Source organism: Ursus maritimus, unplaced genomic scaffold, assembly GCF_017311325.1.
Source record: "Ursus maritimus isolate PB19 unplaced genomic scaffold, ASM1731132v1 scaffold_22, whole genome shotgun sequence".
NCBI lineage: Eukaryota > Metazoa > Chordata > Mammalia > Carnivora > Ursidae > Ursus > Ursus maritimus.
Genome location: NW_024424675.1, coordinates 48,052,670 through 48,115,284, shown reverse-complemented (window position 1 = coordinate 48,115,284; position 62,615 = coordinate 48,052,670). Strand labels below are relative to the sequence as shown.

The 62,615-nt window shown below is 55.6% G+C and overlaps 1 protein-coding gene across 1 annotated transcript; it reads right to left on the bottom strand.

Moving 5' to 3' along the window:
• Window positions 1–8,535: 8,535 nt before the first annotated feature.
• Window positions 8,536–45,711, bottom strand: MYT1 (myelin transcription factor 1). The gene is made up of 21 exons (XM_008688140.2): window positions 45,657–45,711; window positions 44,705–44,735; window positions 39,372–39,434; window positions 38,485–38,732; window positions 36,093–36,989; window positions 34,207–34,341; window positions 33,601–33,691; window positions 32,493–32,606; window positions 29,572–29,786; window positions 28,151–28,275; window positions 27,220–27,489; window positions 23,902–24,056; window positions 22,850–22,912; window positions 22,671–22,739; window positions 18,023–18,085; window positions 17,575–17,658; window positions 13,641–13,862; window positions 12,443–12,534; window positions 11,718–11,821; window positions 9,035–9,178; window positions 8,536–8,676 (listed from the first exon to the last, which is right to left on the bottom strand). The coding sequence occupies exons 1-21, from the start codon at window positions 45,709–45,711 to the stop codon at window positions 8,536–8,538; spliced, it is 3,381 nt and encodes a 1,126-aa protein (XP_008686362.2).
• Window positions 45,712–62,615: the final 16,904 nt, after the last annotated feature.

The following is a 62,615-nucleotide window of genomic DNA, read 5'->3' as shown; positions in this document are numbered from 1 at the left end:
GTGTCTAGAGGTCCCAGGGCAGAGTACAGGTGGGGAGAAAGTTACAGAGAGGACTTGGGAACCTGCAGCAGCTCGCCCTCAAGCGTTCAGCAGAGAACTAATCAGCACACGTGTGTGCAGAAACAACCCAAGGCTAGGGAAAGAACTGTCCAAAAGGGCTAGAGGTCACACTGCCCATGGTAGCACGAGGCAGAGACTGGCGTCGGTTGCCAGCAGCCACACCAGGAAAATCTCTTGGTTCATGAACAGTGGGAAGAGCACGCACGAGGGTCTTGCCTCAAAAGTGAGTCATAGGTCCCCCCAGACTGGTCACTGCTCAGACCCCACCTAACTCATCAGAGAAAGATCTGAAAGATCAAAATGTTTCCTGGCCACCGTGTCCCAGAGCAAAGGTCAAGAATATCTATACAGAACACCGGACACTCAACAAGGTAAAATTCACAATGTCTGGCATCCAATCTAAAATTGTCAGAAATATAAAGTAAGGAGGTGTAACAAGGAGTCAAGTGCAGACACAGAGGTTACATAAAGAGACCCAAATATAACTTCCAGAAATAAAATTACAATTCTGAGTTGGAAATACAGTGGATGGTATGAGCAGCAGATTGGATGTTGCTGAAGGGTTGGAGACACAGCCGTAGTAACTATCCCAAATAAAATGTGAAGAGAGAAGAGAATAAACTAACAGCATCGATGGCACCTGTGGGGCAACCTCGTGTGGCCTGACACGCATGTAATGACCTTCCCAGAAAGAAGGGACACAAGCTGGGACAGAAGGAAATAATGGAGAAAACGCTGGAATCTTTCCCAATTTGATAAAAACTCTAACCCTCAATGAGCCCAAGCACAGGAACGTGAAGAAAAGTACCACGGCACAATAGAATCAAATTGCTAAAAACCAATGATGAAGAGAAAAAGTTTGAAACCCCCAGAGAACAAAGAGATGTTACAAAGGATCCAGAGGAGGAGGACGCGGGTTACAAGACCACACTGACCACGAGGCGTCGCCCCTGCGCCGCTGTTGCGTTGAGAGGCTCCAAACCGTCCACCAAAAAGGGAAGAAACAGTTCTTCCTCCTTATAACCCTTTTGCAGCCCGGAAGTGGTACTAACCAGTTCGCAGACGTGCCTCGCACTTCCCTGCTCTGCAGGTGAGCGCAGTTTGCCGTGATCTGGAAGCATTGGCGAACGCCAGTGTGTTCGTATTACAAAATGATTGAGAAGGGAGTCCAAAAAATAATTTCTTGTCTTAAAACAAACCACTTGAATAAAAAGTTAGTAATGCATGGGCACAGGGAAGAGGTCTGTGATGGCTGATTTTATGTGTCCGCTTGGCTAAGCTATGGTACCCAGGTGTTGGTCAAACACCGGTCTAGATGTTACTCCGGGGGTGGTTTTTAGATGTGCTTAACGTTTAAATCAGCAAGCATTGAGTGAAGCAAATTAACCCTCTATAATGTGCGGGGGTCTTATCCAAGCACTTGAGGCCCTAACATCCCCCAGGGAAGGAGGAATTCTGCCTCCGACAGCCTTGGACACCAGACTGCAACATCAGTTCTCCCGGGGTCTCCAGCCTGCCCCATGCTCTGCAGATTTCAGATTTAGCCACCACAACTGAGTGAGCCAATTCCACAAAATAAATCCCCTCCCCAGCCCACTTCCTGTTTGTGTGTCTGAGTTTTCTCCATATATGACACAAAGAAGTAGTGTCAGACCAGGGTTCAGAGGCCTGCCCACAGGGTCAGTGTCCCTGGGATGGAAGCACCCTGAGGAGCTGACACCCACATTTCTTTTTTTAGAAATAGAGAGAGGGGAGGGGCAGAGGGAGAGGGAGAGAGAGAATCTTAAGCAGGCTTGACTCAGGGCTCAGTCTCACCACCCTGAGATCACGACCTGAGCCGAAACCAAGAGTCGGACGCTTACCCAACTGAGCCACCCCCACATTTCTAAAGTTGTGAGTCCTAGGGTTCAAGGGTCCCCTCCCCCTTTGCCAGCCCCTCAGACTCTCCTCCCTAGCTTATAACTTACAAGAGGAAAGGCTTGAGGGGAGAGCATGAGTGGGCAGCAGCCTTGGAGAAGGGAGGCCAGTCTGGGAAGACCAGACTCTGGAACTTTTGGAATGCAGCTGTTGGTGGGCCAGACCAGTTGCTAGCAGAGCTGGGAACAGATGTACTCACTCCTCAGGCACCTAGACTCGGGGGTGCAAACAGGAGGGCCCTGGCTGGTGCCTACAAACCCAGACCTTACCTGGCAGCTGTGGTCACATGTAAGGTGGCTTGGCAACCCCCCAGAGGCAGACCTTGGAGCTGGGAGTGGTGGCTGACATAAATGGGGAGATGCAGGGAAGGGGAGGTGAGTTCAAGGGTTCCTCAGAGTATTGGGGGTTAGTGCCTGACCTGGGGCCTGGGCCCACACTTTCCACCGTCTCTCCCTCCCTCCTTCAGTAGCATGTGTTGTGGACCCCTCTACAGAGAAGGGAACCAAAGCACAGAAGCTAGAAATGACCTGCCCAAGGTCCCCAGCTGTGAGACGGCCCCTGACTCAGACGGAAAGAGCTGTGTCTGAAACCAGGAGCCCCCACAAAGGGGAATTGCCCAGTACCCCAACTCTCGTCCATGCAGCCACCCCTTGCAGACACATTTCCTGCCCCCCGCCCAACCCTACAGAGCACACATCCCATACTTGGCTGATTCCTCCACGTGGTTTCGTAGGCTCTGTACGTGGCTGGTGAGGGAGGTGGCTAGAGACTCTCTCAGGGAACATCTGTCTGGAGCTGCCCAAACGTGCTGGGCCTTTCCCTTGGGCCGCACCAGCTCTGACCCTCACCCTTAGCCAGAACAGCACAGCGGCTCTGTGTGACCCTCCATGGAAAGGGTGTGAGTGCTTGAACAATGTCTGAAGGTCACCAGTCCTGACTGAGGGCCTCAACGAGCAGGGCAGCTGCATTAGCCCGTCCGCCCATACCACCGGCCCCTCGGGCATCATGATACTGTTGGAAGTTGCCCCAGGACACCCCCACATGGTTGGGGGGGGGAGTGGTTAGTGTCTGGGGCAGGGTTCTATAGGCATGGAGTGGGCCTTGAGGCCTGAAGCGGACCAGCATCATCACAGGCCCCTCTCACGGATGCCTCTGAGGCAGCTTCCCAGGGACTCTGAGCTGGTGGAGAGTGGGGGCATTCGACTGTTTCAGAATGACCCGGTCTCCACTGCGGCGAACGCACATGCCCTACTTCTTCAGATGCCCCCTCTTTCGGTACTGATAAGGAAACTGCAGCACAGAGAGTCAACTTCCCAGGGCCTAGTCAGTGCCAACGGTAGTCTCCAGCCTATGGCCATTATGAATGTCATATTCATAGGACTCTTGGGGACTATGAGTCAGGAAGTTTCCCCACTGCTCAAGATTGTGGGAAGGCTGTGCATCAGGAAAAAGACCCCCCTCCCCCACACATGCACACATGATTTCTCAAACAATGTCAAAGGGTTCCAAACCCCAGAAAGGCTTCCCCAGCACTGCAAGAAGGAAATGTCCCTTGGGGTCTCTCCCAGAGTTCTAAACCCCAGAAAGCCCCTCCCCAGATTCAGCACTACAGGAAGGAAATGTGCTTGAGGGTCTCTCCCAGTGATCCCAGACCTGCTTTCAGGCCCCACCTCAGACGTGAGCTTGGCAGAAATCACACAGAGGGACAGCACCTGGGATGGGGCCAGGCAGCTAGCTATCATACCCTCTGGGAACAGCATGAGCGTACAAGTGCGGTGGTGACTAGGGAATGATCAGGAATGTCCTGGAGGCCGCGATCCCAGTACAAGGACCACGTCTTAGCCCTTTCTGTTACTGACTAAAAATGTGTGCAGGGGGAGAAACTGCCTTTAGGAGCCTAGAATAGGGATCTTGGACAAGCCTAACTGTCCTGTGGGAAACCCCTGGCCAGCTCTAGTGACAGAGAATCAGCCGGGCAGCCCAGACCAGCTGATGGGGGCAAGGAGAGGCCAGTGCAGGGACGTGGTCCACCCTGCTCAGCCCTGCAGGCAGGAGGAGCCGGAGGGTCGCTGGAGAACCTGCCCTCGCCTAGATGAACCTTCAGTCTGTGTCTGGTCCCGGCCACCTTAGGGAAGGGTCAGAGCCCCCCAGAAGGCAGTGGGGTCTGCCAGGCCAGCTGTCCCAAGACTGGGAGACCTGTCTGTCCACACTGAGCCTGGACAGATTCTTCCTGGTGCCTCCTGCCTTCTCCTCTGGCTCCTCCGTGCCCACTGGGTCTGACCTCTCCATGGGGCTCAGCTGGGCTGGCACCCGTTCCTCTTCCTGAGGAGGACAAGCCCCAGGGCCAGAGGCCTGGTGTCAATCCTGGCTGCATAGCCAATCCCTGTGTGACCCCGAGCAGCCTCCTGGGCCTCAGTCTCCTGGTCCGTATGATGGGGACAGTCCTGCACCACAGTGTTGAGAGGTGGGCTTGTCATCGCTTCTCTCCTGTACTTGCTCGGGGCTGAGCCAGGTAGGGTTTGGTGTGGGGTGACTCAGCTGTGACTGACCGAGCCCTTCCAGATTTGGTGCCTGATAGGCTCTTGGGTTATCAACCTCTGCTTGCGTCTCAAGCAGCGGCTGGGGGGGATGGTGTGGGACTTACAAGCACTTCTGCTTGGTCTTCACAGTACAGCAGGTGGGCCTGGGTGGATTCCTTATCGTCTTAACATAAACAGCACCAGGTTTCTCCTTTGCTGTTTTGACAACTTCTACAGAGAGAACCACGACAGAATTAAATACAAGGAAAACATTTTTGACAGTGTGTGAAAGACACGGGCAGAAATGTGTCCAATTTGGCAGAAGGCACCCTAGGAGCAGCGATGGGTGGGTCTAATGAGGGGATGTTTGCTGGCAGGGTGCTGGGGAGGAAGCTGTACTTTCCTCCTCTACATCCACTCCCAGGATCCCATGTGGGAAGCAGGGTGGCTCTGTGGGCTTCCCTGCCCCTCCCCCTAGACCCCTCATCCTGGAAGTGGCGGACTGGGGATGGCGCCACAGGGCTGAGACTGTACCAGCTCCTCCAATTCTGTGGGGCTCCCGGTGTGCCCCTAAGACCTATACTGGCTCAAGAAGCTGCTGCAGGGAGTGGCCAGCCCTCAAGAGCCAGAACCAGCCCAAGCAGACACCTCAGTTACTGGGAGGGGCTCCCTTGGAGCTCAGCAGTCACGGTGTCCACACTGTCCCCTATGGTGGACAGGGCATGGCTGGTGCCATAATACATGCATCCCTGCACAGCTAGACATGTAATCCAAAGAACCGCCTGTTTTTCCTCAAATCACACACTGCCCTCGTTAGGCCAGCACCCACGGGTGGCCCTGTCTGGGCAGCACACACGACCTAGTTGGTGTTCCGTGGTGACATCAGCATCCATGTGCTGGCTCCTCTATGTAGCTTGCATGTGGCCATGATCTCTTCAGCTGGATGACGGCTGGTATCTTGCTGGGCCCAGGGACGGTCAGGCTGGGAGCAGCCAGTGGGCTAATGTGGTCGTCTGGGTATATGTCCTGTGGCCTGTGGGATGTCCAAGTGGAGTCCCAGAAAGTGCTAGAACCGGGAAAAGCAGGCTTAGGAAACAGTGTGGGAGTTCTCTGCAGGTGGCAGACATGAGCTGTAGGGATGTCGATTCAGGGAAGGAGGGAGGCCAGGATATGGACTGGGGCATCCCCTGAGGGGCATCCACAGGGACAGGGCAGGGTGGGGCAGAAACCAGGAAGGGGCCATAGGCAGATGAGAAGAGGGCCCAGTGGAGGAGGGGAGGAGGGAGCCGTAGAAGTTTCCAGAAGGGAAGAGACCAGGCTTCAGAAGCCTGCACATGTAGACACTAAGAGGCCCGAGAGAGGCAAAGACAGTGGGAAGCAGGGGTGGGGAGGTGGGTCTGGGGTGCAATGAAGGCTCATGGGCAGCTTTCCTAAGGGTCAGCTGCCCCCACAAACACACCAGATGCCCCCTGACTCGGACAGGGTTTGGAAATGAGGTCAGAATGTCTAAGAATTTTCCTTTGTCAGGTCAGATGGTAGCTCCAGTTTGGCCTTTGGGGCCAGATTCCCAGGGAGGTCAAAAGCGGTGGACAGATCACATCAAATATCCAAACCGAAGTCAGGTCAGAAACCCCAAACCTAAGTCTCACCCTGGGAGAGCTGGAGTTACAGCCAACACTAACGCGTGGAAATAGTGGGCTGCCACTGCAGAGCCAAAAAGCCAAACAGAAGAGCTTAAGCAACAAGGAAAAGAAGAAGTGGAGGGGGCGGGGAGGATGAAGAAGAGGAGGAGGAGAGGAGGAGTGCATTGCCCCACATAACTGGGAAGTGCAAGGGTGGATGACCTTCAGGTATGGCTGGATCCAGGAGCTCTGAAAGGATCAGCGTCCTCTCATCCTCCTTCCACTTCCACCATAATCTCTCCATTTCTCAGCTCTGCCTCCCTCCAGAATGTCCAAACTGTCTCCTTATGGCCAGAAGAGATAGACTGTGGCAACCCCCATTCCACCCTGCAACCCCACCCCCCCACGACCCTACCTGGTTGGACAACCCCAACAGGAAGACTTCTCTCTGAGCCCAAGAGAAAGTGGTGCGTTGCACGTGCTCAGTCACGTGGGAGGGGGCAGGGCACCGTGACTTAGATCTCCTAGAACCACACCTTGGGGGAAAGTTGCTGGTTCCACATGTGGTATCAAGAAGAGACCCAGATGGAAGAGTCCCCAAGAAGGTGACAGAGGCCGGCGTCACAGCACACACCGCTCCCGTGCACAGTCAGAGTGGACTTTTATTAGGAAATCACCCTGCAAACACACCGAGAAGTGCTGTGCTGTGGGTTCCACGCGTTTCCTGAGGAAGGGGATCACAGTATCGGAGCTGTCAGAGGGACAGGGAGCCTGGGAGAGGGGACTGCTCAGTGCTGCCTGTGGCCAGCAGTCCTTCACAGCAGCGCGACTCAGCCATCAAGAACCAGCACACAGACGCAACACGAGGATCACACCAGAGCACACACGGCTGCGCTACACTTAAATAAATAATAACTACAGAATTCTGTTGGCCGTTGTCTGTGCCTGAAACAAAAGGAACCAAAGGGGTAAAGAAAACCAAAAGTCTTTCTTTCCATTGGACCCAGGGAAAAATATCCCCAAATTATCAAAATTCCTCAGTTACAAAATACTTTTTTAGAAATTCCATTATTAAAAGAATAAATAACAAAATATATAAAAAATAAGTTGGTTGCATCAAAATTATAAGAAGACTTCTATATAAAGAAGTTACAGCAAGATTTTTTTTGTGGCCTATCTCATAGTCCAATAGTTAATTTTGCTTTGATTTCATTGATTTCCCTCTCATGGTGTCCTGGTGTGGGGTCTGGTTGAAATAGTATAAAATTAATAAATAAAAATGTTAAATAAATAGCAAATGTTAACATAAGAGGTTGTGAATATACTTACATCTTGACAAAATTAAATAATTTACAGAATAATTAAACTAACTACTTTTTTATTTCTTCCAGGAAGTGCAATTTCTCTACGTTTAAATACTAACTTGGAATTGTAGTCACAATCGATTTGGACTCTATTTACATGTTAGGAACATTGTGTTTAACACTTTCTATTAAAATTTTTTTCGCATCTTGAGTGGATCTAAAAAGAAATGAATCTTGGTGGTCTCCGAATTAGGAATTTATCCCCTGACTTTGCTGACGCCGTCCCCACCTCAGTCGAGCTCGGCCGTGACCCGGGCAATGCGGCAGTGACAGGTCACCGGCACGGGTGGACACACAGAGAACCAGAGACCCTGGCCCTGACCCAGACCTGGATCTGTCGGCTGCAGCCCCAAGAGGGGGCGTGACCCCGAGCTGTACACGTCTGTGCAGGCAGGGGGTGCCAGCCACCCCTAGATATGTGAGGTGCTTTCATGTGGAACGTCCAGGGGCATCCCAGGTTACAGTCCTCAAGGGGACCATGGGCTGTAGGTCTATTTCTAACCCTCTGGAACAGTGCTTTATTCCATCCTTAAGACAAAAATGAATTAAATGAAAACAGAAAACACACTTGCCACATTGACCTCACTGAGCAGACACGCACCCTGGGGCGCGTGCTCCAGGCTGACACTGTCACACGCACCATCCGCCCCGTGCCCACGGCTACCCTCCCAGCCTCGACAGACAAAGGAATACTGTGGTTGCAAACTCCAAAACTTCCCTGAGAACCTTGTCCATGAGCTTCCACTGGAGACTTTGAGCTGCTCTTCAGATTTCTTTCAAAAAACAAAAATAAATCACTTTGTAGTATGCCGTGCCTTGCCCTGCACTCGTGTGGGGAGGTCAAGGCCTCCAGCCTGGCAAGCGTAATAAGAAGGACACGGATTTCCAGGCACCCCTTTGGATAAGCCTGCCTGAGGCTGCCCTGGGCTGCCAACTAGTCACTGTGAGTTGGGAATCTCCACTGCGGGGGCAGGGCGAGGGAGGTAAACGATGGAGCCAAGTCGGGGTGCCCCAGGTGTCCCGATTGGCAGGGTGGCTTCTGGACGATGAGGTCTAGACCTGGATGCCCCTCACAGCCCGTTTGATGCTCTCCAGGAGGTCCTTGTTCTCGGGGTTCTGGTAGCACTCCTGGTTGGAATACATGTCAGTGAGGGTGCTCACGTAGGCATCGAAATTCTGCTCACATATTGGCTCCTGGAGAACAGAACAGGGTTAGCGAGCCCCACCCATGCAATGGGCCCCATGATTTTCAGAAGCCACAGAAATCCATGGATGAACATAGAACGCCCCCTGAGACAAGCCCACACCTATCAGGGGCACCGCTGGCACCCTTGGGCTGAAACAATCATGAGTATTCTGCTGTGGATTCCTCAACCCTTCCGGAGCGCTAGAGCTGCCACGGCCAGCAGCCTGCTGGGCAGAGCGCCTGGATCGGGGCCCTTCTGGCAGGACCCCAGACACAGAGGGGTGCCCTGCCCTCCTCACCTTCCCCAGAGTCCTGGGGGTCAGCTACCAGCTGAGCTGAGTGCCCACAGGGCCACATCCTGCTTACCATGTGCGGAAGGCGGATGTTGGCGAGACTTTGGATAAGGGCCTGGCTCAGGCCCGACAGCTCCAGAAACAGGGCTTCATTCTGCTCCTCGATGAGCTTGTTCTCCTCTTCGATGTTCTTTAGGCTCTTCTCCATGGAGGAGATCTGCACCAGACCAAGATGGGAAATGCCTCCTGCCATGGGTGTCCCATGAACCACATCCCTCACGTCCTCCTGGGACACAGCCAGCATGCTAACTGTGCCACATTTCATGTCTCTCTGGGAGAGGGTGAAGAGGCAGGGACCCTGGTCCCTGGACAGAGGAGGGGATGCACTGACTGAGCTAGGGACTATGTGGGGCCATAGCCTTCTGTGCCACATCTGTCCTGTAGGGCTACGGAGGAACACGGACTCCAAAGCACCCTGATCTCAAGTCCCAGCCCAGCACCAGCTATGCAGTTAAGTTCACCATGTTTCTTCTTCTTTTTCTGTAATGGGATTACTGCATCCACTTTGTGGGGTGTCTGACCACTTTCGGGTCTTCCCCCCACCAGAGAGACTGACAAAATGCCTTAATAACCCCGTGGAAGGCAAGCAGAACGGGCAACTACTTCTCCCTCTGCAACTCCTGGCTGAGTGGAGCCAGTCATTGACTCCTCCAGCACACCCTCACAGTGACAGTGACAACAGGGCTGGCGGTCATGAGCAGTCCTGCCTGCTCTGATCAGCTCAGGTGAGCAGACAGGTGAGGCTCAGGGTCAGCACAACCCTATGCAGAGGTTCACAGCCAGAGTGGGGAAGGTGGAAAGTCTGCGCTGGGGCCCAGTCTGGACGAGACTTGCTTGGGAGGGCAGTTCCCAACCAGGATCCCAAAGGAGCCTTGGGCAGAGGCAAGCTCACACAATGTGTGTAACTCTTTGAGCCATCCCCTAGGTGCAGAAAGGGGAGCTGCCTTTTAGGAGGCAATGGATGGGGTGGAGGGCTTTCTTCCAACCACGTGGCTGGGAAACATCACACCTGGTGACAAGTCTTTGGCTTAAAACAGTTTGAGTAGGAGTTAAGGGCCTGCCTGCTCTTTGCCTGAGCCTTTCTGCAGAGCATAGGACTGAAAACTCCCTCTAGGGGAAAGGGGGCTCTGAGTCAGTCCAAAAGGATGCTAGTGAATAAAAAGGTGGAAATCAGTAGAAAGAAAGAAAGAAAGAAAGAAAGAAAGAAAGAAAGAAAGAAAGAAAGAAAGAAAGAAAGAAAGGGGGGAGGAGGAGGGGAAAGGGGAGGGGAGGGGGGAGAGGGGAGTGGAGGGGAGGGGAAGGGGGAGGGGAAAGGGGAGGGGAGGGGAAGGGGGAGAGGGGAGGGGAGGGGAGGGGAGAAATCAGAGGTGCTGCTCCAAGGTTACTTTGGGGAGAGAGAGAGCAGTGAGAGACAGAGAGGGTGGCAGTCGCACAGTGATGTGTCTCGGCACCCAGAGATGCCCCAATACTCGTCTGCTTCTACTGCGTGTGAGCCTGGGGAAGGTGATGCATGGCAGAATGAAAATCCTTCCTGATCTCTACAGGCTGATGCTATTTTTATCTAGGCTTCCGAGTCACAGGAGGTCAGCATAAAAGCCTCTTGGCTGATGGAAGAAGGAACGGCATAACAAGACACGTGGGGCTCCAATATGTCACACTGCAGCCTCTGGGAAAGGGCCTCCCCACCTTCCCATCTGTCCCTTCTGCCCTCAGATCCTGCAGGGCCGGGTCACCTCCTTGTCCCTCTGTCCCTCCAGCCATAGGGGACAGAGCTATGTGTAGCCACTCCTTCTGTGCCCCCAGCTCTGCTCTGGCCCCCTACTCAGCAGCTAAAGTCAGGGCTTCTTTTCAAAATAAAACTCTCATTGCATTTTTTTTCTGATGACCAATGTTCATTTTGGGGAAATCAGAGAGATACGACACATACACTTATAGTACTTTGTAAACCTACCACACAGCAATAGTGACTCTTTCAGGGTCAGACACTTTCCCATAGAAATGCGTTTATCTTACAACAACCTCACGGAGTTGATTCCTATTATCATCCTCATTCTACCAGTAAGGACATCAGTACAGACTGATAGCAGGTTTGTCAGGTCACTAGGCTGCTACACGGCAGTTCTGGGGTAGAATCAGACTCCAGCCAGGCCCTCAGAACCCACCCTGTAATACTATTCCTACTGACAGGGCCAACAGCCAACCCTGACGGGACCCCCAGCATGGGCACCTCAGGACCCCTACTGCTGGAAGAACTACCAAAGCTGGCAGGTGGCTTATTCTGAGCATCCCTGAGCGCTGCACCATCAGCTCAGACTAACAGCGACCTGAACGAGCTCAGCTCTCCTGCCTCACAGAAGAGGAGGCTGAGGACAAGGACCCCCTTGGGTTGGGGGGAGGTGGCTGGTGGGCAACCTAGGACTGCAACTGCGCCACCCACCTGGTACTGCACCTGAGACTGCAGCTGTGCCACCCACCTGGGACTGCACCTAGGACTGCTGCTGCGCCACCCCCCTGGGACTGCACCTGGGACTGCCGCTGCGCCATCCACCTGGGAGTGCACCTGAGACTGCAGCTGTGCCACCCACCTGGGACTGCACCTAGGACTGCTGCTGCGCCACCCACCTGGGACTGCACCTGGGACTGCAGCTGTGCCACCCACCTGGGACTGCAGCTGGGACTGCTGCTGTGCCACCCACCTGGGACTGCAGCTGCACCATGGCGGCCTCCATCTCAGAGTTGGACTCGTTCAGGTCATGAATCTCCTGGTTCAGCTGCTTGATCTCCTCATCGTTCTCCAATACTGCTCCAGAGAGAAACCTTGGTTGTGGCTCTTGGCTTTACGCCCAGGCCAGCATGTGGGGGTGCAGTGGAGGCCTCTTTTCTAGATGGAACTAGGGATTCTTTCCAAGCAGAGGCAACTGGCCTGGCATGCTGGGCACCTCGTATCCCACATGTCATGCTGGAAAAGTCGGTCTTGGAGACTAGTAGCATGTGTCTACATTTGCCTCCTGACCCTGGGTGATGGGTAGGATCTCTCCGGCAGGTATTAATCGCTAAGATAAAGATGGAAGTTTTCCAGGTGGTGCTGAATTTCCTCAGCTTCCCTCTTCCTTGAAACTGAGTTCACAACTCCACAAACCCCGAGAACGTGGCTTCTGATGCTGCCACTAGGGTTCTCTGACGCCAACACTTAGCAATATCCAGGTTAGAGCAAGCAAGGCCACTTGAGGGCCAGGAACCCAGACTCCAGGCAACCAGGGGTTCAGACCTGAGGCTGGGAGACCTGTCGGCTCAGGTCAGAGGTCTATCTCCACCATGACTCACTCCAGGAGGGACTCTCTCCCTAACCCCTTCCGCCAGCACTGCTCACTCACCCAGGTCACAGAGATCACTTGGACGAACTGCAGGAGGGACACCTTACCATCACTCGTCTTGAACTTCGTGCTGAGAACCTCATCCCCTGAGACTTTTCCCTTCTTTCCAGCAAAGGTTGCTCTGGGACAGCCAGATAAGCTGGAAGCAAAGGTCACACACCAAAAACCAGTCCAAAGTCACAAACCAAGAGCCAGTCCAAGATGGCACATCATAGTGAAAGCCAAGTCCTCGCTGGCTGGCAGCCTGGTAGGATCCTGGCTTGGAACTTTCTCCTTCATCTCCTTTTGCCCCCTGCTCCCTGGCTCCAGCCCCCAAGCTGTCACACTCCTTATTTAACAGCCCAGGCCTTTCCCAGCTCGGGCCACTGCCCTAAAGGTTCATCCCCAGATGATGTGGGGCCAGCTCCTTACCCACTTCTCAGAGAGGCCTTCCTCACTCCTCCCTGCCGCTATTCTCCCCACAGCATCTACCCCTTTGGCTGTCCTAGGTAGCTCACTCATTTCTTTGCTTACAGTCGGTGCCCCACCCGCTTGGCCCAAATTAGCTCTTGTTCTCTGCTCTATCTCAGGGCCTGGTATGTAGTGGACATACCAGTAAAGGCTTGTGGAACGAATGAGCTAATTAATCTTGTAGGTGGAGAGACTAGGGCAGAACAAAAGAAAGACAAAGAAGGTTTCTGAAGGACTGTGTGGTAACCCCCTGCACCTCAGCCGACACCTTGACTGCCTGTCACCCAGAGGAAGCGAATGGGGGTCCAAGGCCCCCCAGCCCTGGAGCAGGTACTGGGGGGGGGGGGGCAAGTGAGAGCCCAAGCAGGGAGGGCTCTTGTCACCATGTCCCCTCCACAGCAGGCAGAGGCCTAGACCCAAACTTCAAAGAAGAGGCCCCAGCGGGAGGGGCAGGGCATGGGGTATAACAAAGCCTCTAGGAGAAGCTTGCGGCCTGTTTCCAGAGTGCACACACCAGACTCAGGGCTCTGCTTGCTCTTGCCGGAGGGACTCTACTGGGATGTGGAAGGAGGCTCATGACAGCAGCCACATGGGGTGACATGTGTCACAAACACCATGATCCGGTCCCAACAGATTGCCTGTGGCTTCCCCCAGTCAGCTATCAGTCTGGGCCTTGCTTTTTCCTGGAGAAACTATAGGCCAAAACTGAGCTCTAGTCTGGCCCTTCCTGAAGAGCCTTGCCCACACGCCCAAGGCTGGGGTCCCAAGGAAACACAGAATGTGCAGGGCAGTTACCTCCTGTGGGTGAGGAAGCTACCGTTGGCATGGCCGGAACCATCACAGCCCGGAGTGGGGCAGGTAGGCCCCTCGTTCTTCAGTGACTTCCAGGAAAAGGGTGAGCCATTAAGGGAACCCTCTTTCTGCCTCCGAGCGGCCAGTGGGCAGCCAGATGCACTTCTGTGGGAAGCGTATTTGCCGCTGATGTGACCGAGCCCCACACAGCCTGGAACAGGGCACCTGGCACAGAGAGGTCAGAGATGAGCACAGGGCACTGGAGGAGGAAGGAGAAGCCCAGAGACTCTCCCAAGCCAGACACTGAGACTGCTGGAGGCTCCTGGATAAATTCCCACTGACAGGCGATTCCTGAAGCCTTCCCAACCAGACACGAAGGCAGCAGGGATCATGCTTCCTCTCCAGACGCAACCTCATGCCCCCTGCACCCCTGGAAGGTCAGCAGCTGCCCCCTCTCCCCACCCCCCACGGGAGCTAGGATGCCCCTGGGCCCTGGTCTAGCTCTCTGGGGCCTCTGGATCTACACCTAGACCTTGCTGCCACATCGCGTCCACATCACCCCAGCAATGTGGAGGCCATTCCCTGGGGATTTCACCAAGCACAGTGCTGGGGGTTCTGGGGGTCACAGAAGGACACAAGTACACTGCAGCCAGGCAGTGTGGGGACAGCAGGGGCTCCATCACCCCACAGCATCCCAGAATGAGACTGTCATGGCATGATGTCCATAGATGTCCCAGCATTGCCACATCCGAAATGTGTGTTCTGGAAGGAAGAACCCAGGCCACGGGGCTCATGCAAGAAAGACTCCTGCCTGAGGCTGGCTTGGAATGGCATTTTCCTTTGCTCAGGTTGTTCCAGGACAGGGAGAGAATCCCCTGAGGAAATAACATATGCCCCAGGAACAGGTGACGTAGCTGGAGAAAGGTCCAGAGTGAGTCCCCCTCAGGCTGCCGTTGGAATCCGTGCACCACAGAGAACCGGCTGCTGCACAGGGCTCTGGGCATCCGCCCTCGTGGCCGTCAGGAGGGACCTGGACCAGGAACTCCCTGCGATGCCTTCTGAGCACGACATTTCAGGATCGTGGGATCTGAGCTCAGGACCACCTCGGAACCAAAAACTGACCGAGGACGACATCCTGGCCCTGCAAGTTCTCCGTTTTCTCCCTCTAGCAAACGAGACTCATATAATTTGCCGTTTGTTTTCACCCACTTTTTATGGGCTGCAGACTGTCAAACACAAAGGACCCTGAAAAGGGACACATTGCCCCAGTTTAGACAGAGGCCCCTGGGGTGGGGAAGTCAGAGGCAGGACGTCTTCTGGAGGGCAAGGGCTGCCCTGGGGCTCCTGCCACAGCAGGTGAGGGGACAGGGCCTCACTGCCCAGAAGTTGCCCCCACACTGTGGCCTTGCCCCCAAGGTGGCCACTGCAGACATCTTCCCAGCCTCCTTGGCCTGGAGCCGTCCTCACTTGTCTCCTCTCTTGGTGCCCGTCCCTCTCTCTTCTTCGTCCCACTCATGTGGGCCTCCGCCATGCAGGGTGGCTACTGAGCCGGTCCAAGGTCATCTCGGCAATCAGTCCAGAGTGGAGACACAGCCACGGGCCCTGCGAGGAGCTTGGGGAGGATCCGCTCTATGTCTGCCCCTCACACCTGGACGCCGCCCAGCTGTGGGGTCCCAGCGGACACCCCGAAGCACTTCTGAGCACCCGGCAGCACAAGATCAAAAGACCAAATGAGAGGCAGCTCTTCATGGTTACAACACACAGTTGACTCTGAACTCCTTTTACTCACATTCTTTGCAAAACCCTAACCCTCCTCAACAGGAATGATTCCCTGGAATTTATTCATAGTGGGTATTTCAGACATGTGGACGGTCACACTGCTTTTCTTTCCCTCCACATCCAGTGTCCACCTCTTCAGAGCTGCAAGGTGACCTCACGTAAGACGTGTGTGGGGTGCCATGTCAGGCAGCTTCTGCACCTAGCAGGTGAGCCGGTGGTGGGGCCACCAGGACCCCAAGGTCAGAGGCATCTCTTCTGTTGGAAGCCGGTGTGGTTGGGGACGGCGGGGGAGGGGGGCTCTCCACAGGCGATGGGCGTGGAGCTCCTAACCCCACACCGGAACATCCACAGACTCTTCATTTTGGTCAAAGGGATTTACCACAATGTGCCAATATGACTTAATCTTAAATGGTACAGACACAAGATGTCATAAAAGGGAATTCTTCCTCCAGCAGGCCTCCACAATCACATGCTCACGAAAGCCCGTCACGCCACAGGAGCACCGATTAAACTTTCTGCTGCAGTCTGCACTTGTTTAAAAATGATAATCAATTATAAATACAGTTAAAGTTTATGGCTGGAGAGGAGGCGCTATAAAATGGAGGTGTTGAATGGGCAGCCCCCCCCCCCCCCCGGCCATGGAGCCATTAGGAACTTCTTCCATCCTCTAAATGCTGACCTGCTTCTAAGTCATAGTCTCCGCTTGGCTGCAAAAATCTTGTTTTTTAAAAAGCAAAGTCGACAGCACATTAGGAGGGAACCATCTTTCCCAGTGATTGAGCTTGAAAACGCTGATCTTGATCATTTGCAAATGCAGCACAATTCACTCAGCGTAACCCTGCAGCAGGACCCGCACTACATCCATAGCGGCTTGCGTTTATACGGCTTCTCAGAAGGGTAAATGCTCTTCCTCCACCCTAGCATTTAGTGGGCTGCATTCGTGACACTGACATCCACATACTTGGCATTTTTGCGTTAGCATTCACCAAATTAAATAAACAAGCCACAGCCTTTTTACACCAAACAGCTGGTGGGGCTGGCCCCTTGGAAGGGTGTGATGCTGGTCAGTCAGGTCTGTCCTCTGTGGCCAAGCAGATGTTCAGGTGCAGCTGGGGGAAGCTCCAAGGAGGACCTACTGACTCGTGGTCCAGTTTGCTCCCCTCTGCAGGGGTGAGCATCCACTGTGCTTGGCCCAAAGGCAACACAATCAGGGCAGACGGGCTTTCTGAGCACCTGCCTGGCTATGCCCTGACCAAGAGAGCCCCGAGGCCGGCACTGCAACACAGCCAGAGCCGCCCCCTTCCACTCTCCAGCTGGCAAGGGGACCCACAGCTCTGTCCACTGTCAGCTCTGAAAGTCCTGGGGAAATTGAATGGTGGGTCACTCTGTTTGCTCCTGTGGCCCAGCCTTGCCCCTACTGGCAAGTGGGGGTTCAGGGGGCAACTTCCGTTCTGGAAGCATAAATTTGCAACGATGCAACCCCTTCCAAGTGGGGCACTCACGGGGTCAGAGTTCACACACACTCCCCTGATGACATGTTAGGCACCCAGTGAGGTGGTCAGCAGTGGGTATCCAGGGCTTCGGTCACGTAAGGCCCAGGATGTCCTTGCTCCTCCGCACAACAGGGTCGAGGTCCCAGTTCAGGGTGACCCTCCTGGGCTCCCTCTTTCCACACCAGCTCCCTGCAAAGCTATGTGAGTGTGCAGACACACATGATTCAAAGACTGCTCATGTCTCTAACCAGCCTGTCCTCTTGACTCCTGCACCTGTCCTTTCCCATCAGACCACAGCCGTGCAGGTGTCAATACCCATGAACACCCTGTGGGGCTGCTCCATGCCCTGAGCCCTCACCCAGGTGGCCATCCAGGTGCATGGGCAGCAGGGCCCTTTGCCTCTCCTGGCCCCATCCAACACCCCCAGACCTGAGAAGCCCAGACAGGAGCCAGTGCCTGTGCATGCCCTCGATATGACACACATGGCTCACAGCTCCTAGGTGTCCATATGCACAGCAGGAAAACTTCCACTGTCATTGACCAGCTGTGTTAATGAAAAAAGAGTCTAGAAGGAGCTTTTTAAAATTATAACACACAGGAGCTTTTTAAAATTATAACACCAGTTCTGCAAAGCAACCACGGGAGTCAGCAAGACCCCAACTCACTTCATCAGCTCGGGGTCTTCCTTGTCATCCTTTGTGGGTGTCACCCTGGCTCCACTTTTCTTGGCACGAGGGCAGCCTGACAAGCTAGTTTTGAAAAAGGAAAAAAAGCCACCGTGGTCCCAGAACAGCAACTTCTCACACCCATCTGCCCCACCCGCCCCCTCCAGCTCTGTGCCCAGCAGCCCCCAGGGGGTCCGGAGGGAGCGTCTGTCCTGGCGCACTCTCAAGGGCAGGAGGGCAATGGCAGGAGGTGTCACCACGAGCCCCTAGGTCTGGTGGCAGAGGGCAACCTGATCGGGCCTCAGGAACGACAATTCAGATTGCAGAGACGAGCCAGGCTCCAGCTGCCAGCAACACTAATGTCTTCTTGGGAGCACTGCAACTTCATCTGAGGAACAGCCCCACCCCACTCCATCCGGCCTGGCACCCCGGGGCACGGCGGGCTCACCTTCGGTGTGAGGCGTAGTTCCCCGTTATGTGGCCAGAGCCATCACAGCCGGGTGTGGGGCACCTGTGGAGGACAGCGGAGCTGGAACCAGAGCCAGGGAAGACCCTTGACCAGAAAAGGACCCCATCTGTGCCCAGCCCCCATGTGGGCCCACCCACCTCCTCAGCACTGGTCTCAGAAATGGCCTGCGCATCCCGGCCAGCCTGCTGCTATGACTCCCGGCCTTCAGAACGTTGCCACCCCATCTCCCCAGGGGTCTAAGAAGGCCAAGACAAGAGCACATCTCCACTGCAGGAATGATGGGCCCCTATTTCGGCCTTCTATGGGGTTCTAGGCTGGACTAGAAGGTTCCAGAACACATATGGGCCTTTAGACAGCATTCAGAAAGGCAACCCTAACACCTAAGATGGGTCATCTTCCTTGACATGACTAGGAGGAAGAGGGGTTGTTTTCATGGAGGATTGCCCCCACGTGAGCAAATGAGCTGATGTCTACTGAGCGCCCATGACACGCCATCCACAGCACCGGTCCCTAGAGGTGTAACTCTCCGTGAGTGCAGAATTCACACAGCCAGCGGCTGGTCAGGGGCGGCAGGCACTGGCCAAGGGTGAGGAGGGGGACAGAAAACACAGAAGCCCAACTTGATGCGTCTAAAATGTCTGACAAACATATCACGTAGAAGGTGGAAATTACACTTTAATACACAAGTATGGGTTTTCTTAAAATATGTTTCCCTGAATGTCCACAGCGGAAGAGTGAGTGGGTTCCTGCTGGTGCCAGAATGGGGAGGTGCGCCTGATTCTGCAGGCGGGTCCACCAGCCACCTCTGGAGCAGGTCTGCCACTTTGTACCTTGTTCCGTGGAAGGGCGCAGCTCCGACGGTGTGGCCCCTGGCAGGACCTTGGGGCTTGCATCTGGAATCTCAGAATATTCATCTGCCAGTTCTGGTTTCATCCTCACACAGAGAAGAAACCGTGGGAGCCGGGGCTGTTTCTCAATATAAAAGTGGTCCCAAGAGGGTTATGGGGACTCACACCAACTAAAACAGAGCATAGGTCTCTGCCTCTCAATCAACAGAGTTCTCTGAGGCACTTAGGCCCCGGTGCTGTGCCCACGGCCCTTCCTCAGCATCCTCTTCCCACGGCAAATGCAACATCTGGCGTTTGGAGCAGGACAGAGGAAGCCGGCGCAGCCAAAGGACTCCCCGCCGCTCTTCAGCTACCTCTTAGAACTCAGCAGGACAACACTGCCTGTTCCCGTCGAGGAAGCTCAAAGCTGGCATGGCAACCTGGAGAGGTCAGTGCCCATCCCACCAGCTGCTTCTCCAGCCCTTCTGTCTCTCAAGGCACCCGCTTCATCCCTGTCCTGTGGGCCACACATGGGATGCCTCCCTGGCCAGCCAGCAAGTCAGCCAGTCCAGTCACCCTCCTGCTGGATTTAGGGATAACTCAAACCCTGTGAGGTTATGATGGCTTCTACTCTGGTCATGTGTGGTCGCATTCCAACCCACACGTGTCTAGGGCGTGGAGGTTTTTGCATTTTAATAGAAACCACACATCACCTCCATCTAGGGGGGCTTCACCCCTTTCACACAAACCCCCAACTGGTACAGGGTCCTGTTGGGACACTTGGTGTCTCTGCCTCACCCGAGGTCCCAGGATGCGAGCTGCTGGGGTCGGCCCCTTGCTGTGGGCACCAAGTCCTTCAGGCATGTCCGGGTATGCCCCCACACGACTCTCTGCTGAGGCCAAGGCCCCACTGATGCCCTGCCGCCCCCTCCTCCGCTCAGAGTGTCCTGTCAAGCAGTGTCATGGCCCGCGCCAGCAGAAGCCCTGTTCCTGCTCTCTGGAAGGCTACGTGCAGAGACTGAGGAGGGCACTTCTCCTTCCTGGGTTTTCAGGTGCTCGGTGGCTGCCTGGAGCTCCACTGCTTCTCAGCCTCAGGCAAACAGAACTCAGGCTCAGTCCTGCAGGTGGTGGTTAGGGCATCAGCAGCCCCAGGCCTCGATGCCCGTAAGTGCAGGTCCAGACTCCGGTGCAGACCCCATGGCATCTGTGAGTAAGGCTGGCAGGGGAGACCACGCACATGGCGATGGTCCCTGCCAGGCCCCAGCAGAAGGGGGCCCACTGAGGCACACCTTCTCCAGGCAGGGGGGCCACCTACACTCCTCGCCGAGCCCGAGTCAATGGCTTTTCCCAAAAAGGCATGGCCTGCAGAGGGTGATGTTCGTGCGGCTGAAGAAGCAGGTGTCCGTGCCGGGTGCTGGCTGTGTCAGCCACTCTCGTGCCCCTGAGGACCCACAGGGTCAGTTTCAGGAACCCTCCCGCTATCTGCTTCTGAGTGCGTTCTCTGGGCAAGAGGAAGAATCCTGTGTCTAAGGGACACACTGCAGCTTGATGGCACACACCAGGTCTCGCCTCGGAGCCTCATCCCTGTCCTGCGGTGGGGAGGCCACCCCACCCTGTCAGAGCCCCCGTCACATCCTTGCAGGGCGCCTGCACCGCAAGTCCACACACAGACTGGTCTGAGTGGCCCGGGGCAGCGGTGTCCCCAGCCCCTGACCACACTGGGCACTTGGTAGGGAAGAGCTAACGCCCTTGGGATGCGATTAAAGCACAGAAAACACGTGATCAGAGACCATCACCGCACCCAGTTGTCGATAGGGAGGCCACCAAAGGAGCCCCGTTTGCAAGGCAGTGATGTAGGTGTCTTTTCCTCCCTGGGGACAGCTCACCTCCCCCCCTCACAGCCACAGGCGGGTCAGGAGCAGCTGCTACGAGACACACACTGGACAGGAGGAGGGGGAAGAACTATCACACCAGCACCACACTGGAAGCTGCCCACGTCCACCCCAAGCCCTTGCTGTGGCCTGAGAGGACAGAGTTGACTCCCACAGAAAGACCTCTGGAGCCAGAGAAGAGCTTGGGAGGAGTCGGGGCACCTTCCCAGACCTTGCCAAAGCTGATGAGTGACTTGTTTCCACACAAGGAAGACCTTCCGCTGCGATTTCTAAACAAGTTTGGGTTAAGGCTCCTCACGGGCTCTTGGTCGTAGACAAGCGCTAACCCTCCCGGATGACCATGTTTCCAGACCCAGACCAGGCCTCGGGCACCTGCTCTGCAGGAGGAAATGTCCTAGAGCTCTAAAATCATTCAGGCCCTCAAACTGGAAAACCATGAAAACTAATTATAGTAAGACGCAAGTTGAATCGGAAAAGGAAATAGGAAAAAGGCACATGGGAAAGACGTTAAGAGAAGAGAGGAAGGAATGGGAAGAGGGTTCTGAGCTCACAGGACAGATGGTCTCACTAGACACCTGGGGCTGGACACGGCCAGTGGATGAGTGAGTGTGTGAATGTGCCATGATGACCCGAGCCTCAGAAAACGTCTACGTGAAAGCTGTTAACTCGCAGAAGGACGACTCTGGTGGTGAACGTTGCCCACAACACAACGGGCAATGACACACTTCTGGCTGCTGGGACCTGAACAGCCTCCCCAGGGTGACAAAGAGGAGGCTGGCAGGAGGGGGGCACCCTTAGAGATCCACAGCCTTCTGCCCTGTTTCTAAATCAGCTCAGGTCCCTTGGAATCCTTTGGCAGCAACAGCTCCTCGTCTTGGAGGCCCTAGGGCCCTGGCTCCTAACTGGCCCCAGAACGGAATGAGCCTAGATTCAGGGGCACCCAGTATGGAGGCCCAAGGGAGGGACAAACACCCCTGAGGAGGGAGTGAGCAGAGAGGACAAGAGTAGGACCTCCTTCCTGAGCCTCTGCTCGGCCTGGGAGCCCAGGATCAGCACTGCATGGCTCAGGGTCATGGTGGCTACAATGTCACAGCTCAACTGAATGCATAAAAGCCAAAGGCTACGACAGTCCCCAACTCCAGCCCCCAGAGGACACTGAGAACCTGGGAAACCTCTAGGTGCTTGCATCGCACTTGAGAAGGGCGGTCAAGCAGGCTGGTGGGTGCCCACAGGGCCTGGCCTGCCTGTGTGTTAGGGACAGGGAGGAGAAGCAGAAAGAGGGGGTGCTCAGCAAAGAGAAGGGTTGAGCATGGGGAGGCATATCTGGGAGGATCACCAGGGGCCAAGACAGAAGCAGCTGCAGGGGTCGTAGGAGAAGGGAAGGGCAAAGAGTTTTCTCTTTCATCATCAGCACCCAGATCCTTAGCGAGAGCCGCACAGCCTGAAGCCCGCTGAGCCACAGCAAGATTTAGAAGCCAAGGCCAGCTCTGGGCTTCTCCCACACCTCAAGGGCAGTGAAGAAGAAGGCCCGGACAACCCTGTACTGCGTCCTCAGGAAAGGGAGGATGGGATGGGCCATCAGGAGCCAGAGGCAGGTCCTGCTCCCCTCAAGGCCCTCCAGCCCTCAGTCCTCAGAGCAGCTGGCAGAGCCGAGGGCAGCACAGGGGCCTGCAGCAAGGGACAGGCAGACAGCAGCACTCAGAGCAGAGAGACACAGGCAGCAGCAGCAGGAGCCCCAGGCAAGCAAGTCGGCCCCTCCATGGCCTGTCTCTCTGCCCCATCCTGCTAGGAGGGGCTCCCCTGGGGCTGGAGCCCTGGAGAGGGCCGACTTTGGCTGGAGCCTCAAGGAAGGAGAGAGCAGAGCAAGGGAGCCACCCAAGAGACAGGAGGCCAGGAGGGCAGACATACTTGAGGTCAGCAGAATGGGCAGCCATGAGGTTTCTGAGGCTCTTGTCAGCAAGAGGGCAACCAGAGAGGCTGAAAGAGAAGAGATGGGACATTGGGGTGAGCCAGAGGGGGAGCAGAGGAGGAGGGGGAAGACCCACCACACAGCACCCAGGCCAGGCTGGACCCGAGCAGGGACAAACCTGCGGTGAGAGGCATAGTTCCCGGTGATGTGGCCGCTGCCGTCACAGCCAGGGGTGGGGCAGCTGGACAAAGGAAAAAGAGCGTCAGAACAGAGAGCAGGGCACACCTGCCAGGCCTGCCCCCGGGCGGAGCCTCCTCAGGGACACCAGCTGACACTTGGTCTCGACTCACCCACGGGCTAAGGGGTGACTCCCCACCCTCGGTCCTCACACTGCAAGCTTCTCCCACACAACTTAACTCAAGGAGGAAAAAGGAACCAAATTCAAGCTCAGCCTGAAGCTAGGGTGATTCTGCACACACACGTGTGTGCACCCGTGAACACGTAGGCAGGAAGCTCCTTCCTAAAGCAGCGTGACCCTCCCTGAGGACAAGGTGCCAGACCAGAGCCCGGGAAGAGCCAGGTACAGGTTTGGTTCACAGCAAGGAGAAGAGGAACCCCAGAGACAAACTGGGCACAGGGGAGGGCTGGGTCACCGGCGGTGCAGGTGACAGCTACAGCCTCCCACAGTCCGGTAGGAGAAGCAATTCTCAAGGGGGCTGACCGGAAGGCTGTGGGGTGGCATCCAACCATGGGGTGACTCCTATCTACCAGCAGCTTCCCCAGTCTGCAACGGTTTCTGCTTGAACCCTGTGATGACCAGCTCAAAGGGGCTGGCTGGGCTGCCAGAGCCAAGGGCCCCGAGTCCTAAAGCAGAGTACACGTCAGGCCTGGGCAGATGGCTGTGACTCAGGAGAGGGTCAGCTTCCCTCAGCCCTCGGCCCGCTCTGTGGGCCCGAACAGGGGCTCTTCGTGCTTTACACTTTTGAAGGTTGTGTTACATCCCAGTGCAGCACAGACATGACGGGAAACCTGTCACCCATTGCCAGGCTCAAGAGGGTCGTCGTGCAGGGTGTCCAACCTCTCTGGCCAAGAGGACGGTCAGAGCTAAGCTGGGGCAGGGACAAGGCCTGGGGCTGAGCAGACGCGGTCGTCAGAGACTCAGACCAGGGCGCACTTTCTTCCAGACTACGGAGGTTCTCGGGGAGCCTCTTGGCCCAGGTGGGGACTTACGTGAGCAGCTCCTTCTTTATGTCCTTGGAGAGAAACTTCATCTTAAAGTTGGTCAGGGTAACTTCCCCGGGATACTTCCGCTCCTCAAAACTCTCTTCCGACACTTCCTGGTCATCTGCTTCAGAAGAAGCAAAAGAATGGGCTGCTGGCTCTGACTGCAAAAAACCAGCAGGGAGACATTTTAACCGGCTGGCGGGGGGCCAGGCGCCCGACCCTGGGGCTGAGGGAGAGGGACCCTTCAGAACAGTGTTCACAGAGACATTTTCTGGAGTCTCCTGCCTTCTGGATGAGGGAGGAAGCCTTACCTCCCTAAAAAACACAGAAGACAGCATCCCTGAGGGGCCAGAGTGCTCCCCCACCTTGGCCAGAGATGCTCAGCTGCCCCAGGAATGAGGGGGCTTGGGTGCTGCCCAGTGTGGCCAGCAGCACCACCCTCCCCCAGCCTCGGGCGTGTGGTCCCCTCCGCCTAACGGCGGCCAGGCCACCCTTCTAGACACAAGAAACTACACACAGTGCAGCTCCCCAGGGCTCCGCAGACAGTAGCACCAGACAAGTGTTTGTTGAAACACTATGACCATGAGGACACAATGCAAGCAATAGCATACAGAATGTGACCTGTGACCCCTGTGCCTCCCCAGCCAGGGCCAGGCCCCAACCCCAGAGGCCCTTCCTCAGCTCGAGTTCTAGGTCTGGAGGGAATCGGTAACCAGCAGAGGACACAGGCTGAACAAGGACAAAAGTAGAGAAGGTCAACACCCTGCAAGTGGGTCTGTGCTAGTTCGTGGTCCAGATCCCAGTGTTGGCGTGTATGTGTCTCAGGCAAGGTGTTCGAGCTCTCGTGGCCCAGATGGTACACTTTCAAATGTGATAACAGCACCTGCTTACAGGATTTCTGGGGATCCAGAGTGCAGAGCCCAGTGCAGTGGAGGCTCTCCAGAACTGACAGTGAGCACAGTGGAGGCTCTCCAGAACTGACAGTGAGCGCAGTGGAGGCCCTCCAGAACTGAGAGTGAGCGCAGTGGGGGCCCTCCAGAACTGAGAGTGAGCGCAGTGGAGGCTCTCCAGAACTGACAGTGAGCGCAGTGGAGGCCCTCCAGAACTGACAGTGGGCGCAGTGGAGGCCCTCCAGAACTGACAGTGGGCGCAGTGGAGGCCCTCCAGAACTGACAGTGGGCGCAGTGGAGGCCCTCCAGAACTGACAGTGGGCGCAGTGGAGGCCCTCCAGAACTGACAGTGGGCGCAGTGGAGGCCCTCCAGACCTGACAGTGGGCGCAGTGGGGGCCTTCCAGAACTGACAGTGGGCGCAGCGGAGGCCCTCCAGAACTGACAGTGAGCGCAGTGGAGGCCCTCCAGACCTGACAGTGGGCGCAGTGGGGGCCTTCCAGAACTGACAGTGGGCGCAGCGGAGGCCCTCCAGAACTGACAGTGAGCGCAGTGGGGGCCCTCCAGAACTGAGAGTGGGCGCAGTGGAGGCCCTCCAGAACTGAGAGTGGGCGCAGTGGAGGCCCTCCAGAACTGACAGTGGGCGCAGTGGAGGCCCTCCAGAACTGACAGTGGGCGCAGTGGAGGCCCTCCAGAACTGACAGTGGGCACAGTGGAGGCCCTCCAGAACTGACAGTGAACCTCGTCAATGTCAGGGGTGTTGGATTCCCACGGCCGACACTATTACGGCACACGGCACGGCAGAAGCGGCTTGTTCCCCTGAGCAAGTTGGACTTATGCTGAGTCCTCAGGATAAATGGCAGCTTCCCAGAAGCACAGGGAGGAGGCTGTTCCAGAGCAGGGAAAGCATCCCAGAGGCCCACGGACACTGTCCTGGCTGCTGCCGGAGGCTGGGGTGGGAGGTGAGGCTGAGGGTGGGGTGCAGCCTTACACAGGATGGATCAAGGAGCCTTGGGCAGAGCTGGAGAGTCTGAGTCAGGAGTCCAGGGCCATGGTAGAGGGGCCAGGAAGGCCTAGATGAGGGAGACATTTCTGGGGGTGACCCACCTGAGCCTGGAAGGGAGCTGGAGGAGAGGAAGGAACTGGGAGTGAGCTGAGACTCTGAGGTGGAGAATGACTGTAGGGTGGAGTGGGGGGGAGGCTTCTGTGGGCAAGGACCTCAAGACCTCTGAGACAGATGACATGAGTCTTGGGGTGCTCAGAGCATGTGTGAAGGGAGAGGGGAGGGGCAAGGCAGCCAGGGATGTCAGCCTGAGCTGGGGGTCATGGAAAGGGGCAGGGAGGGGCCAAGCGATGGGCTGCAGTCACCAGGAAGGGGGCTTAGGCCTGGGGGCAGGACTGGAACGAGGTAAGAGCAAACTGTACTGGTGGCCCCCCCATAGGAGGGCCCCACCTGGCCTCAGACTGGGCTCCAACTGACCAGGGAGAAAACCATCCACACAGTCCCAGGAGGGCGTGTCCCGGGCCAGCCCCTTCTACTCAGGGCTCAGTCTCAGAGGTGCCTCCCTTCTGGGGCTAACACCAAGTTAAAGCCACAGGACTGTGCCAAGTGACCTGAGCCTTGGGCCCAGTAGAGATACATGTGAGGTGTGCAGAGGGAGCTGGGGGAGGGTGGTAGTTTCCCAGAAAGGAATCTTCCACAGGGGCCAGCCCCCCTGCCCTTCTGAGGTTGGGGGGCTGCTGGCAGCAACGGGGAGGGAGAGGGAGGGGAAAGGCGGGCCTGCCCACACTGTGCGGAGGCTCTCCGGAGTCTATGCCACCGTCACTGCTGGGCTTTGCTACTCGGGACGCACACCTCTGTGGGGAAGAGCCTTCGATCGGTCCCACTCTCAAGAGGGTAGAATGGTTAGAAAGGGATGTTCCCCGTCCCCAGACTGCGGTTCCAACCGAGACACCTAGCTTGTTGCTCTTTAGCAGGTGGTGCTGGTCTTGCGACTGAGGCCACTGCCCACCACGGGGGCTCCTCTGTCCAAGGAGCCAGGTGGCTGGGGTGTCCTGCCGACGATGAGGAGGGACTGCTGCCAGAATCAGGGTGTCCCCATCTGGACAGCAGGTTGGGGGGAGGCCACAAAACCAAGGAATTTGGAGCCATTCCCAAATATTCCCATGGGATGCAAAAGAAACCCCCTCCTCCCCATGCTTTCCAAGGGCCCACAATGGTGTTGATCACTGAGTCCGAGGAAGTGAGAAGACGACTTCTCTCTCGGGTGGGACAAGACCAGAGCGTGGCCCAAGGGTGAAAAACCCTCCAGGAGGGCAGGCCGGGTCCTAGCTTCCTAGAGGCGGCAAGGCCCCGCGTGGACAGGGACGGGACCCTAGAAGCTCTTCCTGGAGAAGCCAGCACTTTTTACACGAGCCCTCAGGCCCCGCACCCACCTCCTCGGGTTCCTCCTCTCGTTGGCGGCTGGGCTTGGTATAGTCCAGAGGTCGATCCCACTCATCCTGGCGGGAAGCCTGGCTGGACTGGGGCGAGGTCATGGAGCTGCTGGGGGCGCTGGTGCTGCTCTGGCGCTGGGAGGCCTCGGGAGACTTCACGCCAGGGCTGCTGCTGCTGCTACTGCTGCTGGGGAAAGCGCTTTCTCGTTTGCGGTGTTTGTGCATGCTTAAGTCCAGGGTTCCGTTTTCATCCACCTCAATGTCCGCAGCCTGCAAGTGTGAAGGCAAAATCCGTGCTAATGACGTACCCCTTCCCGTGTGTGCCTTCTGGGACACGAAATCAGCATTACAGAAAGCCCAGGGCGGTGTTTCCCTTGGAAGGAAGCCGACCCAGACAAGAGGAGAACCTCTGAGCAGCAAGAATCTTGACTTGCCACTTCCCGAAATTCACGTGGAGGAGCCTCCACTCTCGCAGGTCTTGCGAACGTCACAAAACCTTGAGACACACTGACCATGCTCACACAAGGACACGTGCTTGACCCTCAGACTCTGGGGAGCATGAGGTCACACGTTGTATGCAATGACCCTCAGACTCGGGGGAACACAGGGGAACGTGTGTGTGCCTGACCCTCAGACTCAGCGGAACACGAGGACACCGGACCTTCAGACTTAGGAGAACATGAAGGAATACGCGTGTGCACAGCCATTCAGTCCTCCTTAGGCACAGCACACACAGCTCTCAAAGGGAACTCACCCTACCTCTCTGGTCACCAGGAGCGATGACCAGCAGGAAGAACAGGTAAGAATGATAATGATCAAGTGGACACTGGGTATCCCTGAGCACATTTCCCGCGGGGGCATGGGGTCCTGACTGTAAATCCCACCCTCCCATCTCTGCCTCAGAGGGGTTCCTTGGAGGGGACACGCCAACCTTGCTGGGCAGGTCCTGTGGCTTCGTGCTGAGGTTCTCGGGCATCTCCCAGCAGCGCGTGGAGAGGTTCAGGATGGCTGTGGCGGCCATGTGCGCGGCCTCCGCGTCGTGCACGTAGTCGAAGCCTACAGAAGAGGATGAGGTGCAGGGGCTGTGCCTGGGGGGAGAGGCCTTTGGGAAAGGTTTGGCTGCAAAAAGGGAACAACACCAGGCTGATATACGACTGGAACGGGAGGTGGCCACACAGACACGGGGGAACTTTGGGGTGGCGGGGAGTGCGCGGGGCCCACAGCACACCCCTACTCATCCTCTCATAGGGCATTCAGGAGGCCATTGCTGGCTCGTTTAAAATTTGGGCAGAGAGAGCAAAACCCTCCAAAGACATTCCAGCATCTGATGTATCAAAGGGACATGCGTGTCTACCGGTGAGCACTGGATGAGAGAGTAAAGAAGTCTGTAATAGGAGTGGATGGAATATCATTCAAGTGGGAAAATTTTTGTCACAACATCTCGAAAGCCTACTTTTGGTGTCCCCATAATACAACTTAATAAAGTTATGTTACTATTCAAATAAACATGACCAATGAGGGCATAAAATGTTATCTTTTCTAGTAATTATACTTAGTCATAAACTAACCCTCAGTTATGACATTTCTGACATCATGGTATCACCAGTGAATTTCCAGATCTACGAAGAGCTCCTTGTTAGGTGGTACCCAGGCATAACGGCACCGAGCAAGTGGAACAGACGTCCGCACTGTAACTGGCAGCTACGTCATCCCTCAGCGTTTTCAGTATTAACAGGACGGAAACTCCTCACTGCTGCGTTTGAGGGCCAAACACCCACTGGGACACGCCAGTTCCAATCTCATGAGCACAATGGGGTGCTTTTCCATTTCATATGTGTTTCCAGGGTTAACGGGCTTGCAACCCACAAACTGGTATATTCAGTGACCAAAACAGACAGGAAGGGTTGTCCTCAAAAGTTTGTAGGAATGCATTTTGTTAGTATAAGTACCCAGAAAGCTTGGGGCTAATATCACAACACACTGTATCCAGCAAGATAGTCCACAAGCAGGAAGACAAATAGCTTCTGTGAGGTATCCAGGCTCAGCCTAGTGGTTGTCTGAGCCCCCGCAGGGTGGACCACATCACGGAAGTTATTCTTAGCCCTCTGGACATGCACACCATAAAGGACCTAGGTTTTGTTTCACAGATAGTGAAGAGATACATCAAGCTTGATGGTGAACATGGCAGCAGGGCCATGAGCAAGATATAGACTCTAGGAAAGCCGCCATGGTCGACACTGGACGGCCAGGTACTCCCGGGGGAGAGATTCCCTACGTGCTCCTGGCGAGGGGGTCCCTCCTCCCCCGTCTCTCAAACCCTCCACCTCCCAGGAGTGGATCTCCCCAACTTACATTTAAAGGCTTTAGGTGAGGTTTCGCTGGTCTGAATCTTTGGGGCAAGCATGCGTTTGCCAAAAACCTGAGCGTCAAAACTTGCGTAGTCAAAGGTGACCTTGGAGAACTTCTCCAGCTCCTTGGCCAGGTTGGCCCTGGGTGTGGCGGGGGCCACACTAGGCCGGTAGCTTCCATACGGAGGGACTTCAAGCTGCTTCACGAAGCACATAGGCCTGAGGTGCAGGATAGAGGTGCAGAAACCATGAGGACAGGGCCCAGGGACCCCAAGCCCCATCCCACAGCCTGCGCAGGAACCACTCAGAGCCCTGTGTGCACAGAGACCCTCCTCCATGTCCCACCACTAAAGGGTGCCTGGGGCCTGCTCTGTATGAGGAAGAACTGCCTGCATGGAGCAAGCAAGAGGAGCCTTGAAGAAACAATGGAATGTGTCCTTGAAGACCAGAGGAGGAGGGAGGGCTGTAAACGTTCCCCCAGAACTTAGGAGGGCAGGTTTCAAACAACTCCACCACCACCAGTGTGAGCCCTTGGCAGGCAAGCCTACAGGAGCATCCCTCTGTGGCCAGCCACCCCCAAACAGAATTGTCCTGGTGCAATGACACAGCTGCCCAGTGAGGACAGAGACAGGGCATCCAGAGGGGACGGGGTGCTTCTGAGAACAGGCTCAGGGAGGGCCCAACTCAGCTCTTCCAGGCCAGGGGCTCAGCCCTCCACTATTCTCTGCTTGAAGCCAGTGGAGAAGAGCCCCAGAGGGGCTGAAAGGTTGAGGGCAGGAATGAAAAGGCCACTGCGGGCATTCATTCCCTGTCACCAAAGCCCTTGGAAGAGCTCAGCATCGTCAATGCGCCAGAGGTAGCATAGACAGCCCAGACAGCACAGGAGCCAGGGCACGAAGACCAGCCAGGGGCCAACGGCCCCCACACAAGGTGTGGACGGCTTCTGTGCTGGCCAGCTCAGAGAGAAGGGAAGGAGGAGGAGAGGCTGGGAGGACCCCAGCTCTCTTTGCTCCTGACTCTGAACCAAGCAAGGACTGCAGTCTGGAATTAAGAAGGGGTCGATGGTAAGGTCTCCAAGGGGCCGAGTACTGCAAGAACAGGCGCCCAGTGACAGAAAGACCCTGCAAGCATGAGGAAGTCAGCTCTGAGCCTGGACCTTGGAAAAGCAGATGCCCCCAAGCACGGGCACACTCTCCTTCCCCAAGGAGGGTTGGAGGGCCAGGCACATCTGAAGAAGTTCCTGGAGAGAGCTCAGGCACCGCCCAGGGGAGAGAAGAACTGGATGTTGGTGCCCTGTTTCGTTGTCTTCCTTGGCCAGGGCTCCAGGGCTCCACCCCGCGGCAGACCTAGCGTCTGTGACGCCAGCAGAGATTTGCAAAGACTCGCCCCACACCCCAGGCTATGACCCCCAGAAACGTGGCCACAGCGAATGAGCAGAGCTTAAACACAAAGGCCCTGCATCCTGGCCCCAGTAGCTACCATTTGAGGCTCTTCACCAAGGGCCTGGGGAGGCTAAATATCACGGTCTTGCTCACGCCGCACGGGACACGTGTGAAGTCCACAAGTTAACACTGTTGTCCACTTTCACAGCAAACAGATGGAGGCCAAATTCCCAGGAACGCAGCCACCGTGTTGCCCCCGACAACTGGGCTCACAGGACCTCACCTGCCTGCTAGTTTGACATTTTACCAGTGACTTGGATCAAGGCAGGAAAAGAACTGGATTAGTAACCGACGGGAAGCTGGAAGGAACAGTTACAGGGTGGAAGTAAGGAGCAGCTCCCCACCACGCTAACAGCCAGCAGGTGGAAAGGAGCCCACTGGACATGCAGCGCTGAAGGCACGTGTGGATGGGAGTGCTGGAGGGTGAGGCCCCAGCTCTGCCCCCCCCAGAGACCCCTCACAGGGAACCCGCAGAGCAAGCCACGGTGGGTGGCCAGGTTCTCTGCTTGAGACCTCGGCCGGCACACGCCAGGGAAGGGACAGGGGGTTGGGTGGGCCCTGAAAGGAGGTGGGCCTCCCTCCAGACCAGGGTCCGTGTTCGTGACCGCCCGACAACACTAGCCTCCCACATTCTCCTTTGAGTGGCACACATGGAACTCGGGTCTGGAGAACTGGGGACGGGGAAGACTTCTGTGAGTCCTAGTCCCTCAGAGAGACAGGAAGCAGAGTATCCACTGAGCCAGGGCAGCCGGGGAGGAGACACCGGCTGGTCAGGAACGAGACTTCGAGGCCGGGCTGGCTCGGGGCCAGCTCCAGCTCCCCCAGCTGATAACTGCAGCCTCAGGCAAGTTCCTGAGACTCTGGCCTTCATCGTGGCCCCTGCTTCAGAGTCACATGGGTGGCAGGAGTGCCAAGCAGATGCATTTCAAATGGACTTTCGGGACCCCCTTAATTCTGACATACGTCTACAAACCGGCGTGCCGACGGCTGCCTCAGAACCTCTGGGGCCACAAGCAGGCCATGCTCTAAAGGGCACCAGGTGCGCCCACTCCTCTCCCTCAGTTTAGGGTCTCTCTTTGGGTTGAGGGAGGCGTAGGCAGGACAGCCAGGAAGGAGCCGCTCTGGTGCTTCTGGACGGCCGTGGCCCTCAGCTAGCGTAGTGTGCTGTCTCGAGACAGGACCAGCATCTCCACAAACAGACCCCTGAGCAATCTCAAGCTGTGAGGATCAGGTGCCTTTGGGGAGAGCAAGGCAGGGCGGCCTCACGGGTGTTTGTGCCACAGCCGAGACGCTGGTCAGTGCAGCGTATGTCAGAGTCTGTCCTGCGTGCCCCAGGAACTACCCTCCAGCTCCGCCCCTGGAGGCCCCAGGGCAACTCGGGGCATCAGCACACACACGCACACGGGCACATGCAGTCTGACACTGGGAGACCCTGCAGGATCTGGGGAGGCAGTCCCCTTCAGTCTGTGCCCCCTTAGCTCACCTGAGGATCCGATCTGAATTGGAGCTATTCTTGGAAGGGTCTCCTGTTTGCGGCTGTTGCTTCTCGTGAGATTTGGCTAATTTTTCAGCAGCAGCAATGGGACACCCAGACAAACTGGAGAAAAGGCAAAGAGGACGGCTAAGCACTCTCCTCCAGACCCTGCCTTACCAAGCCGGGAACCCTGCAGGCACCCCCCGGAGCCCAGGGAAGGCTGCTGTGTCTCTCACTCTGTCCCCGAGCCCTCCAGGTAGCAGCTGCACAGTTTCTGTTGGGGGAAACTCTAAGCAATGACACACAGAGATGAAGTGTGTCCTCAACACCTTCACAGCTTTGGGCAAAGGCACCTCCCCTAGGCCGGTCTGGGCAACGGGCCTGTCGCTCACCTCCCTGCCCTCCCCTCACTGCAGACCATAGCGGCCCTTGGGACCTGTCTCTGGCTCACGTTTCATCAGCCAACTCGGGGGCCACACAACCTGGGTGCAGACCCTGGAGGCCCAGCTCCCTCCCAGGAAATGACCCAATCTAAGACATCAGGGGAGCAACGTCATCAGTCAGAATTATACTGACCGGCTACGGACGAGGTGACAGTCACAACCCCGCTCAGGAATTTAACCTCTTCTCAGTGAAGTGGCCTCAAAAGCTCTAGCAGCCTTTGCAAGGACACATCCCATCCCAGCCACGCTACCCAAGGCAAGGGAGGGGGATCTGGTCACCTCTGGCTGTGCAAGATGGCAGACAGCCAAACCCTGAGTGCCTCCCGGGAGTCTCGCGTCTACCTGGCCTACGGCACCCACAGTCTAGCCCAGAGCTTGGTCCAGGCCGGTGGAGGCCCGGTATGCCAAGGCTTCCTAAACGTCGCAGGACTCACAACCTGCACCTGGCTTTTCCCAAGGGCAGGAGGCCTCTCTGAAGGGCACGTGCCCATCGCTCCAGCTGTCCTCTGGTCTCTCAAGACCCCCCACCGCACAAGGACCGCACCTCTGAGCGTCCTTCTGATGCCCCACTGAGAGGCCTGCCCTGACCTTGCACCCGTCCCAAGCCGGGGCACACACACGAGGCCCAGCCCACCCCACCACGGCCCTCGCCACACCTGGCTCAAGCTAAGTACCTTCTGTGCGTGTTGCGGTTGCTATTCACATGGCCTTGGCCTGTGCAGCCAGGGGTAGGGCACTTCAACACGTTCTCATGCATAGCCAAGACTGTAAGGGAACCAGAGGGAGGGACACCGTGAGCACCGCCAAGGAAGCTGTAGGAGCCTGCAGCAACTTTGTAGGAGGACAGCAGCTTAGAGCAGCAAGCCAGGATGGCCCGCAAGCCTCAGCCTGGTCAAGCCGTTCTCCCTCCCACTCTGGCCCCCTGCCTCCCTGGGGCAGAAATCAACTTGGCCTCAAACCCTCTGGTTGTTCTGTGATTTGCCTTTGAAATTCACGTTCGCAATCACTGCCTCCAGCCTAGAAGTGAGGACAGGCTCTCTCCTTGTGCCCTTTGGAGCACAGGTGGCTGGCTCTTCCCTTGCAGGCCTCCTGGGGGCCCTGACACGGGTTGCTGTCTCAAGGTAGGTAACTGGGCACATTCCCCATCCCCAGCCTTGTAGGACTCAAGTTTAGGCATCTGGACAGTGCCAATCCAAAGGGACAGGGCCCTGGGTGACCCCTCCTCCATGGGAATGTCATCTAAGCAGCAGAGATGGCCTGAGCCACGCACAGCTACTCACTCTCCGGGGGGATCCTGTCCTTGTGGGGGCAACCCGACAGGCTTCGGTGGTGAGGGTACAACCCTGTGACGTGGCCAGTGCCGTCACAGCCTGGTGTCGGACACTTGATCTCACGCTTCTCAGCTCTTGAGGGATCTAAACACACAAGACGCATCGGTTAGAGAGTAGCCAGAAAGCTGTGTGGCAGGTGGAGAGCGGGGAGGAGGATGGGACAGCCACGGTTCTTCATTCACTCTGTCCAGAGGAGAGCGGCCAGACTGCCCAAGAGCCCAAGAAGGACTGAGGCTGCACAGTTCTGGGGAAACTGGTCCAGCTCAGCCATCCTCAAGGAAAACTGTCCCACAGAGCAGGACATGCAGCATTTTAAAGAGAAGGACCCAGGTGGCAGCTGGCGCCCTCTATCCCTGCTTCCATTGACATTGTGTGAGTCTCGCTGGCCTCCTTGTGTGGGCCATGCCTCCAAGAGCCCCCATGCCTAGAGGTCCAGCCTCTGCACAGAGAGGTGAAAGATAGGGCAAGTTCCTTGCCAGGACATGTCCTTTGGATCTGACAAAATGAGGAGGACAAAGAAGTTAACTTGCCAAAAGCTGCGTGACTATTAAATGCAGAAATTTTAACTCGAATCTCAGTTGCTGACCTCATCTAGCCTCTGTGGGCCAGGAGATGTCACTAGTGGGTGTGGCGGCCAGAAGGGAACACCTGTTGGGACACGGATGATCCCCAGAGCACAGCCCACGTCCCAGAGAAATTCCTATCCTAGGTGGAGCCATCCCCTCTGGGAGAATGCAGAAGTCACATAGCCACACTCAGAACTCCCACCCCAGGCAAGGTGGAAACCCCTGGCTCTGCATCTCTGCGTTCAAATGGGCAGGAAGTTGGGGGTTCACCAACCCAGCGGGCAGGGTCGTCACCAACCCTTCCCCAGCGCCTGCTTCCTGAGCTGCTGATGTCGCCACAAAGACTCTACCCGGGGCTCACGCTGCCTCAGTCCCCCATCTCTCCACTGCCCGGTGCTTCCAGCTCGGCCATCTGCCTCACCCTGAGGCTATGGCCTCTGGGTCCATGCCCTCAACTCTACCCCCGAAAGCAGGTCCCCAGTGTCCATTCCCACAGGTCTGAGTCACTCAAATACCTGGGCCTGGGGCTGTCCCTCTGCCTGTGTCCCCCAGCCATGCCCTCTTCAACAGTGTCCCACCGATGTCTGCCCTGATCTGTGAGTCCCACACAGGCCGCAACACCTGTCCCTAAATTTGTGTCACCTTTACCTGGGTCTCCCTGCATCTGTGTCCCCTCAAGGCCTTGCCAGTCAGAATCTGAGCTCACAAGCAGCTGTCCCCCACATCTGTGCCACCCTGAAAGGGGGTCCCCTTGACAGCTGTCCTCCAGGCTGAAATAATGTCCTCATCTGTGTACCCTCAGCTGTGTCCTCCATATCTGCCCCAAACCTGTCTCGTGTCAGTATCCCCAGAAAATCTGTGCCCTATGTCCCTACCTACCTACCGCCTGGGGTTCCCCAAAGCTCACTCCAGTGTCTCCATGACCCAGATGTGTCCTCCCAGGGTCGGCCTGTGTCTCTCCATGACCAAGGCAGACCCCCCAGCTCAGTGTCCCTCCCACTCTCCTCTCCCCACCTGGAGCTCTGCTCCTGACCCCAGACCACCCTGTGTGAGCAGCATGAACCCATTTTCTCAGTATCAACAGCCGCTCTGTGGTTATGTGTATGTTTGTCCTTTGTCTGCACCTGTCAGCCCTGCCTCCAGCCTGTAAGTGCCTCTGGCCACGCCTCTCACTCAGCCCGCATCTCTGCGCCCCGTGGGCACAGGGGGCTACCATCCCTGGATGGAGGGAGGAAGGGTGGGTGTGCGGGGCCCGGCCGCCAGCCCTACCTTTGCTGCAATAGTTCTTGCGGGCAGCATCCAGGGGCCTCACTGCCTTCCCGGGCTCGCAGGGGCCCTGCTCGGTGGGAGGGCAGCCTGGCTCGCAGACGGCCTGTACCTGCCCCGCCTTCAAGGCGATAGCCTGCTCCAGGAGGCCCAGGTTCCCGCGTGTCATCATGTCATACATCTCCGACTCGTCCGTGACCGCAGACTTCTGGGAGCGCGAGTCTTCGTCCTTGCCGTCATCAGAGCGCACCTCCACTATAACAGAGTACTCGGGCTTGGGGCTGGGAGACGCCGGATGCCGGAGTTCAGGGGCCTTCTGGGTGGGGGCAAGGGGGGCATCCTCCTGGCAGAGGACATCAGGAGCGGCTACCTCCTCTTCCTCCTCTTCCTCCTCCTCCTCCTCCTCCTCCTCTTCCTCCTCCTCCTCCTCTTCCTCCTCCTCCTCCTCTTCCTCCTCTTCCTCCTCTTCCTCCTCCTCTTCCTCCTCCTCCTCTTCCTCCTCCTCCTCCTCTTCTTCCTCCTCGTTACCCAGGGCGACTTTCATCTTGCTGGACTCCTCGCTGGCCACACCCTCCACGGACTGGGGACAGAGCTCCTGGGAGTGCTCCTTGGTGCCTCCCACGACTTCCTCGGTACCGTCTGGCCGGAGGAACACGTCCTTCTCCCCCTCGTCACTGGTGGCCCCTTCCTCAGCCTCCTCCTGAACCAGGTGCACGACACCAGGGCCCGGCTTGGCCACCTGGCCCAGGTCCTCCCCAACTAGGGTCTCTACAGCGATTTGGCCCAGGTTTAGGAGAGAAGTGGCAATGATTTCCTGGTAGCTGCTGTAGTTGCCCTTGGCGGGGCCTGCGGAGCTGCCGATGGGCTTGGATCCGAAGTGGGACTTGACGGGGCTCCTTCCTGCACAGAATCAGAAACGTGCGGGATGAGCACAGGAACACCCTGCCCCACACGGCCTGGCGAACACGAAACCCCCAGTAAGAGGAGTGTGGTCGTTGTGCCAGCCCCTCCACCTGGACCTTGGAGAACTTATTTTAGGAGGAGAAGCTGAGAAACACTCTGATACTTGTGATTAATGGTCCTCCCCTTCACAGCTACTTTCTCAAATCAGGTAAACCTGAATTTCACAAAATGGAAATTAAAGAATACAACAGATTTTAAAAATCGCTTCACAAACACAAAGCAGAAACCGAACAGAGGTTTCTAAAAGACACAAATTTAGGGGCACCTGGGTGGCACAGCGGTTGAGCGTCTGCCTTCAGCTCAGGGCGTGATCCTGGCGTTGCGGGATCGAGCCCCACGTCAGGCTCCTCCGCTGTGAGCCTGCTTCTTTCTCTCCCACTCCCCCTGCTTGTGTTCCCTCTCTCGCTGGCTGTCTCTATGTCTGTCGAATAAATAAATAAAATCTTTTAAAAATAAAATAAAATAAAATAAAATAAAAGACACAAACTTAGACCCCTCAGCTGCCGTGACTGGGCTGTGGTGTTTGCTCAGCACACACAGGCCCTGTGGGACGGTCGACAGGGGTATCCAGGGTGCAGGAGCTGGCCCTGACATCCCCCATTCCAGGAGGGAGCCCGCCAGGGCTGGTGCCCAAACCCCAAACTCTGTCCTCTGTAAGAAAAGCAGGCAAGCTAGTCCTTTCTCCCTAGAGCCCATGGGGCCGCACGCCACTTCAAGCACAACAAGAGACCCCCCAGGAGGGAGGCAAGTGTGAGGACTCTCCCTAAGGATAGGCTCCAAACTAAAATAAAAATCCATCTCAGACCCTGCAAGGTCAGAAGACACAAGCACCTTGGGGGGTCCTGGGGGGTTGGGACCCCAGGTCTCAGTCCCACCCCCAGGACTCTGAAGTCTGCCAGACTGGGGGGCAAATGGACACTTCCCTCCAGAACCTGGGGTCACCTTCACACCAGCATTTGCCAAAGTCTGGCTGCCCCCCCAGGGAAGAAAGTGCAGCAGGGAATCCCTTGGGTTCCACATCCCGCCCCAGTCTCACCTGATGCCAAGTAGACCCCCTCACCCCCACCCCCAGCTGCTATTCCCTGGGGCCAAGTGGGGGGAGGGTCTGTCTGAGACCCCCCCACACACACACCGACACACAGCCCATGTCCATCTGTCCATCCATCTCCCCCATGCGCACAGACACACACCCGCACTCACACACACAGTGCTCACAGAGACGTGCCCACAGGCCCCTCAAACGCCCTGTACCAGCCCCTCTCCAGGAAGCCCCAACAAATGTCAGGACAAGACCTCGCTTGTTCTCAGGAAGGGCTTCCTTGGCGGCCCTTTCACTGACGCGGAGTGGGGCCCCCTCCCCACTCACAGGCTGCGATTCTCCGGGGCCACACTAAGCGCCCTTTATTTCGGGGGAAAAAGAGCCACAAAGCACCTTCAGCTGGCTCAGGACGATGAATCCCCTCCTGTCCTGACATTTCAGCCTCGTCCTCCTCCAGAGTTCCTTCCGATTCATCTGAAACAGAGGCGTCCTTCACCTCGGCGTCCTCGCTGCCGTCGGTGTCCACGCTGTAGCCCTCGTCCAGAGCCAGCTTCAGGGGGTGGGACTTCCGCGTGGACGCCAGGTGCTCGGCCTGGGCCCCCTCCAGCTTCCTCTTCTTGGCCAGAGGGCAGCTCTGCAGACTGGGAGGAAGGGGACCAGGGCCACGCCGTCAACACTCCCTGGGGTCCCCCACCCACTCTTCACCCTCACACCCTCCTGTTGTGAAAGCTCTTCCACATCTCATCACTCTCCCTCCGTCAGAAGCCCCACATTCACGACAGGCAGATTGACGTGCTTACAATTTTACATCAATTGTCCACATCAAAAACTCGTGATGTGCTTTAAATTGCACTTCGTTCTTCTCTAAGACCTAACTTCAGTGGCCCTGTCCACACCACTCCCCCTGTGGCAAAGAGGAGGGCACTGGCCCTCTGTCAGACCCAGCCCACCTCCTCCCATCAAGCAGGTCATCAGGACGCCCTACACCCTTCCTTCTCCACCTCCAGACCCTGCACACCCTCACCCGCCCGCAGTCGAGACACCGGGGGCAGCTCAATGGGGTCACCCCGAGGCATGGCAGGTCTGCTCTGAGCTCTCCCCCGTGGACTCATCCAGCCTCACAGTCCCCAAGAGAGAGACCGCGGCATGACACGCCCTGGCCCTGTTGGCCCCAGCAGCCGCAGGCAGAGATGGAAGGTTCTAAGTCTACAGCAGGGCCCAGAAAGGGAGAGGGGCTCCAACACCCCGCAGCCCAACCTCTCTCCCAGGAACCTCCTTACCTGCGGTGCCTGGAGTACTTGCCCCGGATGTGCCCTGAGCCGGTGCATCCTGGGGTGGGGCAGCTGGGGGGAGACAAGCAGGGGTGGTCACTTGGGGGAAGGACCCGCCCAACCCAGACCCTCACTCTGGGCAGTGGGAGATTGTCTCCAAAGAGTGCATCTCAGAATGGCTGCTTGCAGTTGGCTGAAAATTAATGAAATAACTCACCCCATTTAAATAAACGAATGGCTCATTACAATTTTATGTGTGTTTAATTAAAGATCTGTATGTATGAGATCAAGACTTCCAATATCAGTGTCTCCTAGACGGCTTCTTTTTCTGTGGATAAGTCTTTCCCACTGCCAGCAAACTGCCACCAGGCTTCCAAGCAGCTGGGAAACAGGACACTCTGTGGAGCCCCAGAGCCAGCACCTGAGGCTGGCCCCAGGACAAAGCAGGCCATCGCTGGTGCTCTGGGGCCGCAGCCCCCACAGGCACACGCCTGGCCTGGCGGACTGAGCAGCTGCCTCCAGGCGGGACCCGCTCAATGTAAACACGCAGGCCTGGCCCCAACGACAACCCACCTAGAACAGGCAGCCTGGTGCAGGGAGGTGAGGCCAGGAGGGCTGATGACCCAGGGGCTACCCATAGATGTGGGGAAGGGAGCTGCTGGGCCTCATGCACCCTGTGTGCCAGCTAGTGCATGGGGATGAAGGCAAGGCCCCCAGGAGTTCCTCACCCTCCACTATCATCTGTCTCCTCACTGAACCAAACCACAGAAAGCTCTGGAAGCTTCTGATCATGGGCACAGGGCAGGCCACCCAACCCACTTCTCCTGGAGTCAGCTCCATGCAAGGCCAGGGCCCTGTAGGCTGCGAGGCATGACCACAGACCACAGACATCAAGAAGCAGGCATCACCCCCTCTTCCGGAGTGGCAAGCTAATGCCCACAGAAATGGCAGAACGCCTGGGTGGTCGCCCAGAGGAGGCTGTGCCCAAGCCCCTCCTGGGAGTGGCCGTCCCAAGGTGCCCAAGATGGGAAGACCTTGTTTTTCCAGATTCTGTAAGGGAAGAACAGGGTGGACCCCAGAAGGCACATGGCCCTAGACCTCTGTCTAGACATGCCTGGTGGTCTCTAATTTGATTGATCAGGGGCCTGACTGCAATGCACTGTGGGGCTCATCTGACCATGCAGGTCACAATGAGAGATGGGTCAGGGAGAAACAGAACCGTCGATGGAGGCAGAGCCCCACCCACCCTGAGCTCAGCAGCAGCTTTCGGGGGGAGCGGCGGTCTCCCTGCAGCCCTACAGGCTGGGGCCACCATGGCTGAACTCAGGGCTGGTTTTCAAGAGTTCACAAGGAAGAAAGGAAAGGAGGAAGGGAAGAGAGAAAAGAAAGGGAGGGAAGGAGGGGGGAGAGAGGACAGGGGAGAGGGAGGGAAGACATGCCACATTTTATTGTGGATTTCCCTTCCAGACAGACAGGACTTACTCCTGCACCCGGCCTGTCTATTCTAAAATCTATGCCCCATACTTGCTTTCTCTCTCTCAAGAGCTAGCTTTGAGACTTTTCACAAAAGGTCCTTGTTACCAGGGATTTGAAGCTGAGGTCCCAATTAGCCGATTAATCACTGAGTTAATCAGGCAATTACGGGACAGCTGCTGTGAAGTCCTGTAGGCCACTGGCCCTGCCCCCAGACACGTCACCAGCTCCGAGCCACACCTCCAGCCCCCAGTTCACAAGAGTCCTGGCCTCTAGTCCAGGGGGCAGCAGCCCAGGCTGCGAACCCACATGTCTGGAGCAGGTGAGGACCACTGCGAGAGAAGAAGCGGGAGCCCTTGCACTCCTCCCCATGCAGCGGCGACCGGAGACCTGGCCGAAGCCCAGCAGCTGCTTGCAAGCAGCCTGTGCCACACGGTTCGCACCGTTTCCCCTACAAGCACCCCCAGGGTGGCATCACTGGTGCCATCACGGTGCTCAGGGCCAGAGTGAAGAAGCAGCACCAGCTCCAGGCCTCGGGAGCCTCTTCCCAGCCTGAGGAATGAGGCAGATGCAGCCCAACCTTCTCCTTGAACTCCCCGGTGCGGTTCCCTGAGTGTGGCAGAGACAGGAAGATAGGCAGGGAGGCTTACAGAGGGCTGCTCACAGTCAGCACTGAGCAGGGTCCTGGTGACCATAAACAATAGGTGTCAAGGAAAGTCAAGGCCAAGGCCACGAAGAACCAAGTCCCACCCGGAGCCCAGCACTCAGCTACCAGCCCTCAAAGGGACTGGCTTCCTTCCAGCCCCCGGAAGCAGGAGGAAGAGCCCGCCCCCTAGGCAGGAGCTGGCCACTGACTCAGAGGAGGCCCTCAGGTGAGGTCACGTGGGCTGGGAGGGAACCCGGATGCAGGTGTGACAGATAGACAACTCTCCTCGGACTTGGAAGCAGCCCTGAGGATGCTCCGGAAGGGGTCCGGCGGCTTGCGTCTGTGAAGGGGCAGGTGCCTCACCTTTCCACCGGCCAACACCTCCAACAGAGCCACCCCAAGGTTGTGTGGCAGCGGATGGGTCCAGACTAAGATACAAATGGAAGTGTCTACCGGTTCTTCACTGATGCAAGGGAGAACCCGTCAAGTCCGTTTGCTTTCTCGTGGGCACTCAGTGTTCAGTCCAGGGCCCAGAGAAGCAACGTGGGCTCCAGGGGTGGGGGAAGGCACTCAGAGCCCTGACTCAGCTCAGCTCCTAAGAACCGCCGTGCCACCACCCTGAGAGCAAGCAGCTTCCTGGGAGCCTGCTCTTCCTGGGAAGAGACACACTGGGGCAGGGGAAAGTGGTCGAGTTCTGGGACAGGGAGGCACCCATCCCTCATCTGTGGAGAAGTCTCACAGTAGAGCTTCACCCTAACTCAGCTCTTGCTTCCAGTGACCCTGCATGAGTTTATCTAACATCATGCCGTCCTGCTCCAGGTCGTGATCTCCCTGCACTGGCGCCCACTGTAAGCCTCACCAGGTCGGGGCAGAGCGCTGGTGAGCTGGGGAAGACGTCCGGGCCGGCACTGTCTGCCCATTCGCACGGCATGAAGGTGCCCGTGGGGCTGACGTGCACAGTTAAGGAGCGAGAGCCGTGAGGGTGCCACAGATCACAGCTCCGGGCGTAGCTCACGGCCAGCGAGCGGTGGGGACGCAGCGTGACCGGCACCTTCCAGGAAGAGCGTGTGCGACGCTTAGGCACGCCCACTCCACTCGACGGCAAGCAGCCATTCCCTGAAACTTGAGGAACCGTCAGAGACGCTGCTGCTAAAACTTAGACGTCAATGCGCTCGTCCCCAGTTTCTCCACTAAAAACTGTTACCAGTCTCACTATCACTGCGGAAGTAGGTTGGAACCACACGGTTAATGAAGGTGCTCACAGACCCCTCTCGTGGCCGAGTCCCCTCTGAGACTATTTCAAAACATTCTACCTTCAGAGTCATTTTTGCTTCTGCTGTTTCAGAATTATGCGAGAAAGCTCTTTGGATCTGCCTTTGCAAGTTCCTCCATAACTTTATCTGTTGCCAAAATTAATTGCTGTTTCCCAAACCCAGAGCTTCCTCGAGTCCTCTGCCTCCTTCCCTTCACTGTCCTGAAGATGTCCTCTGGGGAGCATCACATGCCCAAGGGAAGTGGAGCCTCCTCCTGGAAACCTTCTCTCCCTCGGGTGCCCCTGGCCCCTTTGAGCTCCACCGGCCTGGTCTGGCGGCCTTTCCACCCTAACCCTCTCACCCTGTGACCTGGGCTGGGGCTTTGAGTGGTGCAGCATGGGATCCAACTCTTCTGGTCAAACGCTAACCTTCTGAGACTCGGTTTCCCCACTTCACGAACGGGGTGATAATAGCACCAGGCAGCGCCTCCTGAGAGCAAAACGAGGCTGTGCGGCCATCGCAGAGCCCGTCACAAGCCAGGGCCTCCAACCTCCCTCCAGCCCCTTCCCTTGCAGCCTCAAAGGTCTGAGGGACGCTGGGACACTCCGGGGTCCTCTTGTTGTCCTGATTGGCAAAAGCCAGCCATCAATAACTCTGATGAAGAACGAGGTGGCCCCGGCCCCAGACTTGTTCAATTTGGTGCAAATCTTTCCCCCTAAGAATTAGGAAGCGCCGAAGCTCTGGACACGTGCAGTGACGTGGAAAGGGCTGCTCCAGGCTGGGGGCAGAGGGGGCAGGGAAGGAACGGCGCAGGCCCTAAGATACTGGAATGGTCTGCACATCCCCAGCCGGGAGTCCAGAAGCTCACAGAAGCCCCATTGAGGTGTGGTGGTCGCCTTTGGCCCTCCACATGGGCAGAGCGCCTCACCAAGGCAGCCCTCGCCAGCCATCTCTGGGGGCCTGGGGGCTGAGGGCTCTGTGGTGTGCTCTATGGGAAAGAGGGTGGGCCTGGAGCCCTTCCATCCGCCAAGGACAAACCTCTGCAGGTAGCCTCGGCTGCAGTCCAAGCCTAGCTTCGTCTCGTGGGGAATTTGTGACCATTAAAGGGGGCCTCTGATGCCTACCTGACACGCTGGGACCCTCCACGAGCACCACTTCCCTCTCATCTTTCCTGTTAGAGCCAGAATACACTGGCAGTACCCCTCCTCAGAAAACAGGGGGCTCTGGGGCTGGTTTTCCTTGTCTGTTACTGGACATCATCAGCACCGTCTAAGCAATACTGCACCAAGAACCCAGGCCCAGAGAGTCTGAGGTTCAAAGGTTGTGTGGGTGGTTCTGGGACAGCCCTGACACACAGGCCTGGGTGGGCTTTCTGTCTGGCCATCCCCCTGCTCCAATCCCTGGGGCCAATGCCAGAACAGAAGCCAGCAGGTGAGGGCAAGTCAACCTGGCCCCTCCTGCTTGGACCCAGCAAACCCTTGCAGTGGGCTGTCCTCCCTTTCTCCTCAATGTGCTCATCCCTGGTGAGCCATGACCTAGAATATGGAAAGTCACAGAGCTCAGCCATTGCAAGATCACCAACACACCAACCACTGTCTGCATCTGGAGCCCGTGGATGACTTGGGACCTGGACAGCCCATTCCCTCATCTCTGGCCAAACGGGGCCTCCGGCCACCAGACACAGAAGCCTTTGTGAGAGCCCCCTAATACAGCACCTTGTTGCTGGCTGGGGACCATGGTGACAGGCAGGTCCTGCACATCTGTGCCCCTGTCTCAAGGCTGGCTGCATGGTGGGGCCGGGACAGAGGTGGGAGAGGTCAGAGTCAAGGTAAAGACAGTGGGACTCACAGCAAGGAGGAAAGGGGTTCAGGAGTGCGGTTGGGCAATCCGAAGTGCCCCATGCGGGACATTGGGGTGTTCAGGGTCACAGGCATGCGCAATGCTGGGTGCTAGCAGAAAGCCTTTCTTACCTGAGGTCAGCACCTGTAGGCTCTGGGGGCACTGGGTGAGAGAAAGAGAGAAATGGAAACACATGTGGGAGTCCGAACAGAAAAGGCACATTGCCCTCATGGCACAAATGGAAAAAAAGTGGAGGCAATCCCAGTGAGAACTGAACCCCTCCTTTCCTGACCTCCTGGAATGTCCTGCAGGGCCCAGCGGAGTGAGCTGCCACCTCTCCCCTGATGCTTGCACCAGACTCTCCCCCAGAGAGGCTGGTGGTTTTCAGAGTGAATCAGGCGCCCCCACCTAACACCAGCTCTCTGGGCCTTCAGAGCCAGGACAGTATCTCTTTCTCTAATTGTAGCTGGAAGTCAGCTTCTGACAGGAAACTTGACCCAGCAGATAAAGCTGGACAGAGAGAACAGATGGGCCAAGCGGCTGGTCCCTAGCAATGGGGCCACTGGGGGCAAAAATGCTCGGGGTCCAACTGGGCAGCTCACCTGAGAAGCTCAGAGCTCTGGCCACCCACACATGGGACATGCAACCCTGGCCCAGCATGTGCTTACGGTGTCAGGGAGGTGAGCCGGCCAACGGGCCCTGCCCACTGCCCGCTGCCGGTTCAATCTGACAAGCTCCCAATGCCCTCCAGCACCAAGACTGACATCCTGGGAGGGCAGGAGGCTGGGACAGAAGCCTGGCAGCATTTCAACTCTAAACAGAAAGGTGTCCTGGCTGAGCTTTGCCTTCCCTACTCTGTGCAGCCGTCTGCCTCCTCACCTCCACCCCAGGCAGATTTGTCTGGACCCCACAGCACACTCTCAGGCGCCACACACCATGGACCCCAAGGGCCCAGCATAAGGGGAGGAGCGTCCCAGAGCCTGGTCATCACTGTGAGTTTCTGCTTTCCTGAGCAACGTGACATTTGCTGCTTTCGGACCTGGGACTCACAGCCAGACCCGGCTGAGAGGGGGCGGCACTCACCTCGGAGGGCCTTGGAGCGCGTGCGAGCCCGCTTATCCTCATTTTCTAAGCTCATCTGCAAGCAAAAACAACTGTGATGTTAACGGAGGCCAAGCACAGAACCACCCCCGGAGGGCTGCGCGGGGCCTCCAGCCGTGGTCTCTCTCCAGCTGTGCTGGGCACGGTGAATCTGTGACACAGAAGGGGGTGGGCTCGCAGGAGGGGAAGACCTGAAACCCGGGGCAACAGGCTGGGGGAGGTGCTTCAGTGGGGAAACCACGCTCCGGCCCTGCTCTCAGCCCTCCCGCTGCCCCCAGGTTCCCACCCCCTAAGGAACCTCAAGCAGGAGCCCCACCCCACCTGCCGGACCCTCATGGATGGTAGGGGTCCCGGCCCACGGTCTCCTGGCAAGGCTGAGGGGCACCACCCACTGATCACGTGGGGTGCGAACTGCTCAGGCTTTATGGCCAGCCACCCCCTGGGCCCCAGAGCCCAGCTTCCCATCGCAGTGAGTGCCCCACCACGCTAGAATCATCCTTTAGAAACAGACGGATGGGACCAGAACGGGCCTCCACAAAGGTTCCAGAAAATGAATGACTTCGATTTCTACCATGTACAACCCTGGAGAGAGCCCAGGGACAGGCGGCCTGAGCCGACCAGACCGTCCCTAACACAAGACGGGATGTGCTTACTGAGTGTGTGTTCCCAGAGGTGGGGCACTACGACCCCGTGGGAACGGAGAGCAAGTCAGGCATAGTGCTTTCAGTGTCCTAACAGCCACATTACACATGTAACAGGACACACGACATGGATTTTAATACTAACCTTCACCTAGCCCAATCTACCCAAAACATTATCATTTCAACAGTAATCAGCAGAAAACACTGTGAGTGGGATGCTGTTTTGTACAAACTTACAGAGACCTTGCATGTCTCCTGGACTCACAGCACATCTGAGTGTGGCTGGCCACATGCCACGGGCCCATGGCCACTGTGCTGGACAGCATGGCCCTAGACTTGGGAAGCAGTCTCAAGTGGGAGCCAGCTTCAGGCAAGAATGCAGGCCCAGGGGCCATCTGGACAGGACCCACGGGCCACCCTCCCAGGGACATTGCTTCTCCCAGGACAGGGTGAGTGGGGCCCCCTGAGGGGGACAGGGCACCCCACACAGTGCAGACCCCTCACATCCTCTGGCCACCCAACCTGAGCCCATCGCTGTACCCCCACATTCCCTGCCCCTGACCAACTTCCATGGACCAACACTGTCCACAAAGTCCTGTGAGGGAGTCAAGGAAGAGCCCTCAGGAGGGTGAAGCCTGGGGACAATGGTGACAGAGAAGCCCGAGGAGGGGATGCCCCTTGGAGCTACAGGTCATCACATAGAATCTTGGGCCTATGTCACCCATAACAAATCTGGGCAGATAGGCCATGAAGAGGTAGGAGGTAGGTGGGACCCCTGAAGCGCTCCTTGTCTCTGAGGCCAGGTGGGGAGGGGCCTCTGTCAGGGTGTGTCCCATGAGTCCCATGAGCCCACAAGGCTCACCACCGGTCCCTGTGGTCAGGAAGGGGAGGGAGCAACTCCACCTGTCCCAGGCCATAACCAAGGCTGTCAAAGACAAGGCCAGATGGCAGGAGAACGGAAGGAAGGGCGACAGAAGTGGGCTTTAGAGCCTGGAGACCTGCAAGAAAGCCTGAGCTCTGAGGTGCAGAAGACCCTCCAAGGAGGGGAAGGGAATCCCCCCAGTTAGGAAGACGGAACTTGCAAAGTGAACCTCCCCACAGGCGGCACTAACATACAACAATTTATATGATTTGTTAGGGAAGAAAAATCAAAACCTGGGGTAGATCGTGCAACCTGCCCACCCCGGGCTGCAGAGCCCGCGTCAGGAGCCGTGCGTCTATTACAGCCTTCCAATGGCACGGAAGACAATTACTATAATCTCTATTTTTAAAGCAGAGGTTCCCCGTGGACCAATGACTCACATTTAAAGTGAAGAGAGGAGCAGGTGTCAAAGGGACTTCATTACATTTATGAGCCTTCAAATGTCATCTGCGCGGAGCCCAAGCGCAGGGCCTTCCCATGTAGGCCGCACAATGGAGCTAATGCGTCTGATTGCCGGCGCCTGCTTTCAGCTGAAATGCAATCTACAGCTCTTTTTTTTTTTTTTTTGTCAGTTTTCCCAAGGAAATTGGCAATCATTCTGCTAGGTTAAAGCGTGCCTTGGCAATTTGGATTTCCTGCAGATAAATTATTCAAAGAGCAGAGAATAGAGAGGGTTGCAGGGATGCGTAATGGGCGCTGCTTGCAAACTGCGAGCTCCCGTTGATGAAGCTAACAGCTGTGACATTCATTTTGCCGAGCACCTTTCCATTCGCAATTTATCTGCATCAAATGGTCAATAAGTGAGAAGTTCTCTTCAGTGCATGTAGCTTTGATTTTAAAAGGGAAAAAAAAAAAGAAAACCTCAACCACAGGAGGAAAAACGGGTTAGCTCTTTAATATGAGAATGAATCTGTGAGAGGATGACGTGGGACATCAACAACGGACAGGGAGACTTTGATTTCTGGGCTGCTTGAAAGGAGCAGTGGTGGCTGCCTCGCAAGCGTCTGGGCAAAGCTGTGATAAAACCAGCCCCGCTGCATCTCCGATTTCCGTTGTCTTCCTTCCCAGAGAGCTGGAAATTCTTCAGAGGCGGGTTCTCTGCTGGCCTCCCTCCCTGGGCTGTAGATGGAGAACCAAAGCCCATACAGCCCAGCACCCCTGGGCTCATGCTCCTACTTGGCTTCCTGGCAGCCCCCCAGGGCCTTCTGTCCCTCACCACACAAAGACAGGCCACTCATTGGTCCAAAGACCAGACATGTCCCAATGTTTCACCGATTTATTTTTAAGAACCCTTCTCTTGTTCCAAGCACAAGTCAATCACGTCTCTGTTTTTGTACAGCCCAGAAATAACTGAATGGCCTCTTACCTGGAAGGTGAAAAGGCCCCCTTGTCACAGCCAAGCCAACCTCAATCCCCCCCTCACTAGGGGACAGTGATCTTTCTCGAGAACATCGTCTGCACTCTGCCTCTTTGAGCCACCCTCATTCTGCCACCAGGACCATGTCTTACAGCTTCCCTGTGCTCCTTAAACCATCACTCCACCGTAATTAATATTTCAATAGGAAAACTATGGGGAGGAGAATCATTTACAAATGCAGATACATCCTGTTTTGCCACATCCATTAACCAGAGAGAATTGTCTCTTCACCCTTCCTTTTAACTTACTTTGTTAGTGCCGTATAATGGGTCTCACTCAAGAAGGTGTTACTATTTTGTTCCGTTTTGTATTTTTTTATAAAGTCAGGATTCATCACATAAGCTCTTTTTAAATCTAAACGGTTCTCACAACATCATTCTACAAAGACCCTTTTCAGACCTATCTGCGTAGCACCTTTACCAGAACTGAGTTCCCTAAGTTGGACATTTACAAACTTGGGGACCAAAAAAAGCAAATGCAGTAATCATGCAGCCTTGAAACCACAGATTTGTCTGGATTCTCAGAAACGCACTCAGAAACCAGCCACACAGCCAGGAAGAAAGCACAGAGGATAGACTACCAATGTCCAAGAAAGTCCAGTCCGAGATTTTTCACGAGGTGTGCAATGAGGCCCAACAGACTTTGTGCCAATCTTTGCCTTTACCTTCAGAGTCCAGGTCTCTCCCTGACCCCCTGCCCACCCCCAAGTTCAGGAACATCCGTGGTGGTCTCTGGAGGGACCCTCCCCCCTCGCACATCCTCCCTCTCTCCCTCTCTCACATCTTGACTCTTCCCAGGCTCTCACAACTCCTCTCCAGCCTATGCCGTGTCCCTGCTCTTCTGCATGGACGGCTAAGGGTGGGACGAAGAATGGAATTCATGCTGAAGCTGTCCTGCCTCGGCAGCCCCTGTCCTGGCAGGAGCCATGCCTGCCTCAGCAGCCAGGTGGCAGGGTCCCTACCCCAAGGGAGAGCTCAGGAGGGAGGGGCCTGTTCAGACCTGGGATCCTGGGTGGGAGCGGGGAGGCTCAGGGAGTCAGTGAGGACCTGAGGGTCTTAGGGGTGATGGCCTCAGGCTGAGAGGTGCTCTAGTCCTGGGAAGCAGGAAACATCCCTGAGTGTCCTCTCAAAAGTCAGGCCTGTGCCTCCTGTTTCCCACCGCCACGCCCCCGGCCTCCATTCTGTGCCTGTTCATTTCCCTCGAGGTCCTCATCTCAACGTGCAACGAGCTCATCCATTCACGTTTTCAAGGTCACTGCCTCTCCTACGGGGCTTCGTTCACTGCTCAGCCCATATTATGTAAGGAGGGACAGACAGACGAACAGAGAGAGATGGCCATACTTGGAAATAACTCTGAGAGCCTGGACCTGGGGAATACGGACAGGAGCAGTCAGAAGAGGCTGAGCACATACCAAAGCCTGAAGCTGGGCAGGGGCTCCAGACTTCCTGACCCTGGGGGACATTCCTCCCAGCCCTGGGCTGGAGGAGGAGACAGGTTTGTGTTCCAGTTTATTTAGAATGTGTTCCACGAACCTAGGACCGTTTTTTAAATCCACAAGATTTTATGGATTATAGTGTCCCTGTGGGCGGGTTTCGGTGTTTTCCCTCCTGGAAAACCTAGACAAAGAGAGGGGGGCATCCACTGACTCCCAGGAGACCACAGGCAAACCTGCCTAGAAGGAAGGGGTGACGTGGGATGAGGAGGGCAGAGGGACATAGCAGGAGTCGCAGGGAACCGGCTGTCCCCCACCCTATTGGCTGCAACAACATCTGCCAGTGTCCCCTTTCTCCGGGGGCGGGAGGCAGTGGGGGAGGGGCAGCAATCTGGGTGCACACAGCCAAGAGCAATGCCAGCTCACACACCACCACCAGGAAGCCCTTCCAGCAGACCCACATTCCCACCATTGAAGGATTTAGGAGCAGCATCAAATATGTTCCTTGCTGCTTCTCCCCACCAAGCACTGCAGTGGAACCCTTCAGAGCCCCCATCCCCAGTCCCACAGGCTGCCTGCCTGCCCACCCTCCCTGGCTCCCCGTTCTTTTGAGCACATACCTGTATGCGGACCAAGGGTCAGCCCGAAGAGCAGCCTTCTTCTTCGAAGAGGGACACGTTCTACTACCTCAGGACCCCTGTGCACACATTCAGCTTTCCATTCTCTGATCCTCAAGGCTAAACCGCGTGCCCACAGCCCTGCCTCCCCACCAGAGCCATCACTGCACCCCTGGGTCCCTTGAAATGATAGTTCTGTCCCCCTTTGGGGGGCGTCCCACTGTGTCTCTGAAATTTTGCTGACATTCCACCCATTGTTCAACCTACTGGCAGCTGAATAGAGCAAGCTTCTCCTTGGTTTCTAGAAAGGACACCCCAGGGAGCATTATTTAACGCATGTCTTGGGAGCAGTTTTCCTAACATCTCTGAGCAGGGGATTGGGGCTCACTCCAACCCACAAATTAAAAATTATAGTTACATGGAGACAAACAAACAAACAAGAAGTCCCAGATTCTGAACTCAGGAGAACAGACTGGTGGCCGCCAGAGGGAACGTGGGTGGGGGATGGGTGAAACAGGTGTTGGGGATGAAGAGCACACACATTGTGATGAACCCTGAGTCATGTATAGAATCACTGAATCGCTATATTGTACACCTGAAACTAATATAACGCTGTATGTTAATTGTGCTGGAAATTAAAAATACATTAATTCATTAGATTATAGCTATAAGGGCACCTGGGTGGCTCAGTCAGTTGAGCATCCGACTCTTGGTATCAGCTCAGGTCATGGTCTCGGGGTCCTGGGATCGAGCCCTGAGTCGGGCTCTGTGCTCAGAGGGGAGTCTGTGGAGGATTCTCTCTCTCTCTCTGCCCCGCCCCCCACTTGCAAGCACTCTCTCCCTCTCTCTCCCTCTCTCTCCCTCCCTCAAATAAATAAATAAATCTTTCGTAAAAATTACAGCCCTGTAGTAGACACCCTGATAAAGCAGCTATGTGTGGGTCCATCTGTTTAAAACTCTAACATAAAAGGAATTTCTATCTACTCAAGGGTAGAAATCTAGGGACACCCAGTGAAGCAGGCCAGAAAGGTCATGCAGAGTGGTACCCCTCCCTTGTCAGGAAGAAGGACTGGTAGACTCCCACACAATCAGCCTTCTCCTGGATTCATATCCAAGTTCTCCATTGAATATTATGTGATTGGAGCCTAAATGTTTCATTCTTAAGGTCAAAAAGTGCGTTAAGGACTTACCATCAATGCCTACTCCTGTTTTCCTTAAGTTAAAAACTAAAAATACACAGCTCAATGCCCAGCACTTTCCCCAAACACACAGCACCTCCTAACAGCCCCTTCTCAACCCAGCTCTGAGCTGTCCACACGCCTAGTGCTGAACCCAGAGGCAGGCGGCAGGCACTGAGCACTGTGCTCCCGCCCGCCACCCTCCAGACACGGAGGTCCACATCACCCACCCCCATATGAAGTCAGTCACCCCGGCTGTGTGATACTCTGCTCTCCTGTGGCCACCACTGCCCCCCTGCTTCGGCCTCCCCTAGCCCGCTCAGTGAGCACATACCACCTGGGCCAGCCCCTTAGCCCTTCTGAAAACCCACCCTGTCTGTCAAAGGCACATCCTCCCTCCTTCTCTGTCCTCTTAGCTTCTCTGCTTAGAACAGTAAATCAGGCCCTATCTACCCAAACTAGAGGGAAGACTCTGTAATGGAGAAGTTGTTGCTGGGAAAGACTGACCACAGGCCACCAGGCTGCTCACAGCAGGCCCTGAACCCTCTGAGCTTCTCAGCCGGCGCTGTCCATCCCACACCTCCAAGATCTGTCCAGACATGTCATCCAAAGCCCCTGACCTCAGGTAACTCTTTCAGTCACAAAATGTCTGTTTGAATGTTCAGCACTGGGAAGAGATGAGTGAGGCATTCACCCAGGTGCAAATTTAAGGTGGGAAACAAAAATTCAGGGATGGTGGGGCGCCTGGGTGGCACAGTGGTTAAGTGTCTGCCTTCGGCTCAGGGCGTGATCCCGGCGTTATGGGATCGAGCCCCACATCAGGCTCCTCTGCTATGAGCCTGCTTCTTCCTCTCCCACTCCCCCTGCTTGTGTTCCCTCTCTCGCTGCCTGTCTCTATCTCTGTTGAATAAATAAATAAAATCTTTAAAAATAAAAAAAAAATTCAGGGATGGAGATAATGGTTTAATGTGATATTTCAAAATATCAAAATTAATGCCAAAAATCCATGATGAACAAAATGCCCAAAATTTAAATAAAGATAGTTTCGGTACTACCAACTTTTCCTTTTGCCTCAGGCTCCAGCATGGCAGAACACTGACAAGCCTACAGGAATAAAAGTGGGAGTGGAGGAACTTAGCAAGGTGCCAGGAGAGACCCATTAAGAAGTATATTCTAGTCACCAGGTTCAAAGGAAACTACTAACATCCTCAAATAAACTTGCTGCTTCAACCTTTCTAGCCCTTCCCATCCATACCCTGGGCCATCACATCTTGGGGGCCATGCCCTGCCTCACAGCTTGGATCCTTGATGGGGACCATCTCCATGTGAAAAAAATGAGAGACTGGAGTCTGAGGTCCAGAAAGGAATACCCAAAGGCCTGTTGTCCCCTCTACTTCCACCTCTGAGAGTCACCAGCCCCTGGGAAGCCGGCGTCACCCAGAGTGCATCCTGGGAGGTTCCAGAACTGGAGGCTTGGTGTGGCTGCAAGCACATGGTATGCCCTGGGTTTGGGAGCATCTCTGGTGAGGCAGGGAGCCTGAGTCACCTCCATCAGTGAGTTCTAGGTAGGAATGAGCAGGCATGTGCCATTTGCCTCCACTTGGGAAGATGGAAATGAACAAGGTCAACAGACCTCGTGAGCTCCTGCAGCAAAGTCTACCAAGGATTCTCAGCCTGCCCAGGGAGCAACTATGGAGGCAGCCCAGGTGTGGCCAGACATGGAGCAGGGACTTGGCCCGAGGTGACACTCTGCTGTCACATTTTAGTTTTACTCTATTCAGAGTCATTTTTCTTCCTTTAAGTTTACAGTGACCAGATCACTGATGGTCCTAGACCCCACTTAACCCTCTACCTACTCAAGAATAATGGCGACCAGACCAAAAGTCACCTCTGCACTGCATGCCTGGAAGTGAGAAGGACCCCTGCCCCCTGCCGGTGGGCAGGGGCAGGAAAGGGGCTGCCCTCCAAGCGCCTCACCTTGCCGCGTCTGCCCAGGAGAAGCCTCGAGGTCCTGCAGTTGCTGGCTTTGTCTCCTTGTGTCCACCTCTGACTCAGCAGCTCGCCCCGGAACTCATTTTCTGAGGGGTCAGAAAAGAAAACCTAATGAAGGCAGCTCAAGGTGGGGAGATGGAGAAACTTGGACCACTCTTTTTCACAGGATTTATGCAATCCCCCCTTTCTGGAATCCACCAGAAAGATGTGCAAAGTCGAGGCCCCATTGCTGTTCCAGGGGCAAGGGACAGAAGCTCTCTGAGGAAAACCAGCCTCTGATTGGGACACTCCCCAGAGGTTCCCAGCACCCTGCACCCCTGCACCATGTCCGGGAATCTGCCTCAGCGCGGGTGTGGTTTCCACTAACGGCCGCTCCAACAGGGGGCAGATGCAAGTCAGGTGAGGTCGGACACCCTGCCTCCCCTCTGCCCTGGTTTCCGCCATCTTTCCTCTCCCTGTTTCTGCCTCTCTTCAGGGCAATGTCTCCAGTGAATATTTAATTCCACACATAAATTCACATGTCTAAGCAGAGGCTGAAGGCATCAGCTGGACATGACAAAGAAATGCCTATTCCCTGCATGGCACTCCCTGTTTCCATGACAACTAGCTTTCTACAACTGCAGCGTTTCAAAGGAAGGTCATTAAGTAACCAACAATAAAAACAGGAAATGAGTGTTCCCGCATTCTGCTCTCTGCTTCTCTTTAGAAGTGAGTTTGGATTCTGCTGAAGGTAGGTCAGCACAGTGCTGTCATACCCATTATCTCTCTTCCCCTCATGCTTCTGACATGCACTCCAAATGCTGCTTTTCTAAATTCCACCACTCCTGCCCCAGGCAGCCCTGTGGCTCCGGCCAGAGCATCCTCTTGTCTGAAAATGTCTCCATCCCATTAAAGGGCCTCCTGTGACCTCAAGGAGCACAAACAGAGAGGGAAGCAGACTGGTTGTCAAGGAGATGGCCTAATGCAAGGTCTTCAAAGGAATGAGTAAAACCACCAGGACTTGACACCTACCGTGTGCACCTACTGTGTGCCTCCCTCTCGCTGAGGTATGGGTCACCTGCAGGGGACCCTGTGAGGACTGGCCTCCCCCAGGGCAGTGAGAGCAATGTAGCTCTTCCTGGGTGGGTGTCCAGCAGTCAACAGCACACTCCAAATGGGACCAGACCACCCACTGGGTACTCATATTCCCAGACCTATGCTGGGAATGTGGGGGATCACCCTGAACTCACAAGGAGGAGGATGGAAGAGGAAGCATCCCACCACGGGGGTGGGAGGGAGGAAATTAAGGAGATGAGTCAACAAGAATCACCCATCACCCCTGACAGGGGGATGAGAGTGTCCCTTGCAACTCTGGTGACCGTGGAAGCTGGGAGACCCCAGGCCACAAAGTCCATGGGGTTCACTTTCTACACATACCTCCCAGGAAGAACCCTGCACGTGGGGCTGAGCCGCAAGGCCCAGGAGGAATTTCTTGTCACGGTAACACGTGTAAATATATGAGGTAACTGCAGCACATCTAACAGCTGGAGGGAAGGACGTGAGATCCTAAGATCCTGGCAGGAGCAGGACTGTCCCCTCCTCCTCACACGCCAGCAGGGTGCCCTAGAAGCTGAGGGGGATGAGCTCTTTCTCCCTCAGTCTCCTCTGCTTCCCAGGGGAGCCCAGCCAAGGTGAGCTGCACGAGTCTGTGAAGGGACCTCTGGTTTCCTGTGTGACACTCTCACCTGCCCCGGGGGTCTGCAAGTAGAGCCTGTGGAAGGCTCCATAGCCCCCATCGGCAGAGGCAAAGCACTAGGGCCTCCCGAACATCTGCTCTAGCCTCACAACCTCTAAATAGCCACTCCTGCTTCCTCTGGCCAAAGGAGCCTAAGAGCGCCCTAGTGACACATTTAGTGCTGTGCCCCTGGGTGGTGGAGCCATGTGAACCAAGGCACACACTCTCAAGGCCAGAACCTCACTTAGGAGAACCCAGCTCTACCTCGATGCAATTGTCTCCTTTTCCTGGGAAATGTTTGGCAGCAAACTATAGTCACTATTAGAAGCCCAGTAAAGTGCAGCCGTGCTTCTCGCTGCTGAGAAACCCCCGCGCGGCCCTCTTTGTCCCCCGTTGGGGAGTGCGTGTGGCCAGGCCCCACGACAGGCAAGACCCTGCCTGTCTGGAAGTACTGAGCGGCTAGCAGCCCAGCCCGCACAGAGGCAGCCCCCACACTCCAAACAACTGCAGAGTCCCCAGGCCAGAGGAAGGCCCTGCACAGAGACATGGGGGTCCCCTCCAGATGCTGCTTCTGGAAGTCATGCTGCCAGCCAGCACTCAGGGGGTGGCAGGGAGGCAGGCGGTGATGCAGATCTGGCTCCTGGTCCCACACCTGACCTGCAAGTCACCTCCTTCATCCACACATTAAGTGGGAGGAAAGAACCATCGGGATTTGGAGCATGTCTGGAAAGTGGCCTCTCGGGGTCTGCTGCATAGTGAATACATGAGAATATCACTTCCTCTATTATCAGGAATTGCAAGTGAGGAACACGTTTTCCTCAAGACAGGTTCCTTTCTTGGGTTCTTAGGTCTCCAATGAGTTCTTCTTTTTTTTTTTTTATTAAAAGATTTTATTTATTTATTCGACAGAGATAGAGACAGCCAGAGAGAGAGGGAACACAAGCAGGGGGAGTGGGAGAGGAAGAAGCAGGCTCATAGCAGAGGAGCCTGATGTGGGGCTTGATCCCATAACGCCGGGATCACGCCCTGAGCCGAAGGCAGACGCTTAACCGCTGTGCCACCCAGGCGCCCCTCCAATGAGTTCTTCTGAACCGGCTCATAGACACAAAGTTCCTTAAGTGCAGGCGGCAAGGACGGTGACACTGGCTATGACCTCTCTGGGGCCTGGCCCTGCACACCCCGCCTGCTCCATACTGCCTAGCATCTGTCCCCACAGAGGCCCCAAACTCACTTCTACAGGACTCTAGCGGACAGATAAGCTCTGAAAAGTAATCAAGGTCTGTTAGCAGATACATGTGGGTCCTCAGGGAGGGGAATCTCCTGAGAGATCAGTTGGCATCTCCCTCCACTGGGTCAGAGCCATGACCCAGGCTAGAGCCAGGTTCATCTACTAAAGAAACCCAGCCACCCCAACGCAGAATACTGCAGACCGGCAACCAGCCCAGCCAGTCCCCTGAAAAGGCAGCGCGAAACCCTCCTTCCCATACCTGGGGAGACCCCAGGCGGCCCATCTGGAAACCCTTGGGCCCACAGGTGGCATCCATTTCTCCTTCCAGTGTTTTGTGCCCACTCCCAACCCCACAGACTCTTGGAGGGCCCCATACAGAATGATATGTCCTCCTAGTGGGTTCCTAGACCACTCTCCCTCTAGCCCTGCCTCAGCACTGACAGCCCAACACCTTCCTCAGTTCAAAACCTTCCCCACCCTCTCCAAAATGAGAACAGAGGACAAGAAGCCTGAGCAAGGGGTCAGGAGGTGATTGCAAAAAGTCAAAGTGTTTTCAGAGCCTTCGCAAGGTTTTGCATCTCTGGTGACCATGGGCTGCCTTTGGAGCCAGAGGCTGGTCTCACCTGCCCCTCACCCAGCATGCGAAGGGGGAATGGTCTTCACACAGAGAGAGCCTACATCTGGGCTCTCCCATGTTCCTCACACTTATCAGAAGTTCTCACCACTTAGTAGGAGATGTCAGGCCCTCAGCCCCAGCCCTTCTCGGTCCCTGCTGTCCCCAACACAGGGAGGGAGGTCTTGCATGCCAGCTGAGCCAACCACTCCATCTGGCTTGATATCCCCTCCTTCCCACTACTGATTAAAGGGTACCTAGAGTATCAACCATATTCTTCTCGAATATTTGATCACTCCCTCTAAACTGAACCCTAGGGCTTTTCAACTCTTCAACGAGCTAGAGACATCCATGTTTAAAGAACACAGTCCATCTGGACAACACATCCCAGCCCTGCTACCACTCCATCTCCACCCCCTGCATGACCATGTTTCTTAAGGAACTCAAATTTGCTAACTTTATTCTTCACTCCCCACTCCAAGTGGCCTCCTCCTACAGCCCTCCACCAAAACAGTGGGTGGGAGATCACCACTAATGTCTATACCACATCCCCACTGTGCACCATTACATGCTGACTCCCTCCTCGTGCTCCCCCACATCCCCCTGCACCCCGAGTGTCTCTTCTCCATCACCGCGTGCCCTTTCTGCTCCACTCACTCTCCCCACTGCCATCCCACATACTCCTTTTCCAACTCCATCACTTCTCATAACATCAGCCTCTCACAGGACTCAAGCTTCCCCTTCCCCAAGCTCAGCCATCAGCTCCTCGAGCATGAACACTGGGGATTGTCCCAAGTCCCAAATCCTGCCGTTGCCATTTGCTGGAATCTGACCACTTCTGACCTCTCCAGCCATTGTTTTGTTTTCAGAGATTGACACACTGATTCTAAAATTCATATGGCAATTCAAGGAACATGGGATAACCAAAACAATGAAGTCGAACCCCTCTCACACCATACACAAAAATTAACACACAATGAATCACAGATCTAAAGTTAAAACTCATGTTACATAACATTGCAGTAAATCTTCCTGACTTTGGCTTAGGCAGTGGTTTCTTAGGTGGGACACCGAAAGCATAAGCAGCAAAAGAAAAAAATGGATAAATTGGATTTCATCAAAGTTTAAAACTTTTGCATGACAAACAACACCATCAGTAAGGTGAAAATACAACCCATAGACTGGGAGAAAATATTTGCAAATCATATATCTAACTCATTTTAGATGAACACCTAATTCTTTCAGAATACAAGACAAACTCTTAAAACTTCATGATTAGACAAATAACCCACTTTAAAAATGGGCAAAATGTTTGGATAGACATGTCTCCAAAGACAACACATAAATGGCCAACATGCACATGACAAGAAGCCCACCGTGTAGTCATTCGGGAAATGGCCATGAAATTCACAACGAGCTGCCACTTGACACCCACTGAAATGGCCCTAATTAAAAACAACAAACAAACAAACAAAGACAGATAACAGCGAGTGCTGGAGAGAATGTGGAGAAGCCGAAACCCTCAAACACTGCCAGTGGGAACACAGAACGGCACAACTACTTTGGAAAACAGTCTGGCAGTTCTTCCAAATATTAAACAGATTGACCATATGACCCAGCAATTACACGCCTAGATACAGACGCAAGAGAAATCTACTCAAAGTCTTGTCCACAAAATTTATCATAGCTTTATTCAGATTAGTCCAAAACGGAGAATGCCCAAGCGTGCGTGGTCTGAATAGACCGAGTACCTGGCAACGAGACAGCGTTAAAGTGATCCCACGCGGTACAACGTACTCAGTCAGACACAAGGGCCACGTACTGTACGATCCTGTATTTATGGAATGGAATTTGCAGAATTCCCAGAAATGGGAAATCCAGAGACGGAAGGTAGCATAGGAGATTAGCTGCCAGGAGGGCTGGGCGGGGGAGGCGGGCAAGGGGAGAGCCGCAGTTAATGGGCAAGGGTTTGGTTCTGGGGTAACGAAAACGTTCTGAAATCAGCTGTGGTGACAGATGTGCAGCCATCAGTCTGCTAAGACCACTGAGCTGTGCACTGCTAATGGGTGAGTTGTATGACGGGTAAATTATATTTCAATAATGCCGTTTTTAGCAGTCCGTGGCATACACAAAGGAGCCTTGGTGTGAGTCTCCCTCACTCACCAGGGCTCACCCACTGGGCCACGATGACCAGCTCGATGGCAGGGAGAGGCCTGCACAGGTCAGATGCCGTCTGCAGCGTCCTGCTCAGCCCAGGGGAGTGAACCTCGAGGGTGGCAGGGAGAGCAGGTGGTCCTGCCGAACACCAGGTCACGGGGGAAAGCGGAGCTCGGGGTGGGTGAGGGCTGCTTCACACATCAGGGGCCGTGCGCAGAGGATTCTGTGTGTTCTGGTAGTTTCAGGAGGACCGTCAAGTGGATGCTCAGATCAGAAAATAATTTTCTGGAGAGAGCTGCCTTACAAGAGAGGAATTGCCTCCCGCTGTGACGTGGGAGCCCCTGACCCGGAGGCACGTGGCCGGTCAGTGAGGCCAGCTCTGGAGACTCTTACAGAGGCAGGAGGTCTGAGTGGGTTGCCTTCGGTTCTCCCAGCCCGGGGTTCTGTGAGCCTGTGTCCTGGTCTGGCCTGGACTACCCACCAGTCCCTCTCCTGGAGGCCATGGAGGGCAGGGGGATGCATGGGGGACGTACCCCCAGCAGCTTCGTGAACACAACCAGAGCTTCTGAGCAGCCCGATCAGCACAGACACGGAACAAATACGCCTCTGCCGTCAGGGTGTATCGGCAGCTTTATGGCTCCGCCGATCTCTCCCCCACCCCCGCATGTAACTAACCAACCACAGGGCCCCCTGTCCAGCTTGGGCCTGTGTGTCACTTGGCCGCCATGCTGGGCAAGCCCCAGCCACCCCTGCCTGGGGCCCTGCTGCCCGGGAGAGGGCAGGCCTCCTCAGTTTCCTGGGCCCTTGAGCAGAGTGGAACTCTGGCCGTGCATACTTCTCCCCCATCGTTCCCAAACCACCTCAAAGCCGTGAATCGAATGTATCCACTGAAAAGCTGGGCCCTGGAATTGAGGACGAACAAATCTTCCCATTTAAAAGGAAAAACATTTTTTTCTGTTTTTCATCTCCATCTTCATCCATCCCCTCAGCTCCCAGGCCTTCTCGCCTGCTGCTCAGACTTAAGGCAAAGCCCAGAAACTCAAGAAGGAAAGTTAGAATAAGAATGTAGAAATAGGGGCGCCTGGGTGGCACAGCGGTTAAGCGTCTGCCTGCGGCTCAGGGCGTGATCCCGGAGTTCTGGGATCGAGCCCCACGTCAGGCTCTTCCGCTATGAGCCTGCTTCTTCCTCTCCCACTCCTCCTGCTTGTGTTCCCTCTCTCGCTGGCTGTCTCTCTCTCTGTCGAATAAATAAATAAAATCTTTAAAAAAAAAAAAATGTAGAAATAATTGAAGGCCCACACAAAACCAACCACATGTCACAGTAGACACTTGGGGGAACCACAGCCCAGAATTCCACCCTCCAGACCTAGAGACTCTCTGAACCCAAAACCCTGAGGTCCAGACGGTGCCTCCGGAGGCAGGAAGACAAGGCCCTCGGAGGGCACAGAGGTACATGTCATGCAGCTCCCAGGGGTTGCAAGAGGCAGTCTAGCACCTCTCCAAGTTCAAAGTAAGATCGCCATCCCAGATCCCTCTTCCCAAGACCTTCCCTACATCTGTGGGCCAGAACCTTGGGTTGGGGGGTGGGGGGAGTGCATCTAGGAGCCTGTACCAGATGAGCACGTCCATGTCTTAGGAAGCTCCCTCTTCCACAGGCTGGAACAGAGCAGAAGCTAAGACAGAGCCCAGGACAGCCAGACAGAGCAGACGTGGCCTGGCCCAGCCAGCGGTGGGTGCTGGAGACTGATATGGGAGTTATTTGGGAAGGCTCCACACCTCTGTGTCTGTCTTTCTCAATTCGGAAATAAAATGCAAAATCCACAGGAAGAATCCAGTACAAAACCTGGTAGGGAGAGTTGAAGATGTTGAAGATGTGTGCTGGAAAAGTTAGTAAGGAGACGGGAATAAGGAGGGAGACTAGGTGAGGAGAAACACCTGACTCCGGGGTTCCAGAAAAGGAGAACCGAAAACATGGGAGGGAAAAGTCGGAATTAACTAACAAAAAATTATTTCCCAGCATTAAAGGAAATTATATTTTTTGATTAAAAGACCCATTAAGTACCCAGCAGTTAACGAAACAAAAATCCGCTCCAACCAAGCTGAGCACAGTAAAATTCTAAAATACCAGGAATGCCAAGGGGGTCCTGGAAGCGTCCACAGGGGAGAGGTCACAAGCAGAAGATACCGTCCGAATGTCTTCAGGTTTCTCAACAGGAAAGCGAGAACTTCAAAACTAGGAGGGTGAAAATCAACCTGTGTGCTGTCTATGCCCAGACAAAATATCAGGCGAGGGAAAGAGCAGAATAAAAATACTTCAGGAGACACATAGTCACCAAAGCACGTGCCCACTGGACACTACGTGAGCCAGGGGAGAGGGGCGGGGATGATTATGTACAAGAAAAACAAGAACTTATATGAGAAATAACCCTGGCACATACCGCTTGGCCCCATGATGAAAATAAATGAACAAAGACGCTGTTCGACATAAGAAGGTTGTCCTGAGGGGCGCCTGGGTGGCTCAGTCGTTAAGCGTCTGCCTTCAGCTCAGGGCGTGATCCTGGCGTTATGGGATCGAGCCCCACATCAGTCTCCTCCACTGGAAGCCTGCTTCTTCCTCTCCCACTCCCCCTGCTTGTGTTCCCTCTCTCGCTGGCTGTCTCTATCTCTGTCAAATGAATAAATAAAATCTTTAAAAAAAAAAAAAAGAAGGTTGTCCTGAGGCTGTCCCTCACGTCGGGTCTGTCCTAGAGCTTACCCCACAGACCACAGTCCTGGGCAAACTGGGCCATCAGATCCCAAGCAGGAGGAGAAGGCCTCCCCTGGAAGGCCTGGCCTGAATGGAGTGCGGGGCTGTCCCGTGAAGGGTGAGTGAGGCGGGAATCGGGGGTTGATTAAATAAGAATATATTTTAAGGATGATGGAAACCAGGTTTCTCACTGTTGGGGGAAGAAGGTACACACCAAGAAAGGCAGAAACCTAGAATGTACCCTGTGGGAAATTAGTGTTGGAGGTATCTGTGTGGACTTGTGA

Bases quoted from the DNA above. Each gene is read 5' to 3' on its own strand.
- MYT1 (XM_008688140.2), bottom strand. From the start codon at position 45,711: ATGAGCTTAGAAAATGAGGATAAGCGGGCTCGCACGCGCTCCAAGGCC. The intron at 18,086-22,670 runs GTATGTCTGCCC...TGTCCTCCACAG, and splicing joins GCCCATTCTGCTGACCTCAA to GTGCCCCACACCCGGCTGTG. The intron at 13,863-17,574 runs GTGAGTTGGGGT...TCTCTGTGCCAG, and splicing joins GAAGACCCCGAGCTGATGAA to GTGCCCTGTTCCAGGCTGTG.